At 44.3% G+C, this 72089-nt stretch overlaps 1 protein-coding gene across 1 annotated transcript; it reads right to left on the bottom strand.

The window, feature by feature from the left end:
• Positions 1-16454: 16454 nt before the first annotated feature.
• On the bottom strand, positions 16455-68328 carry TIRAP (TIR domain containing adaptor protein). The gene is made up of 3 exons (XM_077457817.1): positions 67850-68328; positions 35754-36295; positions 16455-28430 (listed from the first exon to the last, which is right to left on the bottom strand). The coding sequence occupies exons 1-3, from the start codon at positions 67894-67896 to the stop codon at positions 26632-26634; spliced, it is 2388 nt and encodes a 795-aa protein (XP_077313943.1). The 5' UTR covers positions 67897-68328; the 3' UTR covers positions 16455-26631.
• Between the last annotated feature and the right edge of the window lie 3761 nt (positions 68329-72089).

Genomic DNA, 72089 nt, shown 5'->3' with positions numbered 1-72089 from the left:
AGAAGATGGAGACGCTCTTGTTTACTTTGTTACATGCTTGAGAGAAAAGGTGGCAACTTGTGAATATGTTACTTTAAAAGCTGAATTAATAACGGACACAATTGTTCTCAGTATAACTTGTGAGCACATACAGACATCTTTTAAGAGAGCACAACTTAACCTTAAACACAGCCATTGAAATGTGCCATACAGCAGAGCTCACTGACAGACATCTGAAAATTTTGGAACAGGACAGACAGCAGACTGACTGCATAAACTTTGCAATGCAGCTACAACGCATGAGCAAACTGCACCAATAAAACTGCCCATCCAGCACAAATGCTACCAACCCTACAGCATGCAAATATTGTGGGGCTGTGCATCACAGAACTAAAGAGCAGTGCCCAGCTTATTGGAAGTCTTGTAGAAGAGCAAATAATTTTGCTAACATTTGTCAAGTAAGAAACAGCCGTCAACGGGAAAATGACACACCGTGGGGGACACCTCTACATGTGAGGAAGTGATATACAGCAGTGAATTGATTGGTGCTGTGCAATCCAGAGGAAAGAAAGTTTGCCACTTTAAAATTAAATAATAAGCCTCGATCCTGCCAGCTCGATTCAGAAGTGACGTGTGATGTAATGTGCTTGAGAGACAAAATTATTTTAGCACCTGAAGCATGTCTAATGCCAAGTGACACCAAAATGAAGTTATACTCAGGTGAGATTATGAAATCTTTAGGACTCTTCAGGACCAAATGTGCCATTTGTGGACTGACACACAAGCTAGAGTTTGAAATTGTGGAAGCCTGCTAAAAGCCACTGTTAGCCATTGAGAAAGTTTATAGACAAAGATGTGGTTTGGCATTGACTTCTTAAGCATAATGCAGTGCAGGAAATCAAACTTTTGGTCAGACACCTGTCCTGAAGTACCATGATGTTACAAAACCTCTAACTATTCAAAGTGATACAAGTAAAAGTGGACTTAGGTGTTGCCTATTGCAAGCTGGGCAGCTTATCACGTTTTCTTCAAGGGCGCTGACCCCTACTGAGCCAAAATTTGCACAAATCGAAAAGTAATGTCTGAGTATTGTGTTTGCCTGCCAGCGCTTTCATCACTATCCAGGGGCGGACTGACCATTTGGCCACTCGGGCACTGCCCGGGGGCCCCATCAGGGTTGCCAGCCTCAGTAAAACAAGGGACAGTATGTAAAAATCTGTGTTGTTTTTTTTTTACATCTGTCTCAGAAATTTCCCTTACCGACATCCTTTTGGTCTAAAAATCCTGAGATTATAGCTGCACCACCTCTCCAGTACCTTCTCAGCCAATAGAAACATGTCTGTGTATACTGCGTGTACATGTATGTGTATACTGTGTGGCCCCATATTCTCTGATTGCCTGGGGGCTCCATGAGTTGTCAGTCTGCCCGTCACTATCTCTATGGTCATGACAAGATCACGTACTGGATCACGGCAGAAATGTACCATAAGCCTCCACGGCTCATAACCCTCACAAAGAGACGAGGTAGGAATTTTCTACATAGGTAACAAATCATATGAAGCACTGCAGGGATTTCACATTAGATGGCTGTGGCATATCCAGTATAGGCCTGATTTTTTCTGGGTCAGCCTTCAAACCCTCCAAAGATAGTATATGTCCATGGAAGCAGATCTCTTTTACAGATCTGTCTGAGGACTGTCCTAGGATGTTGGTAGACCCTCATTGACCTGCTGGTTCTGCCTTGAACTAAATTGTGGAGAGCTACGGCCAGCTGGGAAGCAAAGTAAAGTGTCTAAGGCTCGGTTCACACAGGGGCGACTTCGCCGCCTAACAAGTCGCGCTCCGTTCTGTACTATGGAACCGTTCTAATAGGAGCGACTCAAGTCGCTCCGACTTAGAAAAAAGGTTCCTGTACTACTTTGGGGCGACTTGCATTGACTTCTATACAGAAGTCGTTTTGCAAGTCGCCGCTGATTGTGTGCAGGTCGCGGCGCTGCAAGTCGTACCGCCCCTGTGTGAACCGAGCCTTAGGGGGACTTGTTTTATGTAGGGGAGGAAGGCCGAGTGAGGGATAAGGTAAATATATTTATATTATTTTTATTTATTACAGATAGGTACAGTGAGGGGGGGAAAAGTATTTAAACCCTTGCTGATTTTGTGGGTTGCCCACTGACAAAAAAAATTATCAGTCTATAATTTTAATGGTAGGTTTATTTTAACAGTGAGAGAGAATATCAAATGGTCTATACTCATATAGTGGTCTCCCAGCGGCCTCACGCTCCTATAGGGTTAATGCTTGTTTGGCTAGAGTGGAAAGGAATAAGCACCAATACTTTATTCCTTGCTCCCCCCCCCAGCAAACGGCAGTCTCCTCCATTGTCTGACACTCCTAGGATGTTGGTTGATCCTCATTGACCTGCTGGTTCTGCCTTGAACTAAATTGTGGAGAGCTACGGCCTGCTGGGCAGCAAAGTGTCTTAGGGGGACTTGTTTTATGTAGGGGAGGAAGCCTGATTGAGGGATAAGGTAAATATTTTTATATTATTTTTATTTATTAGATACGTACAGTGAGGGGAGAAAAGTATTTAAACCCTGGCTGATTTTGTGGGTTATCCACTGACAAAGAAATGATCAGTCTATAATTTTAATGGTAGGTTTATTTTAACAGTGAGAGAGAATATCAAAACCATTGAAAATTACATTTATATACCAAAGTGCATATATAGAAATATTCACAGTGCTACTGTGATATATGTACTTTGGTATCTTTATTTAATCTTCAATGGTTTTGATGTTTATGGTCGTAAGTAGCAGCATTGGTTGTAATTTTAATTTGTTATTTGGAGCGCGGGAGATCACTATATACAGAGAGAAACAACAAAAAAAATCCAGAAAAAAACGCATTTCAAAAAAGTTATACATTATAACTGTAAAATGCGGTTATAAGCAATTAGTGTGAAAAAATAATTACTGTGGTAACATTGTATTGCTCTAGTCACCTTATATAATAAAAAATATATTTATAATATTTCTACATACTGTCACCAGTTGGTGTCCCTGATCACCGCCACACCAGTCGTATAATGATGCTGTACTGCACTGATGACAGTATGTAAAAAAAATTGTGAAAAAAAACTTGAATTTTCGAATTGTCCCAAAAAACGATATCTCCAAAAAACTCGCCATGCCGCTTACTTAAAGTGGGGTACCCCCTAAAAAAAAAAAATTAAAAGTCAGCAGCTACAAATACTGCAGCTGCTGGCTTTTAATAATCGGACACTTACCTGTCCCGGGTTCCAGCGATGCGGGGGAACGAAGCCCCCCCCTCGCTCCCCGCTCTGCTCGCGGCGCCGTCATGCATACTGTGGGCACCCGGCTGTGGCTTCACAGCCGGGCACCCACTGCGCATGCGCGAGCGGCGCAGGGCGCCGTGATACGCCGTACAGTCACCTGGGACACGTGACAGGTCCCAGGTGAATGTGCGGCGCGAGGGGAAGTGATGTCACCAGCCCGGGCAATGAAGAAGGCAGACTACGAGGGACCCCCTAGCAACCGGTATTTAGAGGTGAGTAAAAATTTTTTTTTTTGCCAATTATTTTTTTTTGATTTTTTTTTAAGATTTTTAAGTAGTTTTATTTTTTGGCGGGCAACTCCACTTTAATACCTTTTCCAAAAAGGGGTCATTTGGGTGATATTTGTACTGTTCTGCCATTTTCGGGCCTCAAGAAATAAAACCATCAGTACATCAGGATTGATCAATTTTTAGATATACAGTGAGGGGAAAAAGCATTTGATCCCCTGCTGATTTTGTACGTTTGCCCACTGACAAAGAAATGATCAGTCGGGGGGCGTGGCCTGGACATGGCCGAGTGAGGTAGGTTTTTTGCAGAGCTCCTGGTCCCGGCCTCCCTCACCCGGCATCTCCGTGACTGTATACCGGTATGCTACCTGCTAAGCAACACAGGACGAGAGCAGCAACCTGGGGGACCCCTGTCGCTAGCAAATCGGGCGATATCCACCGCTTTTTCCAGCAATTACAAAGTCCCTCCGCAGGCACTCCGCCCGCGGCTTCCAGAGGCCCTGCACGTGTCGCTCGTCTGACGACCGGATCACGGAGCAGCAGCGCGGCCCCTCCCGACTCTCCAACACTCAGCGCTCTCCCCCGGAGTACACAGGGAAGCACACAGGGGGAAACGATGGCCGTCAGCCCTCCACCCGACCTCCGTTCTGCGGACCATGACATTAGAACTCTCCTCCAGGCCCTCCCTACCAGGTCTGACATTGAAGCGCTGATTTTGCGCCTGGAGGAAACCCATCGCAGAGACATTCAGGAGGTGCGGGGGGAGGTCGCGACTCTTGCGGAGTGGGTGTCCTCGGGGGAAGCCTCGGCTTCCTCGTTAGAGCGCAGATTGTCGTTACTGGAGCGGACGAGTGAGCGGCATCGGGATACTGCCATCTCTCTCCAGCTCCACCTTGAAGACATGGAAGACCGGAGCCGCCGAAACAATCTGCGGCTCCGTGGGATCCCGGAAAGCTCGGCTTCGGAGGATCTGGGGGCCCTGGTGCAGAGGATCTTCCATATGGTGACGGCGGACCCGGAGTTGGAGTGCGAGCTGGACAGGGTCCATAGAGCGCTAGGCCCGAAGCCGACCGACCCAGGCAGACCCCGAGATGTAGTCTGCAGAATCCATCGCTACTCTCAGAAGGAAAACATCCTGCGACGGGCGTGGGAGCACGGCGATGTGGATGTAGACGGCTCGAATGTGAAACTTCTCCCGGACCTATCTAGGGCGACCCTGAGGCGCAGGGCTTTACTCCTTCCCCTCGTGGACATTGCGAAGCAGAGAGGGTTTACCTACCGTTGGGGGTACCCCCTGTCTGTAACTTTCCGCAAAGATGCTGACGCCTACACACTGCAAACCCCTGCAGACCTACCAGCCCTCTTCCAGCTCTTGGGCACCGACCCGGTTCCAGTCCCTGATTGGCTGCAGATCCTCCCTCGTCAGGCCGGCAGAGCGGGTGCTTTCTTGATCCGCAGCCCGCTACAGCACCAGCAGCGAAGAGCCGGACAAAGACGTCGCTCGGCCTCCAGAGAGGGCCCACGTGAGTAGACTGGTTGCCCTCTGTTCCTGCATACAACCGCACACCCTATCATTGGCAACTATAACCCCCCCCCCCCCCCGCAGTGCCCCTGTCGTAACGTTTTGGTTTGCAGCCGGTGGGGGTGTCCCCCCGTCCCGTCCCCCCCCCTTTTTTTTTTTTTTTTTTTGTTGTGTCGGGCCTACCCGAGTGATCCCTTCTGTTACCCGGGGACTCCCACCTTAGTGCTTTGGGGTACGCACAGACCATGAATCCTCTACCATTCAGTGCACCCCACCGGTTTAGCCATTTATGGTGCTTTTGGTCGCGCCCCTCTCTATCGTAAAGGCCGGATGTGAGTTCTTTCGGCCCGGGTGGGGTGGGGGATGGCGGCTTTCCTACATGCCGACTGATGTGGTGTACACTTTGGATGTGGACCGCCTCGGCGGAGGCGGTCGCCCCGGAGGCGAGCGGCCGGCCGTTCCCTCCCCCTCTCCCCCCCTTATTGCTATGGAGAGAGACCGGGAGATGTACCCTCTACCACTCAATGTCTCTCCTAGACCGAACTGACTCTGCTGCCTTTGATCGACCCCCCCTCCCAGTCGCAGAGATTGGTTGGGTGTGTTCTCTCGGCCCGGGTGGGGGGGGGGGTGGGGGTTGGCAATCTACCCACATGCCGGCTGGCATGATGCACACTCCAGATCTAGTCCACTACTGCGAGTGTTGTCGTTCCTGTGTTGGACGGCCCGATGTCCCCCCCCTCCTGGCTACCATGAGGTGAGAACAGGCTGTGACTCCTATAACACTCGGAGTACCCCACCGGTCTATTGGTTATTGGTGTGTTTGGTCGCTTTCCTCCTTGCCATGGAAACCGGCTGGCGTGGTGAACATTTCGGATATTTTTGGGGGGGTTTTTTTGCTGCAATCTACCAACATTTGACGTTTGTTGATGCGGTGGTGTGGAACTGTTAACTTTGGCTTTGTTATGTGGGGTGGCGGGAGGTGCGGGGATCTGTGAGTCGGATAATGTTTCCTTATGTATGCACCCCATATGTTTGTTTCTGTGTCATTGGTTGCTTCAGATCGGGGGGAGTTGTGGTGTTGGTTACACCTGATTATGTGATTCCTCCCTCAGATGCGCACAATCCTCCGATTGTCGTTGGGGACCTTGTATTTTTAGGTTGGTTGCTAGTTGCTTTTGTTTGTTATTGCATTTTTTGGTTTATCGGCAATTGATACGACATCTTTATATGCCGGGGGTGGGGGACGGGATTGGGGAGCTCGCTCTGCCCTCCCTTACAACCCTTCCCGAGTTTGTAGACCTCCCCCTATCCCCGTGAGACGCAATGGCAGGCTCGATCACAGTGACCTCCTTTAATGCGCGGGGACTGAACACCCCAGAAAAGAGACGTATGCTCATGCGAGATCTTCGGAAGTCCCACGCAGACGTGGCCTTCATACAAGAAACCCACTTTAAGGATGATAAACTTCCCCGTCTCCAGACCAGACTCTACCCCCAGGCTTATCATTCCACCAACCCCTCCTCCAAGACGAAGGGAGTGTCCATTCTGATCTCTAGCAGATTGCCGTGGCGCTTCCAAGACGTACTGGCTGACTCTGGGGGTCGATACATCTTCCTTAAGGGTCAGATAGGGGATGCCCAGTTCACACTGGCGACGCTGTATGCCCCCAATACCCACCAGGACAAATTTCTTAGGGGGACCCTGGACTCCCTGATGGGATTTAAGGAAGGTCAACTAATACTGTGGGGAGACTTTAACGTGCCGTTGACCCCCTCCACTGACTCCTCCACGGGTAGCTCTTCAGTCACGGTGGCGACCAGGAAACGCATAACACAATCCTTATTTAGGGCCCAATTACTTGACATTTGGCGTTTACAACATACTGGGGAACGGGATTACACATGTTATTCACCCCCACACAAGCTGTATTCCAGAATAGATCTTTTTATGATACCACATGACCAACTCCACTTAGTGACCTCTTCCTCCATTGGTTCGTAAGTAAACTTCAGATGGGCCTGTACATGTGCTTTCTTGAGCAGGGGACCTTGTGGGTGCTGCAGGATTTCAGTCCTTCACAGCGTAGTGTGTTACCAATTGTTTTCTTGGTTACAGGGGTCCCAGCTGCCTAGAGATCATTGACAAGATTCTCCCATGTAGTTCTGGGCTGATTCCTCACCGTTTTCATGATCATTGAAACTCCACGAGGTGAAATCTTGCATGGAGCCCCAGACCTAGGGAGACTGACAGTTATTTTGCGCTTCTTTCATTTGCAAATGTCACCCTCTCACCAAGCTGCTTAGCGATGGTCTTGTAGCCCATCCCAGCCTTGTGTAGGTCTACAATCTTGTCCCTGACATCCTTGGACAGCTCTTGGATCTTGGTGGAGAGATTGGAATCTAATTGATTGCTTCTGTGGACAGGTGTCTTTTATACAGGTAACAAGCTGCGATTAGGAGCACTCCCTTTAAGAGTGCTCCTAATCTCAGCTTGTTACTTGTATAGAAGACACCTAGGAGCCAGAAATCTTGCAGATTAAAAGGGGATCAAATACTTATGTCACTCATTAAAATGCAAATCAATTTATAACTTTTTTTAAATGCATTTTTCTGAAATTTTTTGTTCTGTCTCTCACAGTTAACTACTAGCCGACCAGCCACCGCAGTTATGCTGCGGCAGGTTGTCTCGGCTGGTCAAATCGCACGTTTAAGACGTGACAACAGGCACGTGCGTGCACGCCCGATGTGATCGATTGTGACAGTGTGAGAACCGGGATCTATGTGTGTAAACACACAAATCCCGGTTCTCTCAGGGGATAGGAGACTAATTGTGTGTTCATACTAAGTATGAACACCGACCTCTCTCCTCCCCTAGTCAGTCCCATCCCCCTCACAGTTAGAACACACCCAGGGAACACAGTTAACCCCTTGATCGCCTGCTAGTGTTAACCCCTTCCCTGCCAATGACATTTATACAGTAATCAGTGGCTATTTTTAGTTCTGATCACTGTATAAATGCCAATGGTCCCAAAATAGTGTCAAATTGCAGATCGCTGCTATTACTAGTAAAAAATGACATAAATCTTTCCCCTATTATGTAGACGCTATATCTTTTGCACAAACCAATCAATATACGCTTATTGAAGTTTTTTTTACTAAAAATATGTAGAAGAATACATATCGACCTAAACTAAGGAAAAATATATTATATATTTTTTTTAAATTTGGGATATTTATTATAGCAAAAACTACAAAATATTGTGTTTTTTTTCAAAATTGTTGCTTTTTTATGTTTATAGTGCAAAAATAAAAACCGGAGAGGTCATCAAATACCACCAAAAGAAAGCTCTATTTGTGGGGAAAAAAAAGGACATAAATTTTGTTTGGATACAATGTTGCACAACTGCGTCAGTTAAAGCGACCCAGTGCCGAATCGCAAAAAAATGGCCTGGTAAGGAAGGGGCAGGGAGGCTGAAGTGGTTAAAATAAACCTACCATAAAAATTAGAGACTGATCATTTCTTTGTCAGTGGGCAAACATACAAAATCAGCAGGGGATCAAATACTTTTTTCCCTCACTATATATAGTGCAGACAATTTACGCAGCCCTTTACACATATATTGTACATACACATACTAGGGCCAGTTAATAGTGCATGTGAGTATTCTTGCATTAAGCAGTTGTCACTTTAGTCTTCAAAAAATGTGTTGTTTACATATCAATCAGAGCAGTGACACCACTGGCTCCCTTTATTTCAACTAGAGTCAGAGTGTCAGATAGAAGTTCAGTTCTGCTATGCTGCCGCATTATGTAACCTGGAGATCCTCTGGGAGTTCCAGTCACAGTTTTTTTTTTTTTTCAGGCATCCAATCCTATTGCATTCATAATACAAATAATGTTTATATATGTTTTGCTAGTGGATGTGAATTTTATACTTACTATTTAGTAAATCCTCTTTTGGCCGTTGCCTTGATGATTGTGGGCATGTTTAGCCAAATCACCTCTTCTTACAGAACATGGATCTGTCTATTTACATTAACAGATCCCTGTTCTGGCTCTCTGAGTAGCGATTGTGGGCCGCTGACGTACATTGCGGCCGCCGGCAACGCACATCGTCTCCGATGGCTCGCACGTGCCCCCTAGAGCTCTTAAAGCGCCCGACTTACAGCTACGGCAATTCACGCAGCTGCTGGTCTGTCACCATTTCACAGGTGTGCACAATTTTAAATCTTGATGTGTTTAGCATCTATTTACTCGGCGAAACATCATCTTTTACATTTTACCAAATTGGCATTTTTTAACGGGACTGCGACATTGCGGCGGACAGATCAGACACTTTTTTGGGACCAGTGACATTATTACAGAGATTAGTGCTATAAAAATGCACTGATTACTGTATAAATGACACTGGCAGGGAAGGGGTTAACACTTGGGGGTGATGAAGAGGTTAAGTGTTCCCTAGGGAGATGTTTCTAACTGTGGGGGGAGTGGACTGACTGGGAGAAGAGAGATTATTCCTAGTGATCAGGAAAAGCAGACAGTCTCTCTCTACTCTGCTGACAAAACTGGGCCCGGAGACGGATTTGTGTCTTCACATCCCAAGGAGGTACTCAAAATCTTTGAGCAATTCTATACCAAGCTCTTAGAGCCCCCCCACACACTCCCCTCCCCTGAAGACCTGTCCTGGCTGCATGACATCCCCCTCCCGACACTTTCCACCTCACAACTTGAAGTACTCAATGCCCCTATCACAATCCCGGAACTCTTAGGGGTCCTCAAGTCACTGAAAATGGGTTCTGCCCCAGGCCCGGATGGCTTTTCGGCTCTTTATTACAAAAAACACTCCATGATCCTGGCCCCTAGAATGGTACACCTTTTCAACTCAATTTTGCTTGGTAATAGCTTCCCAGAGGAAATGTTGTTAGCTAACATGTCACTGATCCCTAAACCCATAGACTGAGTATAGCCTCGAATACAAAATATACGTAATACATATAACAGTACCATCATCCCAATTGATAATTGTCAAGAATTGGGAATTCTAAGGATATTGGGGCAGTTGCTGAGGCTGCTCCCTTGATATCCACACCCAAAAATGTTTGTTGAGGGGACTATTGCGGTACTAAATAAATCATAAAAGACTTTGTTATAAAAAAATTAATTTAGTAAGGACAAAAAAATGAAATCCATCAAAACTTTCATATTGCTAAAATCATATACACCACAATTTAATAAACTACCGACGGGTAACCCCGTAAGGTTTCTATTGAAGAGGGGTACAGAAACGCTTCCTCTACCGGTTTCGCGGCGAACCGCTTCTTCAGGAGGATAGTCTACAGAGTAAATAAAAATATTTGCAAATAATCAAATAGCAGCGAATCATATAATGACATAACAGAAGAGTTACAGTAATTTAAATAGCGAGGGGATCAGCTCACCCATAAAGGAGGAAGCAGTAGATCACAGGACCCATCGGTTTCCTCCCACGGCAGATGCGGGGGGTTGTAAAGGACTCTTCAAATTTAAACAGATATATATGATATGAGAGTTAAAGTGAGATGAGACATTAACCTATACACACCTAAAGAGCGATATATAGGTGAAAAGGGATGGAAAATAGACTGTGTATAGGGGCTGAAAAAAGAGCCTATAAAAAGGAAGTGCTTAATTGTGCATCCTAAGGTGTCCTAAGCAAGCAAAAAATTACCAAAGAAATGTGACCAAATTGGGAAGAAAAGGAAAAGGAAATAATGATCATGATAATGATCCCTAAACCCAATAAAAATCATAACTTACCCCAAAATTTTAGGCCTATCTCGGTTATAAATAACGATATCAAAATATTTAGTAGAATTTTAGCTGACAGACTGGCAAAGTTTATCCCCTCCTTGATTTCCCCCTTCCAATCTGGATTTATCCCACATCGCTTCATCACAGACAACATCCGCCTAGCAACAGACGTTATCCAAGACGCCAACCTGTTTTCCCACAAACTCCTCCTGTTAAGCCTAGACATACAGAAGGCGTTTGACAGTGTTACATGGAATTACATCGACACACTTTTACCACGCATGGGCTTTCAAGGTAACTTCCTGGTAGGTTTCAAAGCCCTCTACGATGACCCTCATTAAGCTGCCTGGCTGTTGCTCCGAATTCTTCCCAATAGGTAGAGGCACTAGACAGGGGTGTCCCCTTTCCCCTTTAATCTTCGCTTTAGCCCTAGAACCCCTCGCGATTGCCCTCTTGAGACATCCTGACATTGCTGGTTACACTAAGGGTAACGACATGTACAAATTTTGCATGTATGCTGATGATGTTCTGATGTTTATAACAAATCCTCATGTCTCCCTTCCCAACCTTTTTGTAACACTGTCGCACTTTGCGAGGGTCTCTGGTCTTTCCATTAATGTCTCCAAATCTGTAGCCCTCCCTATAGGCTTTGCTCCCAATGATTTGGCCCTTATTAAACAAAACTACTCCTTTACCTGGGCCACTTCCCACATTCCCTACTTGGGAGTAGGACTGCCCGGGAATTTCCGTGATCTCTTTGGGGTCAATTACCCCCCATTGATCAGTAAACTTAAAAATACTATTAGGCTGGCTCTCTTTACATATCCCCTTTATAGGAAGAATCACATCGCTCAAAATGGTCATCCTCCCCAGGCTGTTGTATCTGTTTCGCTCCCTACCGGTTAAGATCTCCAAATCCTTTCTCCTCAACCTTCAATCCCATTTCAACAGATTTATTTGGAATAATAGACCGCCCAGGTTTGCTAGGGGGGTCCTGTACAGCTCTATGAGAAGTGGAGGTCTGGGGGTTCCTCAAATTTGGTTGTATTATCTTACCTGCAGATTTACGCAACAAGCACAGTGGTCGATCCCTAACTCCAGAGTCCCTTGGGTGAGGTTTGAGAGTGATTCGATAACGCCCTTTTATCTCCCTGGCCTTATGTGGTCGACACATCGACCTCACTCGACTTTATGCACGCTTAATACTATAGTTGCGGACAGTCTCCTACTGTGGCACCGCTACAAACACAAATACAACCTCACTTCAGGGGGCTCTATGGGCGCCTCTTTCCTGGGTGATCCTAGGTTCCCCCCAGCCTATCTCCATACTGAATCTTTCGGATTGTGGGTTCAATGTAAACTTACTCAGTTGAGGGACTTTGTAACGGGTTCTGACTTTGTTCCCTTTTCGATATTGCAGACCCAGCACCAACTCCCGGACGGTGAACGTTTCAGATACTTACAAATCCGCCACTTCTTTCTCTCCCACTACGGGCTCCGGTCCCAGACCCAACTCACTATCTTTGAGGATTTATGTTTTAACTTCCCACGCCAAAAAGGCCTGATCTCCTTGATCTACAGGGCTCTTGAAGGACATACTGTGGATCAGACTCTGCGGTATAGATCACAATGGGAAAAGGAGTTGGCGCTGGGGACCGGTGTGGTGGACTGGGAGGAAGGATGGAATAATATGCGCAAATGCACTAGATCCTTAACAATTAGGGAAACGGCCATTAAAGTAATCACCAGATGGTACTACACTCCGGTACGTTTGCACCAGATCTATGCCTATACATCCCCTAACTGTTTTAGAGGCTGCGACCACCCGGGCACCTTTGTCCACATCTTTTGGGATTGTAGTTTAATTCGCCCAGTCTGGCAGGAGGTCTTAAGGCTGATGGACAGGCTCGCTGGCCGGGCATTGTCCCTCACTTATCACCACTGTCTTCTCTTCCAGACCCTGCCTGACACCCCAAAACACTTTGTACGGCTAGTTCACTCCATATGTGTCTCTATGCTATGGACTATAGCACTTCACTGGAAAGCCCCGTCGATCCCTTTGTCTCAAGTTCTCTCACGCATTGACCAAGTAATGCTGACTGAAAAGATTTTTCATACTCTGCAAGACACGACTCACATATATGACCTGAAGTGGAACCCATGGTTCCTATTTCGTTTACTAAAATGATCGCACCTTGGGTTTTTCTTTTTCTTCTCTATCTGCAATTTTTTCTCTTTTTTTTTTATTTTCTCTCTGAACTTTTCCCCTCTCTTTCTCTGTATGATCTTTTCTTATACATTTTAGATATGTAGGTCAGCACATTGAATGTTTTATCTTCTCTCTTTTTCGCGACCTTTTGTTGGATGTAAGATCTACACTAATGTTTATAATCTTTTGTTTGGTCTGTAGAGTTCTACGATCTGTTTACCACTTCATTGCAATCTTGTCATCCAACTGCTTATGCTGTGTATGTCATTTGATCCTTTTTGCTGACATTGTTTTCTATTTATCGATTTAATAAACTTTTTTGAAAACAAAAAAAACTGGGCTCGGTTTTTGGCAGATCCCCATTCTGCCTCTCTGTGGAGCGATCGTGGATGGCCAACGGACATTGCGGGCACTGGCCACACGCATTGGCTGCAGCGCTGCAGGCGTGCGCACTGTATCTATTAGATGTATCGGTATGGCGATTCGTGCAATAGAGCCGACCTGCTGCCATATATCGGCGGCGGCTGGTCGGCAAGTGGTTAAATAACGAGACTGTGATCCCACCTAGTAAACAAAGCAGTCAGTTATAACTGCATGCATGGTGACCTTGAACATGTTGGAACCGGCATGCAAACAGCAAGACTCTATGATGTTCAGTTGATTGTGAGTTGCCATTTATTTTGGTTGCAGTTTCTGTAGCGTGCCGAAAAAATGCTAAGTTTAAGCCTAGGGTCACATATTTGCGATCTCAGACATTGCATGTGATTCGCACCCGCACCGCAGGTGCAAATCACATGCGATGTCTGTGCAGTGCGAGTTCAGCCATACAGTTTTATGGCTAAACTCGCATTGGATTCACACGAAAATAGTGCAGGCACTCCCCTCCCCGCACTAGAATTGGAACGCATAGGTATTCTCAACCATTTGATCTGTTTCATGTATGACGTCACAATGGGTTGTCATTAACCGGTTCCGGACCTGCTCATGCAGATAAACTTCAGCAGAATGGCTCCCATATGGGTACATCCTTCCCTTAAATGGCCACCAAAGGGCGGGTGCAAGCCGCTGCGATCGCGTGCACGAGTGCCAGCACGGGGATTTGTGTGTGTAAGCACACAAATCTCTGTGCTATCAGGGCAGGGGAGACATATCGTTGTTCCTACTAAGTAGGAACAACGATATGTCTCCTCACCTAGTGAGACCTACCTATACCCCCACAGTTTTAGAACACACTGAGGGAACACACATTTAACCCCTTGATCACCCCCTATTGTTAACCCCTTCCCTGACAGTGACATATATACAGTAATCCGTGCATATTTATAGTACTGATTGCTGTGTAAATGTCAATGGTCCCAAAAATGTGTCAAAAGTGTCCAATCTGTCTGTCGCAATACAGCTAAAAATCACAGATCACTGCCATTATTAGTAAAAAAAAAAAAAATAATTAATAATAATAATAATAATGCCATAAATCGTTCCCATAGTTTTTAGACCAATCAATATAGGCTTCCTGCGATTTTTTTTTTTTAACCAAAAATATGTAGAGGAATATATATCGGCCTAAACTGAAATTGTTTTTTATTTTTTTATTTGGGGAATATTATAGCAAAAAGTAAAAAATATTGTTTTTTTTTTAATCAAAATTGTCACTTTTTTTTGTTTATAGAGCAAAAATAAAAATGGTAGAGGTGATCAAATACCACCAAAAGAAAGCTCTATTTGTGGGGAAAAAAAAAGGACGCAAATTTCATTTGGTTACAGCATTGCCTGACCGCGTAATTGTCAGTTAAATCGACGCAGTGCCAAATTGAAAAAAATTGAAAAGTGCTCTGGTCAGGAAGGGGGAAAAACCTTCTGGGGTTGAAGTGGTTAACAATGTATTGACACCTGCAGCAGTTGACAGAGGGTAGTGTGAAAGAAACCGTGTAGTTCGAGAGAATGAAATCGGCAATGTTGAGGACCGTAGACGCAGTCTTTGGCCAAGGAAACTCAATGCAGCACATGAAAGACACATCATGCTTACCTCCCTTTGACATTGAAACATGTCCAGCAGTGCCATTAGCACAGAAGTGGCGGAACCCAGTGGCATCCAGGTACACCCATCTACGGTCAGAAGTCTTGCAAGAAGCAGCCAAAAAGCCATGCCTCTAACATGGAGACCAGACTAAGCGACTCAACTATGCACAAAAACATGGGAACTAGGGTGCAGAAAAATGGCAGCAGGTGTTCTAGACTGGCGAGTCAAAATGTGAAATATTTGGCTGTAGCAGGAGGCAGTTTGTGCAATGAGTGTCTGCAGGCAACAGTGAAGCATGGTGGCGGTTCCTTGCATGTTTGGGGCTGCATTTCCACAAATAGAGTTGGAGATTTGGTCAGAATAAATGGTGTCCTCAATCTCGAGAAATACTTATCCATAATGCCATACAATCACAGAGGTGTGTAATTGGCCCCACATTTATTCTGCAGCAGGACAATATCCCCAAACATACAGCCAGTGTCAGTAAGAACCTTATTCAGTGTCAAGAAGAACAAGGAGCCCAGGAAGTGATGGTTTGGCCCCTAAAGAGCCCTCATCTCAACATCATGGAGTGTGTCTGGGATTACATGAAGAGACATAAGGATTTGAGGCAGCCTACATCCACAGAAGATATGTGGTTAGTTCTCCAAGATGTTTGGAACAACCTACCTAGAAAATGTATGCTGTTTTGAAAGCAAAGAGTGGTCACACCAAATATTGATTTGGATATCTCTTATTGTTCATTTACTTTCCTTTTTATTAACCACTAGCCGGCCAGTTTCAGTTTTCAGGCTGTTTACACACCTCTGTAACTCGTTGTCTTTGCCCGATTAAAGAGGAGGGCCAGCTTTAAAAAAAAAATTTTTTAAAGTCAGCAGCTGCAAACACTGTAGCTACTGACTTTTAATAAGCAGACTTACCTGTCCAGGGTGCCCGCGATGTCTGCCGCCCGAGGCTGACCCATCCCTCGGCTCTCAGCGCCGCCATTTCAACTAAGGGAAACAGGCAGTGGAGCCTTGCGGCTTCACTGCCCGTTTCCTACTGCGTATGCACGAGTCACGCATTGTTTTGTGAATGGGGCTCGCTGTGTTCTGGGACACACAGTTCCCAGAACACAGCGCGACCCATTACCCAGAAGACGCCGCACGGAGGAGAGAAGACAGAACATCACCGCGAAGGAGGAAGAGGCAGATTAGGACACTATGCCTAGCAACAGGCATTTCTGGTAAGTTTAGAAAAAAAATGTTTCAATTTTTTTTTTTTTCAGATTTTTTGCAAATTTTTAATGTACTTTTGTTTTTCAGGGTGGCCCTCCACTTTAATGTCACATCTGAACACAGACAATAAACAACATCTAAAACTTAAAAATATTTATTTTCAAACATAAATAAACATAATACTGTAAGAGAACTGTGAATAACATTTGTTGGTCCTCCTGAGTACTTTGTATGCTTTTGTTCTAATCTAAGGCAGGAATCTTTACACATTTGTAGTGTCTGATGAAAGATCGGATTACAGAGAACATTTATAAAATAAACAGTACCCAGCCTGGGCGATTTTCCAGACATTTAGACATGTCAGTGTTTCAATAAATCAATATAGCACATTTCAACAAAGAACTTTTTGGGTGCGGTTCACACTTGTGTGATGCGGGATCCCTGCGAATCCACTGCGGGTTCCCGAATCACACATTAGTTCACACTACCATATGTGAACTGCTGGAGGTGTCAATGCATTGTTAATGACACCCCCATTTCAGCTTGCATATCGCGAATTGACAGTTCGGATATGAATCGGATCACATGGGTGTGCATACCCATGTGATCCGATTCTGGTTCGGACCAAAAAAAGGGTCCGAATGCGATGCAATATCAGCCATACTATCTGTATGGCTGAAATCACATTGCATGTGATTTGCAGTGTGGTGTTAATCACAAGCAATCTCGCAGAGCGTGCTGGTGTGAACCGGTGTCTTGTAAAATAGTGTCCTCCATCAGATGCTGTCCCCTGCGTACTGCGCATGCGCAGTACACAGGAACACAGATTCCGAAAATTGCCGAGGACGAACGGCGCCTGCGCCGTGAGTCCAGGTTCTATCCCCACTATCCAAGTGGACATAGAGTTAGAATAAAAAAGAGCCGAGCGGAGCGAGGCCGAGCCCGAAGCGTGGCGAGCGAAGCTCGCCCGCGAGGGGCCCTCTAAAATTCACTACCCTATGTCCGCTTGGATGGTGGGGCTACCACCTCCACTCACGGCGCAGGCGCCGTTCAACTTCGGGGGTTTTTCCGAAGCTTCGTCTGCTCCGTACTGCGCATGCGCAGTACGGAGCGGACAGCATTTGATGGGCGGACTGTATTAGGCAGAACACCGGCACTTAGTGACGTTCAGGCCTCCTTTAGAGCCTGATGGGCCATTGCAGTGCATTATGTTGCGTTAAAACAGAACTAAACTTAATCAACACTGACTATTTTTAATCCTCATGCTGCTAGTATTAGTAAATAAATAGGAAGGTATATTTTATTTACCTGCTTTAAACTTTTTTTTTTTTTTATTTCTTCAGTTGTTTCTGACCTAGGCCAAAATGATGTCATACATCCCAGGAGTCTTCATGGACTGTTCTTTTATCTGGAGGAGGGGATGCGGGGCTTTCTCAGCTAAGCACAACCTCCTACCCACATGCCTGATCTAAGGGCAGATGGATTTCAGAAAGTAAATGCTATGTGAATTGTCTGCCCTTAATCAAGGTACCTGCAGCTAGAAATGCTAGGAGGATATTTTTTAAACAGATTTCTCAACAAAGCATGGCGATATGGATGGATGAGTTTGCTTTGAATATTACAATCTTTTTTAAAACAGCCTTTTCAATTTGTGGCGCTCAATAATTTGAAACGGGCTGCAGACACACCCAAAAAATTTACATAATCCCTTTTTTAAACACATGGCATGTGTATCATGGTGGACTGAAGCGTGGGTGTGTTGCCCACTACTGGGCTTGTGGATTAGGGTGCCAATCCAAATGAATGGCAATGAAAATTGCAATAAAATTATGTGCGTTAAGATTTCACAATATATCAGTGTATAACGGTAGCATTTTTCATTAAAAAAAGTGCCACCTTTTATCATTAGCAAGCCATCCTTAAAGTGTTACTAAACCCAGGACCCTGCATTAACTATATCCGATCTCCCACAGTACACAGAACATAGAAATGTAATTATTTTAGTAAATATAAACTGCTCAATACCTTTTCTCAACAGCAGTATATAGCAGTCTGACTTCGAAAGCTTGTTTGGAAGAGTTTTCATACTGCACTGCCTGTCCTATCAGAATGCAGGACCCCTGACCCTCTGTCTGGACAGTGCTGATTGGCCCTATGCTGATCACATGCACCCTCCCAAGAAAAAAATCTCTCTAGCAATACACACCAAACTGAACATGTGCAGCCTGACTCCATTTACTCTGTCTTATCCGGAACTGTTTTGGGGGCAATGCAAGAAGGTGAGGATCTGTGCATAAAGGATTAAACAGCCTTTTTACACAATGCAGAGGATTAACCAGTTAGGTTCCACAGTGAGTATAACAAGCATGCTTTACTGCATATACAGACTGATTTTACTGTTGTGGGTTTAGTAACACTTTAAACTCCAGTCCAGTTACTTTGCCTAAACTGAGATCATTTCATCAGTTTGCTGCAGGCGGGAGGAAGCATTTCCTCATTCTCCTCTCCCCCAGTGATCAGACTGTACATTGTAACTATGTAGCAAGTCACAAGGTGAAAGGCTGCAGCAGAGGCTGATCTGTGTCAGACATTTGTATACAAGAACTCCACGGGCACCAGGATTTACATCATTGAGTCATCTGTAAGCCGGCATCACAATCTAGGAAGTAGATGTTGACCCTGGATGATACCTGAAGTAAGATGGCATTGTCTTTCTGGAAATAGAGAAGCAGATGAAGGGGGAGTACTATGAGCTCTGTGGGAGGTATTAAATACCTTCAAGTGTTACACAGACACATTACTTGCAATATAGAAAAATATCTGATGCTAGGCCAACTGTAAGACAAAATTTCAGGTTAATATAATAGTATTGTGCGTTATAATGTATAGACTGTCAGTATTATAGTGTCTTTAGGCAGTTTTTATTACCGGTTTCTGTTGAACTCATGAAAATATTTGTAAAGCTGCACCAGATGTATCACAAATGTGATCTCAGTTATATATGCAAATCAGCGTGTAAACTTTGATCTCAGTCTCTTTTGAATTTGACCTCTTTTGAATCTTGCACAATATAGGAGTTTGATTTACTAAAGCAGTTAAACAATTATTTATCTAAATGAAGCCATATTCACTTCCATTATCCACCTGTACTCAAGAGGTAATTACTCCAACATGATTGCAAATTTAAAGAAACTCTGTCACCAGACAATTCGCTTTGCCAATACCCTGGAGTTGGGCTTTAAAGCTGAATTCTGGGAAACTGTAAAATGATCTGCAAGGGTTAATAGCTTGTTTTGTCTGGGGGGAGAGGAGAAGCAGTTTTACTTATCTGATCCTCTGTGTTTTCCCACACTCCTGCTGTAGACTGTCCCCTGTTGTTCTCACATCCAGTGCAGGGCTATGAACCCTGCTTTGGTCTTGATGTCAGAACCCCTAGACTAGGTGTCTCCAAACTTTCTGAACAAAGAGCCAGTTTACTGTCCTTCACACTCTGAGGAGGCCAAACTAGGAACAGTGGGAGTGTAAAATGCTCTGGTATCAATGGGAGTAAAGAATGCCCCATCATTAGTATTAGTGGGAGGAATATTGCCCCATTGTTGGTATTAGGGGAAGAAATAGTGCCCCATCATTGGTGTCTTCGGGAGGAATAGTGCCCTATCATAAGTGAAAAAAATAGGGCCCTGCAGTTGGTGTCAGTGGGAGGAATAGAGCCCCGTCATTGATGTCAGTAGGAATAATAGTGCCCATTGTTGGGGTCACTGGTAGGAATCATACCCTATTGTTGGGGTCAGTGATAGGAATTATGCCTTATATCAGTGGGAGGAATAGTGTCCCAAGGGCCTGATAAAGGCAAGCAAAGGGCCACATCTGGCCCCCAGGATGCAGTTTTGAAACCACTGCCCTAGACCAAAACAAGCAATGAACCCCTGCATTGCAGACACAGATGCAAGGATTTTTTTTTTTTTAACAGCCAGAATGTTAGGTGTCAAACTGGTGGCCCTCCAGCTGTTGCATTACTACAAGTCCCATTATGTCTCAACCTGTTGGAGTCATGCTTGTAACTGTCAGCCTTGACATGCCTCATGGGGCCAGCTTTCAACAGCTGGAGGGCTGCCAATTTGACAGCTGTGCAAGGATTCAGTTTTTAGTTGCTGTATTTTGTTCATGTTATTTACCTGTAAAAAGCCAGAGACTGTTACTGTGTGCCACCACCTTGGATGTGATGTCTGCAGCCCCAGCAGACTCAGACCTGTCACTTGAGTGACACGTCATAGTATTTCCCTTCACTCTTTCCTCGGCAGCTACATAAAAGTTTATGTAGGAAGGTGAGAGGTGGAACAGAGGAGCTGGCCCAGCACAGACAGTAATTAGATACTCCTAGGACAGGATAGGGCTACTGTGTAGGAGGGAGTGGGCTGTGTTAGAACATTTACCTACTAAAGGAAAGTTAATTCCCTAACAAGTTCCAAAGCACATTGCAAGTAAATAAACATTATTTATGGAAAATAAAAAATGTTTGCAAGTAATCATTTAAATAGCCCAATTTTTTCAGTATTTTTACCTGCAATTATTTTAAGTTGTGAAACAAAATAAACATAAAAGGACGGCGCTAATTCATCACATCATAAATCATTATATAGTAAAAAGTCAAAGAAAAGGAAAAAAAGTCCATATATCCAAGGAAAAGTGTTCAATAATGTGAGATAAGTAATCTTTAAGTGTCCGTGCTCCACCAACACTGGTGTGAGAGGAAAAACTCACCAAATAGCTAGATGGAAAATTGCATGGGATTCAATATTCATAGACGTATGGGTGACACCAAAGAGAGGTGATCCATATCTTAATTGGAATCAGCTGCTGGGTTTTTCAGTTCTTATGCAGACAAACGCTCAAAAAAACTGTATATACCGAGTGTTGGTGGAGCACGGACACTAAAGGCCCATACACACGATCAGACTTTTTGACAACAAACATGCAAATTAGCTGTTTTGGAGCAACATCCGACAGTGTGTACGCTCCATCGGACAAACTTTTTCGGTTTTCATCTGACTTTTGTTGGCTGTGCGAACGGACAAACTTTCTGGCAACAAAAGTCCGATGGAGCAAAGTCTGATCGTGTGTACAGAAAACCATAGGACTTTTGTACAAAGTACAAACAGGCATGCTCAGAACCAATGCAAAAGATCAGACAACAATACAGAAGTTGACCAAAGGTGGCGGTAAAGAGCAGAAAAACCACATGATTTGGTGAAAGTTGGCTGAAAAAGTCCTGCTGTGTGTATGCAATACAAGTTCAGGGCCGACGCCCTTTGTACAAAAATCCAAGGGAAAGTTTGTACAAAGTCCTATCGTGTGTATGAGGCTTTAGGCTTGATTCACACCTATGCATTTTCAGTGCTTTTTGCATTTGGCAGATTTGCTCCACAGAACCCGTTCCATAGGGAACCATGTTAAATGGACTGTGGTACAAATCTGCAAAATGCAAAAAGCACTAAAAATGCATAAAGCCTCATACACACGATAGGACTTTGTACAAACTTTCCCTTGGATTTTTGTACAAAGGGCGTCGGCCCTGAACTTGTGTTGCATACACACAGCAGGACTTTTTCAGCCAACTTTCACCAAATCACGTGGTTTTTCTGCTCTTAACCGCCACCTTTGGTCAACTTCTGTATTGTTGTCTGATCTTTTGCATTGGTTCTGAGCATGCCTGTTTGTACTTTGTACAAAAGTCCTATGGTTTTCTGTACACACGATCAGACTTTGCTCCATCGGACTTTTGTTGGCAGAAAGTTTGTCCGCCGTTCGCACAGCCAACAAAAGTCTGATGAAAACCAAAAAAGTTTGTCTGATGGAGCGTACACACGGTCGGATGTTGCTCCAAAACAGCTAATTTGCATGTTTGTTGTCAAAAAGTCTGATCGTGTGTATGGGCCTTAAGTGTGAATCAAGTCTTAAGGCCCGTACACACGATCGGACTTTTTGACAACAAACATGCAAATTAGCTGTTTTGGAGAAACATCCGACCGTTTGTACGCTCCATCGGACAAACTTTTTCGGTTCTCATCGGACTTTTGTTGGCTGTGCAAATGAACAAACTTTTTGACAACATAAGTCCGATGGAGCAAAGTCCGATCGTGTGTACACAAAACCATCGGACTTTTGTACAAAGTACAAACACGCATGCTCAGAACCAATGCAAAAGATCAGACAACAATACAGAAGTTGACCAAAGGTGGCGCTGGAGTGTCTTTTGAAGGGTCGTCAGTACGTTTGTTGCCTAAAAAGTCAGATGTGCGTATGCAATACAAACTTACGGCCAACGCCCTTTGTACAAAAAGTCCACGGGAAAGTTTGTACAAAGTCCGATCGTGTGTATGAGGCTTAAGGCTGGATTCACACCTATGCAGTTTTAGTGCTTTTTGCATTTTGCAGATTTGCACTACAGTCCACTTAACATGGTTTCCTATGGAACACATTCTGTTGTGCAAATATGCAAAATGCAAAAAGCACAAAAAATGCATAGGTGTGAATCCAGCCTTAAAGATTACTTATCTCACATTATTGAACACTTTTCCTTGGTTATATGGACGTTTTTCCTTTTCTTTGACTTTTTACTATATAACGATTTATGATGTGATGAATTACCACTGTCCTTTTATGTTTATTTTATTTCACATGTATATGGGTGACTAGTTCACTTGAAAAAGGGGCAGCTTTTTCTGGATTCTAGTAATTACTTTGGTGCCACCACTTGTTAAATTTTACATCACACGATTATTTTAAGTTGGCAACAGGGTCTCTTTAGAGGAAAACAGGCTTATTGGACTAAGTAAATGTTCTAGTCATTTAGTAAATCAACTAACAATATGGGGTATAGCAGCTGTGCAGTTTCTGCGGGAACTAAAGCCTCGTACACGCTTCGATTTTCAAACGACTGAACGTCCATTTCTTGTGGCATGCTAGTCTCATATTGAAAGTGAAGAGGTTACTCACAATACTAAAATTTTTGTATGACAGAATACAACATCAGAAGTGACATAATGAGTTGAATAGTTTTGTATGTATTCTTTCGTTTCTGAGCATGTGTAGTCTTGCTCTTACGATTTTTTTTTTTGTTCGAAAACTGTACTAATGAAATGAAAATCAGACAAAAATTTTATTTGTCTGCACATCCAGCTTTTGTCTGACCAAAAAGCAAAATCAGCTGCCGAAAGCACCATACTAACAATCCAAAAATTGTCACGCAGGTGATCGTACAAATTTTTCCATCCGATTTTCATATCGTGTGTATGGGCCTTTAGGTTCGGTTCACACAAATGCATTTTTCATCCTTTTTGCAAAAACGCAGGTCATTATTTTTAACATGGGTTCCTATGGAACACGTTCACATCAATGCATTTTTGTGCCTCTGCATTTTTTGGAAAGGGTTAGGGACTTTTTCAAATGCAAAACAATTTTTTTGGTTCAATAGACTTAATTAGAGAAGCTGCATAAAAGCATGTAGTGCTTTTTCTAATCTGCCCAACAACAAATTTGCCCAATTTTTTTTTTAAAAGCATAAGAAAAATGCAAATCGCAGCAAAAACACGATAAAAACCCACAAAAAGCACTGGAGAAATGCTCAAATGCAAACTGCATAGGTGTGAATGGAGCCTTAATCGTATCTTGCCATTGAGGCTTCTAGTTATTTTATTCATTTCTAAAGCTCCAAATTATTCAGCCAGATTAATGCTAGCCATACCTACAGGCTGAATGAGAGAACTCGAATAGATTCTGCCTTCTTCACCAAACAGCTGCCAAATATTGTATTCAAGCAACCACGGAAGCCAGATCTGTCCAAATACCTGAACAGTGACTGCATCTGCAAGAGTTGGAGTTCAGCTTTATTGACCTTTCCTAGCAGCAGATGTAAAATGTAGTGTAAAAAATAAAAATTGTTTTTCTATTTGCATGTGCCAAACCAGCCCAGGTGATAAAATGACTGCAGCTACTACTTGTATTACCACCATTCCATATCCTTAGGACAGCCAAACTAAGTTGACTTTGAAGTTTGGGATGAGCCATTCTTTGGATAAGTTCCTGGCTACACTAGACCTACTCATAATTTACTGTATAAGTCCTACAAAGTGGCCCTGTATAAAAATATCTTGTTGCCTTGTGACTGTCATTTTCCAACGTAAAGGGGAGCCGTTTTCAAACTTGAAGAAATAGGCTGACTGTTATGCAGGGGCACATCAATGATGGCTGTGGGATGATCAATGTAAATGAGACTGCAGCATATAAACATTATTAAACTGAAAAAACAGTTATTCTGCCTGCATAGGCAATCTGTGCATTTCACTGTTTATCGCTATAGACTTCTAATGTCCCTAGAGTCAAGGAGAGCATGTCACCCATGTGATCCATTTTAAAGCCTAAATTTAGTCAAAAACTTTTTTTTTTTCCGAAATGAACACTGAGCCCTGGTTCACACCGATATGGTTTCAGATGTGAATCAGATCACACTAAATTGCATGACAAGGGAAATAATATACCTATAGAGCCTGTTCAGATAAGTGCAGCACAGTTGTGATCCAACTTTGGGAAAGGGTCCTGTACTGTTTTGGTGCGATTCTGAAGTCCACAGACTGCATACAATTCCAGCAGGCTTTCTCCTCCAGCACGGAATTCACAGCTATATCAAAATCACATAAGATATTGTCAATATTCCTATTGCACACTTTCCTGGATAGGGCTCAGGAGGAACAGGTGCTGAAGCAACAACCAGCTGGAACTGAGGACATCATAGATCAAATGTACATATCGGCCAACACACCACAGATCATCAAATGGCATCCGAAAACTTTATTGAAGAACGCTTACATCACAGTGGACATCGTGCAATGTTTCAGAGCCACGCAGGACTCCTTTGTCAGGGATGTAACAAATCAAATGCCCAGTGAAGGGGTCCTGCGTAGCTCCATAACGTTGCATGTGTCCACTGTGATGCGATTGTTCTTCAATAAAAAATCACATCAGAATCGCATCAATTTATTGCATCATGTACATACAGTCAATGTGGCCATAATCCTTAATACACACTTAGCAAAAGTGCTGGCTATGTCTGCTTTTTCCACCTCCCTCCTCCATTCAAAGAATTGTACTATAGCTTCTATCAATGAAAATCTATCTAGGAATGGAGGATGGGTGGAAGAAAGGTCCACTTCCTCCATTTATAGATTGCTGTACATTCATGGAAGCTAGGGTGGGTATAGCTGGCACTCTAGGCAAATGCCTGTTATCTGCCAGTTCCGGTGCTCCAACCATACAGAAAATGGTCAGAGGAATTGGAATTTCAGCTAAAACCGCGGCCAGCAGCAAAAGTGACACTTCATATTGACTGTATCCCTTGTGTTGATAAAAAAAAAAAAAAGTTTTGACCAAACAAGTAAATTCCCCTGAATGAGTTTACAGCAAACAGTACAAGAAGGAAGTTTGACCATTGGGTTCTGGGCATAGGCTTAACCACTTAAGCCTATGTCCAGGACTTATGGCCATACTTCCTCCTTGGATTGTTCTAAACTCATTCAGGGGAATTTACCAAGGCTGGAGCAGGCAGAATCTGAAGCAGTTGTGTATGGCAGCCAGTCATTGTCTAGCTTTAATTTTTCAAAGCTTAACTGAACAAGCTGAGCCTTGAAGCCGATTGGTTACTATGCATGGCTGTCTGCTCCAGTTTAAATAAATCCCCCTTATTCTGTAGCAAAAGCATCACATATTAGTCTGCTACACGAGCTGATCTAAGGTGTTGTTTCTTGTACATCTTGTGTTCTAGCATCAGATAACCTGATACATGCAGTTCATGGGGATTAAACCCTACTTAGAAAAATCACTGCTCTCCCAATCCAGTCTGTGAGGTTAACATGTGTGACATGGCCTCAGCCTTGCACCAGTCCACAAGCCATGCCCTTCAACATGTTTTGCCCCACCCACCTAGGCTTACTAAACTCCATCCCACACATGTTAGCCTCACAAACTGGATTGAGCGGCGATTTTCCAAGTGTGCTATACACTACTGGATGGTGATATTTTCAGCTGGCACCACATTCCTGAGTGCCAGCAGATGACCCTTCTTTGCTTAGAGCGGCATTACAAGTATTAGGGATTAAACCCTGTTCTAGATTGCAATTGTCAGATATGGCACGATGGTTAGACATCAGGTTTTATCTGCTGTCTCGCTGGCTGATTTACTGCTATCATCTCTATGTGTATGTATGGTAAGCTTCACTGCCTGGGCACTATTACAGTTCGTGGAAATACTGCTACTGTATACCTAGGAGTCACTACCAAAAGCCTTGGTGCCAGTACAGCTGGCATATAAATTACTAATGGAATTGTCTGAATCCTTATCCTCTGCCTGGGTGACAGCACAATCTGTGCATACATTGCTTTGAAGAACTGAAATATTTTGGCCCATGGTCTGAGCAGTGGTGCCACTAAAGTATAGGTCACTGCAGAGTGCTTGGTGGTTCTTTTTCACCATCTTCCTTCCATCTGAGCTGGAAATTTTGTTTGATGCTTGGAGCCCCCCACAACCTATGGTCATTTCTCCTTCAAGCATTTGAGCATTCTTTAACTCTGTTGGTGTCCCCCTATAACTAGTATAAAGATCACTCTGGAAGCTATCAGAGGTCTTTTTTTCTCTCCGATTCCCTTTAAAACTCGTGTACATATCAGTTTGGAGACTTTGAGCGTTCATTTGTGCTTGCTTCCCATCCCAGCTAGTGTATATATCACAAGGATAGCTTGGAGAGTCCCCTTTCCCTGTCCGCATACCACCATAACTGGCGTATAAATCTTCTGGGAAAATTTTACAGTCTCCTTCCTTTGCTTCTGCCTCATCATACATTGTGTATCTGTCTTTCTGGACATCTTTAACCCTGACAGAACTAGTGTATATATTGCTTAGCTGGCTTAGAGTATCCCTCTTGCCTGCTTGCAATCCACTATAAGTGTATTGATTACTTCCTGAGTCCTTGTTCTCGGTCTTGGCCCCAGCACAACTAGTATATATGTTGCTCTGTGAGCTTTGAAATTCATTGTCTCCTTTTGTCCTACAGCTAGTGTGTATATCTCTCCAGGGGTCTAGAGGGTCCTTTATTTCTGCATTAGTCCCACCACAACTTGTGTATATATCACCTTGGAGAATTTCTGTATCCCTGATCATTTGGGCACCACCACAACTAGTGGATATAGTGCTCTGCTTGGTTGAGTTGTTGGTACTAGCAGAGAAATTACTCTCCAAGCCATGATAATCTATATTAGAGGTCTCCTCCTTCTTGAAAGATCCACGGTCAACTTTTTTTGAAATTGCATATTCCTGCAATTCATTCTCAGCACAGATCCTCGATGTGTTGGAATCCATTGTCTTACAGTTTATAGCCAATATGTTGGTATCGGATATTAGTGTGTCATAGTTCCACAATGAGAGGTTCATGCTGGGCTTGGGCAAACAAGTTTCACTAATGGAGTCTTGTGTCATGGGGCTCTCCATGAATATGTTACAGATGGACCTTTGTGTAACAGAGCTTGTCGTTGACAACTCTTGCGGGATGGAAGTTCTCACTGACTGATTGTTGGGGAATTCCTGGGAACCTCTCCCTGAGGTATTGCTGGCAGATGCCTCTGTGTAGGAACTTTTCAATGAAGCCTCACTGATAGTCTCTTGGTTCACTGAGCTTTTCACAGATATGTTGCTGGTGGAGGTTTGCACGTTGAAGCTTCTCACTGATGTGTTGCTAGCTGACTTTAATGCATTGCTGGCAGCCTCCTGTGTGAGGAAGCTTTCTACTGATGTGTCTCTGGTGGCCTCTTGATTTATGTCATTTCTCACTGAACTAATGTTGGTGGACTCCTGTGTCATGGAGCTTCTTAATGGTGTATAACCAGTGGATCCTTGTGTTCCAGAGCTTATCACTGAGGTATCGCTGGTGGGCTCTAGTGTGTGCGAGCTTGTAACTTGGCTGTTTATCCCAAGCAGGCTGCTGGATGAGCTTCTTTCAGAAGTGTTTCCGTTTGTTTCTTCTTTTGAATCATCTTGGTGAGTTGTAACTGTTGGTAGTGCTGAAAGGTCTATAAAAAAATATATATTAGTAAGTTATCCATTTAAGTTATTAAATTGAAGAAACAGCTGGTTTGAAAGTGTATAATTGGTCTTTTATAGTCAAAATGAAAGGATGACTTTAGCTTTTCTACCTTATAATATAGAAAAACAATATACACAAGATTGATTATATGCCAGGAATCTATAAATTCACAACTTGAAGGTTCCCAAGCAGTGTTTACAAAACTTCAGTTGACCACAATAGTAACCTTTGAAGCAGACTCTCAACTTTTTTTTTTTTTTTTTTTTAAACACAACACAACTTTCTGGAGTCGCGGAAACCCTGTTAAAAATCACTATATCTACAACTCCTGATGAGTTAGGTGGAAAGGATGCTACTTATACAGACCATAGACCGAGTGTCTCAAACTGGTGGCCTTCTGGCTGTTGCAAAACAAGTCCTATCATGCCTCTGCCTGTAACTGTCAGCCTTGCAATACCTCATGGGACTTGTAGTTTCGCAACAGCTGGAGGGCCACCAGTTTGAGACCCCTGCCATAGACAGTACAAATTCAGTGCATAGACAGTGCAAATTTCTTCCCTGCAACCACGGGTTGCAGGAAAGAAATTTGCATGATTCCCCCCATCTACACAGACAGTACAGATAGGGCAATCTCTCCTGCCGAGACATTGTCTTCTCCCAGCGGGTGTGGGGAAAGCTGCCCCCGCCGGGAGAAGACAATGATTATAGCAGCCACTAACAATAATCACAAGTAAAATGATGGATTGATCAACTTGGTACATTTAGCCTGCCCTTACACAGTTCAAATCTTGTCTGGTTATTGCTGCCTAGATTCAAACTGTCTATGGCTGGCCTTGCACTTTTGGTCAATAAGAAGAATTACCCCTTACAGATAGCTAAAAGATCTATTGTGTTAGTAGAAATGTATCTGAGAGGCAGAAAATTGCACAAGTAACCCCTAACAACCTCTGGAGGAAACCTGGTTGAGAAACCCTGCTTTAAAAAGTGGGCAGCACAGTAGTGTAGTGGTTAGCACTTTCGCCTAGCAGCAAAAGTATTGCTGGTTTGAGCAGTGGCGGCCCATCCATAGTGGGAGCACGGTTGCTGTCTCTCCTATCCATGTGTCTGGCCCCCTGATCTACATATCAGAGCACCGGACCATGGATTTCAATGCGGGTTGGATGTTTTTTTGAAGCACCTGATTAGAGCCAGAGGCTCTAATAGGCTTCAAAAAAGGGTGGCCTTGGAGCGCAGAGCATTGAGCTGTTGTGTGACGATAGCGAATGAATTATCACACTAAAGTTCCTCCCCACCAATCAGGAGGCAGGTTGTGAATGAAACCTGTTTCCCGATTGGCCGTAGTGGCAGGCTATCCTATCCTGCTTTGGCGGAAGAAGAGACACAAGCTTGAGGAGTGGACACTGGAGCAGCCACTGCCTGCACTCCAGAGAGGACCGACCACGGGGGGGGGGGGGGGGGGATTTGGGGCGGTTGCTGGCTTGAGAACGACTCTGTCACTGCTGTGTTACCGGGGGGGGGGGGGCGGTCTGTTCACTGACCCCCCCCCCCCCCCAAAAAAGGAAGCCACCAGCCACCACTGGGTTTGAGTCCCCAACCACACTACCTGCCTGGAGTTTGCATGTTCTCCCTGTGCCTGTGTGGGTTTGCTCTGGGTACTCCGCTTTACTCCCACACTTCAAAAACATGCTGGTAGGTTAATTGGATCCTGTCTAAACTGGCCCTAGTATGTATGAATGTGAGTTAGGGACCTTAGATTGTAAGCTCCTTGAGGGCAAGTACTGATGTGAATGTACAATATATATGTAAAAGCGGTGTGTAAATTGACGGTGCTATGCAAGTAGAAATAATAACAATAAGTGTCACCTGCGTTTGTTTATGTGTGCAAAAGTAAGGATAAGTACAAGTTAAACATGTACCACACAGCCATAACTATAGGCAAAGGGGCACCATAGCAAAACTATTACAGGGTCACCCATTTCCATATCAGTATTTTATAGATGGTACCAATTGCTTTCATAGAGCTCATAAAGAGGTTCTCAAACTATAAATTAAATATTATTTGTATCCAAATGTATTTGCCTAATTATAATGTTAATTGCATAAATTAGGGTTGCCACCTTTTCTCCAAGCCAAACCTGAACACTTTAGCAGCGCACAGGATTTTATTTTGTAGAATACACTATAGGATTGTAAAATATCTGGGAAAGCTTTGAGTGCCCAAAGGGACTCCCCTTTGGGCACCCAAAGCTGTCCCAGATATTTTACAATCCTATAGTGTATTCTACAAAAAAAAAAAAATCCTGTGCGTACTGCGATGCCGCGTACACACGATCGGACTATACGGCAGACTTAGCCCGGTAGACTTAGTCCGGAGGTCCGCCGGACTTTCTGAACGAGCAGAACTGCCCACCAGGCATGGACTGGCCATCGCGACTACCGGGAGTTTTCCGGTGGGCCGATGGCTCAGTGGGCCGGCTCCAGTGACAGCCTGTCACCTAGGGAGCACCGCTGCCTAGCCTAGCTGGGAGGGTGCAGGCCAGCCCGGATCAGTTTGCCAGGCTGGGGGGCCGGTGTTCTGCCATATAGTGTCCGGCCAACATATAGTGTCCGTGCAGTACAGAGCAGTCGGAGCTTCGGAAAATCTCCGAAGCTGAACGGCGCCTGCGCCGTGAGTGGAGGTGGTAGCCCCACCATCCAAGCGGACATAGGGTTGTTAATATTAGAGGGTCCCTCCCGGGGGAGCTTTGTTCGCCACGCTTCGGGGTCGGCCACGTTGCGCTCGGCTCTTTTATATACCCACTCTATGTCCACTTGGATAGTGGGGATAGAACTTGGACTCATGGCGCAGGCGCCGTTCATCCTCAGCAATTTTCAGAATCTGTGTTGCTGTGTACTGCGCATGCGCAGTACGCAGCGGACACTATCGGATGGAGGACCTTATATGATAAGACATCGGCGCAGCTCTGCTGAAATAGTGCGGAGTGACTCTGACGGCCTGGAATGTCACTCACTGTGTGTGCGGTGAGCCAAAGCATAATGTGCTTAGCCTCAATGTTCAGTGTGCAGGCTCCACGGCCTGTCCGGGCAGCGCTGTCTTTATGCACTATTCAGATTGGTGGTGAGTTGCCGCCGCCCGCCAGACCCCGCCAATCACTGCAACCTCGCTGGCACTGTGTGCCCAGGACAGGTGCCATGTCAGCCAATGAGGTGCTGAGCACAGGCACGGCGCTCCGCGCGCCTCAACATGACGTCATCCCCTCCTCCAGGCTCAGTCCAGTCCCACCCACGACAGATCAGAGGAGCCCACGCAGTCCCTGGCTGTTTGGACTGTCCCACACGGTGTGTGATTTCTGAAGAGCCCGAAAGAGCCTGCAGCATTTAAAAAGGAGAGAAAGAGGAAAGCACAGGGCTCTGGAGAAGTAAGCACACATCCTTTACTTTTGAAGGGAACTGTTCTGCCCAAATTATAGGGTGGGTGACTGATCCCATATTTCAACCCCAACAGGCTACCTTTAAAGATGTCCTAATAGCTATTCTACACAGATTTTGTCTGTCATCTTCACCCCCATGTCATCTTCATCCCCTCATGTCATCTTCATCCCCCCTGCCATCTTCATCCCCATGTCAGCCTCCTACCACTCCGCCCCCCATCATCTTCATCCCCCATGTCAGCTTCCTACCACTCCGCCCCATCATCTTCATCCCCCCTGTCATCTTCAGCCCCCTTGTCAGCTTCCTATCACTCCGTCCCCATCATCTTCATCCCCCCTGTCACCTTCACCCCCCTTGTCAGCTTCCTACCACTCCTCCCCATCATCTTTATCCCCCATGTCAGCTTCATCCCCAATGTCAGCTTTCTACCACTCCGCCCCCATCATCTTCATCCCCCATGTCAGCTTCATCCCCCATGTCAGCTTCCTACCACTCCGCCCCATCATCTTCATCCCCACTGCCATCGTCATCCCCCCTGTCAGCTACTACTCCACTCTGTCATCTTCATCCCCGTCATCTAATCCCCATGTCAGCTTCTTACTACTCTGCCCCACGTCATCTTCATCCCCCTGTCATCATCATCCCCCTGTCAGCTTCCCATACTCCACTCCCGTCATCTTCATCCCCATTTCCAGCTTTCTACCACTCCACCTTCTTAAATTTACTGGTGTCACATATGATGAATGCAGGAACAATTTTTTTCTTCCAGTGACAACACGGACAGAAGGACATTTGTCCTTCCAGTGAAACCACCAATGCAGGGACTTTTTTGTTCTTTCAGTGAAACCATAGATACCCAAGTCCCTGCTCACCCATAGTACAGTGACCTGTGCTTTTTTACTTATAGTGGAATGTTTTTACCTATGGTTTTTTTGCGCAATTGCATATAGTTTATATACTGTGGGCCGGTATGGATGAAGTCCAGGGCCAAATTTTTGTCCCAGTCCAGCCCTGCTGCCCACACACGACCGGACTTTTCCGGCAGACTAGGCCGGACTTTTGAAATGAACGGACTTGCCCACACATGGAGAAAAGTCTGTTTATTTTGAAAATGGCTCCAGGTAGACGGGACAAGCGAAGGAAGTCAATGTCGCCGCCTCCATCGGCGAGATTGACACCTCGCTGGCCCCGTCACTTGGTATGAATTTAAAGAGGAACCCCTACGCTGAAAAACCGTTGTGGGGGTCCACCCAAAGTCCATAGCTGACCCTTATCCGAGCACGCAGCCTGGCTGGTCAGGAAAGGGTATGGGGACGAGTACCAGGTTGCGTGCCCTCAACATGGGGGGGTGCTTTGGGGAAGGGGGGCCCTGCGGCCCCCCCACCCCAAAGCACCTTGTCCCCACGTTGATGAGGACAAGGGCCTCTTCCCGACAACCCTGGCCGTTGGTTGTCAGGGTCTGCAGGCAGGGGGCTTATCGGAATCTGGGAGCCCCCTTTAATACCGGCCCCCACCCTATGTGAATGGGATGCGACGTACCCCTACCCATTCACCTGGTGAAAAAAGTGTAAATAAAAAAACACAACATACATTTTTAAAATAATTGATTAGATAGCTCCGGGGGTCTTCTTCTGTCTTGGGGGGTCTTCTCGCTGGACTGCTACACTATCTTCTGCTCTTTTGCTAGCTCTTTTACTAATGGAGGAGCCGGGCTTTCTTCTTTGTCGTCGCCGCCATCCGGGGGTCTTCTTCCGACTTCGGGGTCTTGTCCCGCTGTTGGTTCTTCTTGCCGGGCCTCCGCTATCTTCTTATAGCTTTTTACTAGCGTTGGCCCGGTCTTCTGCCTCCGCCGCCTTCTTCTCTTCTTCCTTCCAATGTTGACACAACGCTCTCTCTCTCTGGCCGCAATGGCAGGGACGCGTTGTGCGGCGACTTATATAGGGACAAGGGGCGGGCCAACTTGTATTAACAGTGGAAGGGGCATAGCAAAAAAAAAAAGTATTCTTGTCTCCATAAAATAATCTTAGATCGCTGTGCCACAAGTAAGTGTCTCACAGACATGTATAAGCCTCAGCACAATCCTTAAAAAAAACTAAAAAACTAAAAAACTAAAAAACTCTTTTAGTACATATGATTTTGTGTACACTGAAAACAGTCAGCTAATGTAATGTACTGTGCGATGTGGCATAGTCTACAGCGATGCAGTACAATGTATTGGTGTGAATGCTGTGTGATGCAGCACAATGTACAGATCTAAATACAGTATGACGCAGCACAATATATGCATGTAAGTGCGAAGTGTATGGCGGTGGCTAGTATGTGCAGGAGAGGAGTGCGGAGTGTATGGCGGTGGGTAGTATGCGCAGGAGTGGAGTGTATGGCGGTGGGTAGTATGTACAGAAAGAGGAGTGTGGAGTGTATGACAGTGGGTAGTATGCGCAGGAGAGGAGTGTGGCTTGTATGGCGGTGAACAGTATGTGTGCAGAGGAGTGCAGCGTATATGAAGGTGGGTAGTATGCGCAGGAGAGGAGTGTATGGCGGTGGGTAGTATGTGCAGGAGAGGAGTGCGGAGTATATGGCGATGGGTAGTATGTGCAGGAGAGGTGTATGGTGGTGGGTATTATGTGCAGGAGAGGAGTATATGGAGGTAGGTAGGTGGTGTAAAAGTATATGGTGCGAAGGAGCCCTAGTTCATGGAGCACTGCAGAGTCCACTTTGTAGTGGCATGCATAGAGCAACTAAACTTAGCTGCACAGCACTAGTGCAGGCCACCACACTGCTCTCATCACCCCCTGCCCAATCTCAAGCCCCTTTCTCAAGTCCCTGCACACAAGCTTCATTATCTCACAAAACCCCACCAAGTCACCTCTCGCCACATTCCCTGCAGAACAAACTATGGCAGACATCCCTTCTAGCAGGAGCCAGCAGGTCCGCCTCCACCTGTAGCTTTCTACAGGCAGCGCTGGAGAACACTGAGCAGGGGCGCTGGTGCGAGTTGGAGGGAGGAGATAACATAGCGGCACTGATGTTTGCTTAGTGGCGCTGGCGCGGCTGCAGAGGGAAGCAGTGCATTCAGGCTTCATTAGCGCTGTATTAACAGGGGTCAGTGGGTGAGAGAGAGTGCACAGCAGTAAGCAACAGCTCTATCTTGAAGGATGGCATGCAAACCTTTTATTTAGGCTGGGTTCACACTATTGCGAATTGGATGCAGATTTCTTTGCATGTAAGGAGATTGTGACCGGCTCTCTATGGAGCTGGTTCACACATCCCTGGAACGGCTATGGTGCAAATTGCACAGGAGTCCTGTGTGTCTTATGGTCTGTTTCAGGTCCGAATTCAGCCAAAAATTCAGATTAAATTTGGACCTGAAACGGTGAACAGGGACGCACTGAACCCCTGCTGTGAGACGCTCCTTGCAGCAGTGTGAACCCAGCCTTAGATGGACTTGCTCAGTTAACATTGGTGCGATGTGGGAAACCCTGGGAATCCACTGTGGGTTCCCACATCGCACCTAACTCGCACTGCTAGGAGTGTCAATAAAAAGTTATTGACACTTCCAGATTGGTTCATATATCGCAGTGCGAACTGTCAATTCAGACAGGAATCGGATCACATGGGCTTGAACACCCATGCATTTTGGTGCAGACCAAAAAAGGGTCCTGCACGACTTTGGGCGAATGCGATGCAAATTCAGCCATACAATCTATATGGCTGAATTCGCATTGCAAAGACATTGCATGTGATTTTCACAGCGAATCACATGCGATGTCGGACAGCTCACTAATGTGAACCGAACCTAAGATCTTATCTCATAATTATCAGAAAGTTCAAGATGTGATTGTAAAAACTACAAAAAACATTTGAATGAAATACTTACATGAAACTATGGCTTTCCTTAGTTGTTCAAACACTTTCTTGTCACTGTGAACATCTCTAAAGGCAAACATATGCCTTAGTTCTTTTGGGTAATATTGGAATGGTAGCTCTACCAAGACCGGAATCAAACTCCCATTGCCATATGGAGCCAATGCCAGAAACTGCTGCATTTGATATTGGCACCATGGGTCTGAGAGAAAGCTAGAGGTCAGCAGCATTATCCAGCAGTGACTGTTTTCCGCACCATTTGTCATCTCTGTTGGAATGGCTCCACCAGGATTCATGTCCCGCATAGGCAGGAAGCAACGCAAACTTTCCGGCTGCTTCTGTAGGTACAAGAGCAATGCATTAGCATAAGAAATGTCCTTTTCACTGGAGCAAATATATACGTCGTACAGCTTCTGCCAACGGGCACTGTTCTTTGGCCATACAAGGACTCTCTCAGGAGCTGGCATGATAGTTCTAGTTGGCACGGGTCTTCTAGGCAGATTGCAGCTAGAGGTCGATGCTGGCTTACTTTCATTACCACCCATTTTTAAAGCCCTACAAAAAAAGAAATGTATGGTAAAATATAAAGCACATTATACAATTTTTATTGTTCAATTTCCTTTGGATTTACCTTCAGCTATTTAGTGCAAGGGTCTGCCTGATTGCATACAATTTGAAATTGTTTAGGTTTGACCTCATATTATATGGTTTTGGCAAATTTAAAGGAAAATTGTACCAGAAAATTATTTAACCATTTCAGCCCCGGAGGACTGGGTAGCTCAAAGCCCAGAGGACTTTTAAAAAAAAAAAGTTATTTTCTACTTTTTGTTATAAATTTTTTTTTTTTAACAAACTAAATTTTAATCATACATTTAGGCTAAAATGTATTCAACCATATGTCTTTGGTAAAAAAAAAAAAAAAAAGATAATAAGCGTATATTTATTAGTTTGCACAAAAGTTATAGCATCTACAAACTAGGGCACATTTTCTGGAATTTACGCAGCTTTTAGTTTATGGACTGCCTATCTCATTTCTTGAGGTGCTAAAATAGCAGGGCAGTACAACCCCCTCCCCCCCAAAATGACCTCATTTTGGAAAGTAGACACCCCAAGGAAATTGCTGAGAGGCATGTTGAGGCCATTGAATATTTTTTGTTACAAGTGATTAAAAAAAGAAAAAAAAAAAAAAGAAAATCCACACAGAGTTGTCACTAAATGATATATTACTCATACATGGCATGGTTATATGTGGAATTACACCCCAAAATACATTCTGCTGCTTTTCCTGAGTATGGGGATACCTCGTGTGAGACTTTTTGGGAGCCTAGCCACGTACAATACCCCGAAATCCAATCACTGCCTTCAGGATTTCTAAGGGCGTAAAATGGTGATTTGACTTCCTCACTACCTATCACAGTTTGAGAGGCCATGAAATGACAAGATAGCACAAAACCTCCCCAAATGACCCCCTTTTCGAAAGAAGACACTTCAAGCTATTTGCTGAGAGGCATGTTGAGTCCATGGAATATTTTATATTTTTGCCACAAGTTTTGGGAAAATTACTATTTTATTTTATTTGTTTACATAACGTTGTCACTAAATGATATATTGTTCAAACATGGCATGGTTATATGTGGAATTACACCCCTGCTTCTCCTGAGTATGGGGATACGCCACGTGTGGAAGTTTTTGGCAGTCCAACCACATACGGGACCACGAAAACCAGTCAGTCTAACCGTGTACAGGACCCCGAAAACCAATCACCGCCTTCAGGCTTTCTAAGGGCATACATTTTTTATTTCACTCCTCACTGCCTATCACAGTTTCGGAGGCCATGAAATGCCCAGATAGCACAACCTCCCCTAGCCCAAATGACCCCATTTTGGAAGGTAGACACCCCAAGCTATCTGCTGAGAGGCATGTTGAGTATTTTGCCGATCTCACTTTTTGTCACAAAGTTTTGAAAATTTTAATTTCACAAATAAATGAGATCTGCAAAATATTCACCATGCCTCTTAGCAAATAGCTTGGAGTATCTACTTTCCAAAATGGGTTCATTTGGGGGGGGGCTATCTGGACATTTCAGGACATCGAAAACTGTAATAGGTAGTGAGGAGTAAAATCACAATTTTATGCCTTTAGAAAGCCTGAAGGCGGTGCTTGGTTTTCGGGGCCATTTTAGATATAACAATAGAACACATGGTCAAGATATCTTTGAAACGAAAGAACGATACTAGAATTTTATCATTGTACTGTTTTTGTAAGTATTATTTTCTACTTTAGTGTGTACAATAAAACACACTTTTTGATTTACGCTGACTCAGAACTAATTAAGGAAATTTGTCTCACAATCTCAAGTTTTCCTCACCATATATATATATATATATATATATATATATATATATATATATATATATATATATATATACAGTGGTGTGAAAAAGTGTTTGCCCCCTTCCTCATTTCCTGTCCCTTTGCATGTTTGTCACACTTAAGTGTTTCGGAACATCGAACCAATTTAAACAATAGTCAAGGACAACACAAGTAAACACAAAATGCAATTTGTAAATGAAGGTGTTTATTATTAAAGGTGAAAAAAAATCCAAACCATCATGGCCCTGTGTGAAAAAGTGATTGCCCCCCTTGTTAAAACATACTATAACTGTGGTTGTCCACACCTGAGTTCAATTTCTCTAGCCACACCCAGGCCTGATTATTGCCACACCTGTTCACAATCAAGGCATCACTTAAATAGGAGCTGCTTGACACAGTAAGGTCCACCAGAAGATCCTTAAAAGCTACACATCATGCCGAGACCCAAAGAAATTCAGGAACAATTGAGAAAGAAAGTAATTGAGATCTATCAGTCTGGAAAGGGTTATAAAGCCATTTCCAAAGCTTTGGGAATCCAGCGAACCACAGTGAGAGCCATTATCCACAAATGGCGAAGACATGGAACAGTGGTGAACCTTCCCAGGAGTGGCCGGCCGCCCAAAATTACCCCAAGAGCGCAGCGACGACTCATCCAAGAGGTCACAAAAGACCCCACAACAACGTCCAAGGAACTGCAGGCCTCACTTGCCTCAGTTAAGGTCAGCGTTCATGCCTCCACCATCAGGAAAAGACTGGGCAAAAATGGCCTGCATGGCAGAGTTCCAAGGAGAAAACCACTGCTGAGCAAAAAGAACATCAAAGCTCGTCTCAATTTCTCCACAACACATCTTGATGATCCCCGAGACTTTTGGGACAACATTCTGTGGACCGATGAGACAAAAGTGGAACTCTTTGGAAGGTGTGTGTCCAAGTATATCTGGCGTAGAAGGAACACTGCATTTCATAAAAAGAACATTATACCAACAGTAAAATATGGTGGTGGTAGTGTGATGGTCTGGGGCTGTTTTGCTGCTTCAGGACCTGGAAGACTTGCCGTGATAAAAGGAACTATGAATTCTGCTGTCTACCAAGAGATCCTGAAGGAGAATGTCCGACCATCTGTTCGTGTACTCAAGCTGAAACCAACTTGGGTTCTGCAGCAGGACAATGATCCTAAACACACCAGCAAGTCCACCACCGAATGGCCGAAGAAAAACAAAATGAAGACTTTGGAGTGGCCTAGCCAAAGTCCTGACCTGAATCCTATTGAGATGTTGTGGTATGACCTTAAAAAGGCCGTTCATGCTCGAAAACCCTCTAATGTAACTGAATTAGGACAATTCTGCAAAGATGAGTGGGCCAAAATTCCTCCAGGACGCTGTAAAAGCCTCATTGCACGTTATCGCAAACGCTTGGTTGCAGTTGTTGCTGCTAAGGGTGGCCCAACCAGTTATTAGGTTTAGGGGGCAATCACTTTTTCACACAGGGCCATGATGGTTTGGATTTTTTTTCACCTTTAATAATAAACACCTTCATTTACAAATTGCATTTTGTGTTTACTTGTGTTGTCCTTGACTATTGTTTAAATTGGTTTGATGTTCCGAAACACTTAAGTGTGACAAACATGCAAAGGAACAGGAAATGAGGAAGGGGGCAAACACTTTTTCACACCACTGTATATATATATATATATATAAAAAAGACATATATATAAAAATTTTGTCAAATATTTTTACAGTTAATGTGTAGCCAGCTTTACTCTGACCCTGGTCCCTCACCCCCCCCCCCCCCCCCTTTACTGCACCAAAAGAGTGCTACTGAAATTTTAAAAAGCTACAGCACCTTGCAAAAGTATTCATACTAGAGCTGCACGATTCTGATTCTGAACGTATGGGTTAATCCCGCCTCTCATACCTCATAGGACCCCACTCCCATAAATCTTTGCTTCTGAACAGAGACTGTGTTCCTTTTTTGTCCTCCTCCTAGGACCAAGGTGTTTGCTTACCTTATGAAGAGTTCCGGTCCAGTCCTGTTTGCACGAAGATCCTGAGGGTGATTATGGATTCCAGCAGTCCCAGCTATTAGCCGGGTGGAGACGGGCGATATATGCGATGCCATGAAGAGCTTACTAACCTGCCATTGGCAGGCAAGCGGCAATTTGGCCATACATCCTTTGCCATTAGCAGGAGGCCTCTGTTTTGATGTCCCGTTCGTGCAGTGGGTGGAGTACCCCCAGTCAGGATGGATCGGGATCGTGCCGTGGCGGTATCGGATTGATTTAATCATTTATTATTATGGCAGCCTGTTTTTGTGTGTTGTTTGTCATCTCCTTTTTTTTCCATTTCCTGCTACGTATGGCGGCTGGAGCGCATCTGCGTTCCAGTCCGCCGCCTCTTCCGTTCGTTCTGCGCAGGCGCGTGCCTCGTTCGGATCGAGGCTTGGTCCGAACGTGCGCAGTTTTCAGAAGACAGCAGTGATCGCGCAAGCGCACGAACTCCGCTGACCGACGCCGGGGGCGTGGTGACGTCACCATCGGCGCCAACATTTAAATAGCTGTCAGATACAGCTATGGTTAGGATTGCTCTGCGGGAGAAAGGCGGCTTCCCGGTGTGCTGTGTGTCTTGCTTGGAGGTATGTTCTGTTCGCCAGTAAGCTTTACTATTTGATTCCTGTTGGATGCTTATGGTGTTTCGAATCTCTCCAGCATACAGACTTTTTTATTATGGAAGTATCATCGCCCCCCAGTGGCCAACCCTTACGCTGCAGGTAGGAATATTATTTCCTTCTGCTGGATTTATTTTGGGTAATCACTTTTGTTTTTTCTTGCTGTAGTTTTTCTTCTCTATTTAGCCCTTCTAGGTCTGAACGTCATTTGTCGGCACGCAAAGATACTGACCAGTCTAGGTTACAACATCGTCATTCTACGTCAAGTTCTAGACGCTCTAGGTCACCCTCCAGACACCATAGAGATCGGTCAAGATCTGGATCTGGTCGTCATTCAACCCACCGTTCCAGCCGCTCAGAGAAAGCCTGCTGGGGTTGTAAATCTCACGTTCCAGAGGGTAAATCTCTCTGTGAGTCCTGTTATTCCAGAGCTATGAAGGAAAGAGGAGCCGGAGACCAGCAAGTGGAAGCATTGGTCAGGAAGGTGGTTCAAGAATCTCTGAACAAAGCAGAGTCTGATCGGATGTTTAATCCTCCTTCCGTTACAGCTCCAGTCGATGTAGACGCAGACCCTGTACTTCCGGGTCCCTCCAGACACAGTGTCTCTCCAAGTGAGTCTTCGGACAGTGAGATTGATGAATCAACTGCAGGTTTTGATTTTTCTCTTGTTCCGCAGCTGGTCAGAGTGGTCAAGGATGCTCTAAAATGGGAAGAGCCAGTTGAAGCACCATCTAAACAGAGGAAGTACTTTAAACACCTTAAGAAGGATCGCCCGAATTTCCCCTTCTTGGGTGAGCTCGGTGAGATTATTTCAGACGAATGGGGAAAAGTGGAGAGGAAGAACTCCTTGATTCCCAAAATGTACCCATTTAAAAGTGAAGACGTTAAATATCTGGATTCAGCCCCTCTTATTGATGCAGCACTAATGCGTCTGGTCAGGCATGTTACACTCCCTCTTAAAGATACCGTTTCGTTCAAGGATGGTTTAGAGAGGAAGATTGACACCGAACCTAAAGCGCATTTATATCACTGCAGGCATGGCCTGTAAGCCAGCTCTGGCTCTTGCAGCATTATCTAAAGCCATGGAGTCTTGGACGGATGATGTTGGTGCGGCTTTGGAAAGCGTTTCAGAAGAACTTATCCGGAGTTCACCAGTACATGAACTGAAGTTGGCATCAGTCTTTTTGGGAGAAGCATCCCTTGATATTATCCGCCTAGTGGCACGTGTCATGCTCTCCTCAGTTACTGCGAAGCGCGCTTTGTGGCTTCGTCCGTGGGTTGCAGATCCTGCCTCTAAACAGGCATGGTGTAAGATTCCCTTTGAGGGGCCCTCCCTCTTCGGGAATAAGCTTGATTCTGCCATTACCCGTGCTACTGGGGTAAATCAGGGTTCTTACCCCAGGATCGTCGCCTCTTGAGTCAGAGGAAAGTTCAGCCCAGACAAGAACAAGAGCGTGCTAGAGATGCTCGCCGTTACAGGCCTGGTCGGGAATTTAGGAAGAACTGGAGAAGAACTCAGTCTTCAGGCCAAAAATCCTCTAAGTCAACTAAATCAGGGGGTAGAGAGGCTACTAAGTCCTTTTGATGTGGGGCCTGTCCAGACGAAGCAAGTAGGGGCTCGGCTACTCCATTTCCGGCACGTCTGGGCAGCCTCGATTCAAGACTATTGGACTGTCAAGACGGTCTCCTCAGGTCATTCCTGGGTGTTCAACAGTCCGCCCATTTATCAGTTTGTTCCTACAATCCTACCACTTATGGAAGAAAAAAGAAAGGTACTCCTGTCTTACACAGATTCCCTGTTGGCCCAAGGCGCTGCCATTCCGGTCCCAACCAAGGAGAGATTTCAAGGGGTCTACTCCCCCCTTTTTATGGTCCTCAAAAAGAATGGCTCCTGGAGACCAGTCATCGACCTAACGCATCTGAACTCCTTCATCAAGAAGGAAAAATTCAAGATGGAGACATTACTCACAATATGTCGGTCAATACAACCAGGCGACTGGTTGATTTCCATAGACTTGAAGGATGCTTATTTCCATGTTCCGATTGCAAAAGAGTTTCAGAGGTACCTTCGGTTCGCAGTGGGCCAATTACATCTTCAATTTGTATGTCTCCCGTTCGGGCTTACAACATCGTCTCGAGTGTTTTCGAAGCTCTTATTGGCTGTGGTAGCACTAATCAGGATCAAAAGGTATACGATTACACCATTACCTAGACGATCTACTGTTGCTTTCCCAAGACAGAGAACAGCTACTGTTACATCGAACTCAAGTAATCTCGACACTCACGGAATTCGGTTGGCTGTTGAACCGGGAAAAAAGTCATCTGGACCCAACTCATTCTTTGATTTTTCTCGGAGCCCAGTTCAAAATGGTCGAAAGTACCATTTCCCTGCCGGTGGAGAAAATTCCAGTGATCCGAGACAGGATTCAGCCTGCATTGCATTCTCCTCTTCTCAGAGCCTCGCAGTGCCTCAAGATAATTGGTACTATGGTATCCACAGCCCCCATGATAAAGTGGGCACAATGGAGGATGCATCCTTTTCAGAAGGGTTTTCTTCTACAATGGGACCAGCGGTCTCGAGACCATCTGGTCAGGATAACCCCCTCCATGCGGGAGAGTCTCTTCAGGGGGCTCCAACGAAAGAACCTCCTCAATTGCCATTCCATAGCTCCCGTCTCTTGGATCACAGTAACGACGGACGCCAGCAACAGGGGCTGGGGCGCCCTGTGTCTGTCAGAAATAGCCCAGGGCGTATGGGAATTTCCAGCCCAAGATGTAGTATCCAATGTTCTAGAGCTTCGTGCTGCTCTCTGTGCTCTTCAATCCTTTTCTCACCTGATTTCGGGGACCTCGGTTCTCCTAAGGATGGACAACACGACAGCAGAATCTTATATCAAGAGACAAGGAGGCACCCGCAGTCTCTCTCTGCTGAAGGAAGTAAGCCTGATCATGTCTTGGGCTCAGATGAACTTGTCAAATATGACGGCGGTTTATCTCCCCGGAATTCAGAATGTCCAGGCGGACTTCCTATCAAGGTTCTCCCTGGACAACAATGAGTGGTCTCTCCATCCCGAGATATTCACATGGATTCTGTCTCTGGGGATCCTGCCAGAAGTGGACCTGTTTGCCTCCCCGTGCAATTTCAAGCTGGAGAAATATTACACGAGGTGTCGTTGTCCCCAGGCCTTCGGTATGGATGCACTGACGGATCAGTGGAGGTTTTGCACAGCTTATGCCTTTCCCTCAGTTCCGGTCATTCTGCGATTCCTTTCAAGACTCAGGTGGGAGAAAATCAAGGTGGTGACAGTTGCTCCATTTTGGCCCAACAGGCCGTGGTTTCCGCTCCTAATGCTGCTGAGTTTTCGGGATCCAGTTCCTCTCCCTTCCAGGGCAGATCTCCTGCTACAGGGAACATCTCTTCACCCATGCCCGGCCCATCTTCATCTGATGGTCTGGTTCTTGAAAGGGGAAGGTTGGAAGCATTAGGATGTCCAAGTACTGCTATCACTACTCTACTGAATGCTAGAAGGCCAGGTACTAATAAAGTCTATCAAAGAATCTGGGCGAAGTTTGCTGACTATATTTCTTCCGTTGGCAGTTCCTGTAGTGATCCGAAGATTCAAGACATTTTGGGTTTCCTACAGACGGGACTAGACCTGTCACTATCAGTGAGTTCCTTACGAGTTCAAATTTCGGCAATTTCGGCATTTACTGGCGTTTCCTGGGCCAAACACCGTCTTATCAGACAGTTTTTCAGGGGAGCAATAAGACTCAGACCCCAGAAAAAAACAAGATTCTCCAAATGGGATCTTCCTTTTGTCCTGGATTTCTTTTCAGAGGAAAGGCCTGAGCATATGGTTCAATCATCTATCAAGGCTCTTTCTCTCAAAGCTGCCTTCCTGGTGGCCATAACATCGGCCAAGAGGGTCTCCGAGATCAGCTCTCTGGGTTGCAAAGAACCCTTTCTGACGTTCTTTCCGGATCGTGTGGTCTTGGTTCCCATGTTAGGGTCAAATCCTAAGGTCACATCTGTATTTCATGAGAACCAGGAGATTGTTCTTCCTACTTTTCAGACTTCTGGAGATTCTAACATTCATCCTTTAGATGTTGGAGAAGTTCTAAAACAGTACTTAGAAACCACAGCTCCCTTTCGGACTTCTGACCATCTCTTTGTTTACTTCCATGGAAATAATAAGGGATTGCGTGCTTCTTCAAGAACCATTGTAGCTTGGATTGTTCAGGCTATTCAAGGGGCTTATAAAGCTAAGGGTTTGGCTCCTCCAGAGGCGGTGACAGCTCATTCTACCAGGAGCGTTTCAACATCATGGGCAGCTGCTCGTCATGTTTCTCCAGAAGTGATCTGTAAAGCGGCCTCATGGTCATCAATTAATACCTTTATGCCACATTATTGTGTTGAGCCGGCTTCTTTATCTTCGGTTAATTTTGGTTTACAGGTCTTATCTGTTGACGGTGCCAATTAAACCTTTTTTTCTGTTAACCAGCAATTTCCCACCCGGGTGTGTATGGCTAGTTATTTCCCATACGTAGGCTGCCATGGAGTCGGTCAGGAAAACGGAAAATTTATATCAAATACTTACCGTAATTTTCCTTTCCTGATAGACTCCATGGCAGCAAGAGTTCCCTCCCATTTGCTGGAGTAGGCTACGTTACGGTCTCTGTTCAGAAGCAAAGATTTATGGGAGTGGGGTCCTATGAGGTATGAGAGGCAGGATTTAACCCATACGTAGGCTGCCATGGAGTCCATCAGGAAAGGAAAATTACAGTAAGTATTTGATATCAATTTTTAGTTTTCACATTATACAAAAAATTTTACGGTTTACATTTTTTTAATTCATTAAAGTGCATTTTTCCCAAAAATATTGCGTTTGAAAGACCCCTGCGCAAACACAGTGTGACAAAATATTGCAACTGCCATATTATTCTCTAGGGTCTCTGCTAAAAATATATATATAAATGTTTGGGGGTTCCAAGTAATGAGGCTGAGTCTTTAAGTGGTTTAACTGCCCTGGTCTACAGACAGAAGTTCATTCCTTTGATCTAAAAGAAAAGTGAGAATATTTCTCTTTATCTAGCCTGAGCAATGTTGTGAATTGGCAGGCTGCCTGTTTTTTTTTTCCAACAGCTGTTGGCTTGAAAAGAGAGCTCTCTGCACTGAATTTGAGGAAATGGTGTGTTAACCACTTCAGCCCGACAGGATTTACCCCCTTAATGGCCAGTTCATTTTTATTTTTTTTACGGCACTGCATCGCTTTAACTATTGCGCAGTCGTCCAACGCTGTACCCACATTTTTTTTTCCTTTTTCTCCCCACAAATAGAGTTTTCTTTTGATGGTATTTGATCACCTCTGTGCGTTTTTTTGTTTTTTTTTGCGCTATAAACAAAACAAAAGACTGACAATTTTGAAAAAAAAAAAAACTTATACACATACATACACACACACACACACACAAATGTATTCATCAGTTTAGGCCAATATGTATTCTGCTACAAAAAAAAAAAAAAAAAAAAGAGAGAAAAAAAAAAAGAGAAAAAAAAGAAGGGAGTATATTGATTGGTTTGCGCAAAAGTTAATTTCTACAAAATAGGGGAGAGAGTTAGGCATTTTTATTTTTACTAATAATGGTGGTCATTGTTTTTACTAGCAATGACGGGTATCAGCGATTTTTCAGGAGACTGCAAAATTGCGGCAGACAAATCTGACCCTAGGTGACACTTTTTGGGGACCAGTGACACCAATACAGTGATCTATGCTATAGAAATGCACTGATCCCTGTATAAATGGCACTGGTAGGGATGGGGTTAACACTAGTGGTGATCAAAGGGTTAAGTGTTGCATAGGGAGGTGTTCCTAACTGTTAGGGGGACAGACTGACTGGGAGTAGAGGATGTTCCTGATCACTAGGAACAGCTGATCTCTCTCTCCTCCCCTCAGAACAGGGATCCACCTTGTTTACATAGGCAGATCCCTGCTCTGCCTCTCTTCACCACAATCGTGGGTGGCCAGCGGACATAGAGTCTGCCAGACCCGTGGGCGAGCCTCTGTGGCATGCGCTCGCTGTATCTAATGCATGGACCAATGTACAGGTACGCCAGTTCATGCAGCCGAGCCGCCCTGCCACAGTATATGTGCGGTGGGCAGTCCAGAAGTTGTTAAGATCGCAGTGGTTGAATCGCGATCTTGATTCTTTAACGATTAATTGTGCAGCTCTCATTCATACCCCTTGACATTTTCCACATTTTGTCATGATACAACCAAAAACCTAAATGTATTTAATTCAAATTTTATGTGAAAGACCAACACAAAGTGGCACATAATTGTGAATTGGAAGGAAACTGATAAATGGTTTTCAATTTTTTTTACAAATACTGTAAATATCTGAAAAGTGTGGAATGCATTTGTATTCAGCCCCCGAGTCAATATTTTGTAGAACCACCTTTTGCTGCAATTGCAGCTGTAAGTTTATTTGGGGATGTCTCTACAAGCTTTGCACACCTAGAGAATGAAATTTTTGCTCATTCTTCTTTACAAAATAGCTCAAGCTCTGTCAGATTGGATGGAGAGTGTCTGTGAAGAGCAATTCAAGTCTTGCCACAGATTCTCAGTTGGATTTAGGTCTGGACTTTGGGCCATTCTAATACATGAATATGGTTTGATCTAGACCATTCCATTGTAACTCTTGCTGTATGTTTAGGGTTGTTGTCCCCAGGGCTGTCTTTAATATTGATTGGGCCCTGGGCAAAACTTCTCATGGGGCCCCCAATGCCAAAGCCCAACCCGCACCCCATGCAATTTCTCTCTCTGCCTGCTCTGAGATATACAATAAATAGCAGCTAGACTCAAAATCGGTTTACTGTATCAGATCAGGCATAAATGAAAGGATTCTACACCAAGCCCCAATGTAATGAGAAGATTTACACTGACCATCAATGTAACTGAGACATTTATGCTGCGTTCACATTTGTGTGTCAGGAACGCATGCAAAATCTGCAACTGCCCTTTAGCAGATACACAGTAATGCCATCAATTGTTAATGACACCCTCACACTTCTGCTGACATGTGCCTCGGCACTGTGTGATTTTTGAAAAAGGGTTAGGGACCTTCTTCCGCATTTCTAGCACATAGAGCAGCCCATTGAAATGAATGGGCTGCCGCACACGCGACCTACATCTTTATCCACCCGGTCAGTACACCTTTGCATCATAAGACCCCTGCTAACCTCTGCACCCCAAACCTCCCCCATCCTCTCCACACCAACCCCCCCCTTAACTCTACCTGCCTACTCTGCTCATCTTTGGACCCCCCTATTCGCTTGCCTTTGCAAAACAGGCAGATGTTAGGCTTAATGACCACAGTTGTAGGCAGGACTTTCAAGCATGCCCTTTACCTCCCCAGTGGGCAGCATTCAGTATAGGTGATGGTAGATTTGACCTGGGGGGGCACGATATACATATGAATGCCGCCACTATTTACATGTAAACACAGGGTATGCAGGTGAGTCATCTGTACACAACAATAGGGCAGAGCTGGGCAGCATTAGTAGCAGCACTTCACACTGAGACATTGGGACACAGCACAGGACTAAAACTTCAAGGAACAAGGTAATTTAAACCAGGATAGTTGGCAAGTATATGGCAGCTGCTTTGGGCCCCACAACCATGGCAGCTGCCCCTTTTGGCCTGCCTTAAAAACGGCCCTGGTTGTCCTGCTGGAAGGTGAACCTCCGCCCCAGTCTAAAGTCTTTTGCAGACTAACAGGTTTTTTTCTTTTTCAATATAATGTTTATTCAAGTTTTTTACAGTACAGATTAAAGACCTTGGCATTATTGCAAAACAGTGTACAGTTTTTATAGTCCATCTAACATACAGTATAGGCAGGGACAATTAACCTTCTATTATCTCAAGGCCATTTATCAATAACTCTTTTAGAAACGTTGCCTTGTCTGTGTCGATTTGTATTGCAGACTATACGGTCGATCCTCCACCTTACTCATTACACTATACTCTATATCCCTACATCAGTTTCTCATTATAAGGCTCAGAGTGCGTCCTCCACTTCAGGAGACACCTGCCTCCCAACCAAAATATGGGGAGGCCGTCCCCCATATCATGTGAGGGGCGTAAATTCAGATCCCTCAATGCCAGGGTCTCAGAGAAGAGAAAAGGACAGGGTGAAAAGAGGAAAGGAAAAGGGAATCAGCGGGATTAGGAGGCAAGATTGGGGGGGGGGGGGACTCCACACTCCTAAAGGTGTTAGGCCAAAAAAGTAAAATTTTGGTCTCATCTGTCCAGAGCACCTTATTCCACATGTTTGCTGTGTCCAAACTGCTAACAGGACTTCTCATGGCTTTCTTTCAACAATGGCTTTCTTTTTGCCACTCTTCCATAAAGGCCAGATTTGCAGAGTGCAAATTTGCAATTAATAGTTTTCCTGTAGACTAGGGGTGCACCGAATGTTTTTTTTTGTCCCGATACCGAAAAAGAAAAATACACTAGGCCGAAAATCAAAAACCGAAAATGACCGATACTGAAACTTATTTAAAAAAATATATTTTTAAACAGGAGATGGTCATAGACTGGGGACATGGTACAAGAGATGGTCAGAGACTGGGGACATGGTACAGGAGATGTTCAAAGACTGCAGACATGATAGCCCTTGTACACACGGTCGGATATTCCGATGGACAATGTCCCATAGGACCGTGTTGTCGGATAATCCGACCGTGTGTGGGCTCCATCGGACTGTTTCCGTCGGAGTATCCGACGGACCAAGTTTTCCAGCTGGGCTATAAAATTTTCCGACAACATGATCCGATCGGACTTTGTCCGATTGTGTGTAGAGAATTCCGATTGGACAAAGTGCCACACATGCCAAGATCAAATTCCTAGACCAAAGCTATTGGCTACTAGCCTGAACGTAGTCCCATCGTAACGAAATTCCGTCATCACGTTCTAAAAAAAATCGGATTTGTCCGACCGTGTGTATGCAACAGTTTCGGACAAAATCCATCGGACAAAATCCGTCCGACAAAATCCAACGGATTTGGTTGTCAGAATGTCCGACCGTGTGTACAAGGGCTTACAAGAGATTAATGCAGCCTCACCAGTGCCCGTCAGATGCAGCCTGCCTGTGTCCCCAAGCCATCTTAACTGGTCCGACACAAGTCGGTCCGACTTTGAAAATGCTCCCTGCACTACTTTGGTCCGACTTTGATCCTACTTCAGCTCACTGAATATCACTGAAGTCAGATCGCCGCCTTGACTGATCCAACTTGACATGCAACTTGTGCTCTGATGATCTTGAAGGGGAACTCCACGCCAAATTGAAAAAAAAAAAAAAAATGGGTTCCCCGTCCAAGAGCGTACCAGGCTTCACAGAACAGCTGTATTTAAACTGAGATTAAATTACACACAGGTGGACTCTATTTACTAATTAGGTGACTTCTGAAGGCAATTGGTTCCACTAGTTAGGGGTATCAGAGTAAAGTGGGGCTGAATACAAATGAACGCCACACTTTTCACATATTTATTTGTAAAAAAAAAAAAAATTTGAAAACCATTATCATTTTCCTTCCACTTAACAATTATGTGCTACTGTGTTGGTCTATCACATAAAATCCTAATAAAACACATTTATGTTTTTGGTTGTAACATGACAAATGTGGAAAATTACATTTAGCTATTTTTTTTTTTTTAATGTATCAAAATGGCAAAGTTCTCCCAAAATTGAATTTGAGAAATTTAGTTTAAATAGTTGGAAAAGCAGCTCAAAATAGCAGTATGATTTGCTAATCTGTGGTAACCACATTTTACATTGCCCTCACCCTAGTCTCTGAAGGAACAAATATGCAAGCTTTTATAATCCAAGTATACTGTATACGTCTGCTAGCAAAATTGTACACAAGACCCGTAGAGAGGCAATACACATAACATATTGGGGGGGGGGGGGGTGCTGTGATTTCTACAGGTGCATGCACAATTAACAAGAAAAAGTGCTGTACGGTCGACACACTGCAATTTTGTTTGCTCTATAGCAGGATATTGATTTTCTGGTCTGATCTTCCTAATGGTGTGGTATGCAATTGTTCTGTACATTATATAGGGGCACAACTTTACTGTGCTTTCTATATACCAAATGTTGCAGACTTTACACCTATACTGTGCTATATATTCTAACAATACATCTTAAGTGATTTATATGCATTCTACACTTCACATCTACACTGTTATATGTTCTATACTCAACACTGTGCTTTACAGACTTTAAATTTACACTTTGCTGTACAGTCTATACTCCACATTTATAGACCTTGCACCTTCACTGTCCTATACATTCTATACTCCACACTACGATTTAGAAACTTCACATCTACACAGTACTGTATGATCTATACTGCATGTTTCTACATGTGTTGTACATTATAAACTCCACAAATCTGTACACTCTTTGCATTGTTTTCATATTGTGCAGACTGTGCCTTACATGCTTCGTTCTGTATACTGTGGTGTGTATTTTATACTCCTTTTTCTACCCTGTGTTGTGTATTCCATACTGCACAGTATGTTACAGAGTGTAATCCTCCACTCTATTTACTGCGCTGTGCATTCTGTACTCTACACTGCCACAGTCTATACCAGTGATAGCGAATCTTGGCACCCCAGATGTTTTGGAACTACATTTCCCATGATGCTTATGCCCTACTCTAATTCTATAACTGGCACTGCTGAACTCTGCTCTACAGTACAGCCCAGCCTCCTGGCTTGCCTCCAAATTATCCAAATACCAGATTGTATTTATCTTTGCAATCTTTGCCCTTTCCAAAATGTTTTCTATTTTTTTTCCCAACGGTATTGACCATATAAGCTAACACTTTATTTTTTTAACTTCAAATGAAAAGTAAAAGTAAAAGAAAATTCTTAGCTGGTATTGGGAAACTCAGTAGATGTGAAGTCTTTAAATAGCCAGGTTTTCCCAACACAGAGAAATTCCTGTCGATGTTTAAATCCTTCCGTCACTGCCAATACAACAAATCTGTTGATAACTTTAGAAACTTGTTGCATAATCTTTATGCTGGCTGATGTAAAACCAGTCCCAGCGAGTACTTTATTTTTAACAACCAATCAACCTCTCCTATTACTCTACAATAAAGTGCACCATAAAGAGGGAGAAGATTTCTTCCAATACAACTATCATAATATTCCAGTACATTTTATTGCATTTGTATGGAAATAGGATAGAGTAGACAAACCCGTATCCTTAGCATCGAGGGATAATATGTATCATTATGTAGATCAACAATGTTGATATAACATGAGATGAATATTCTGCCTTCTCCCTCGCACAGTGTGGTCCCACTTGGGGGGCGTAGAATGAGGGCAGGCGTCTTTTGATCTACTTGATCAAATTGAATAAACTCTCTATGACCTGTTCTACGAATCCTCATAACAGTTTACTTTACCAGTTTTCACACAGTGTAATTATTTCGTTTGTTACTTCAATTTAATGATTAATAGCCATTTGACCTCATTAAGCCTAAGGCTGGGCAACAATGTTAAATTGAACCAATGTAATAGGGAGTTGTCAATTTACACATACCGTCTGTAAATATATGTTACAATTTCCTGTCAATGCTTTATGTTTACCAATAAAAATTATTTAAATGAAAAAAAAAAAAAAAAAAGGGAGAAGATGACTAGTTCTATATAATATAAATAATATATAAAGCCCAAACATTTCAGCCCCCCTGACACTAGGGGTCCATTTATGTTTAGTCTGTGTATTTTTAGGGGGCCCATCTACTCGCAGACAATTTTTAGACTCTGCTTTTTACAGATTGGTGAACCTCTGCCCATCTTTAATTCTGAGACACTGACTCTCTAAGGTGCCCTTTTTAGACTCAATCATGTTACTGACCTGTTGCCATATAACCTAATTAGTTGCAAAATGTTCTCCAGCTGTCCCTGGTTAGTGTAGAGTTACCCCTGCAGGAGCCGCTGGTTGATTTGGGTCCTCTGCTCCTGTTCTAGCCCCGTATGAGGCCTCAACCTCACTGATACCACCAGTATACCTGTCTTTAAGCTTCAATAAGTACATGAAAATTAGACTCGCACCTCTATAGAAATTAGCAGAATGTACTGAAAAGTTAAAGTCAACCAACATAAAGTATAGTAATTGAAACATAACTAGATCCACAATTACTTGCCGTGGTTTTAAATTTTAGCATATACTGTGATCCCAAAAGCGTAAAACTGTAGCTCTCCTCATAAGATGAGCTGCAGCAAGTGACAGCAAAGAGTAACAAAACTGGGTAGAGTCACATGGGAGCTCACACAATAAGAAACTAATACTAGACCTGTGGCAACTGAATCAATGTCAATATGGATCTACTCTCAGGAGAAAGTAGTCTGGATACAGTTCTTACCATAAATTTTCTGTTGGGCCCCCTGAAGACGTTGCGACGTGTGAATGAGGTATGTTTATGATGTCAATAGTTGCAATCTTGCACCGGATGGGTCGGGCTGAATGGGATGGGGTTCTTAAAGCTACAATTTCAACAGTTAAGTGAAAAGCAGGAAAAAGTATCAAAGCTGGCCCTAATATAGAAGCTGCAGAATGCTGGGCAGTTGTGTGTGTGTGTGGTATTTTGGGAAAAAATACAAGCTTCTTGCGTATGAAAAATATAAACAAACAATGTGAAAATGATCTCACAAAACTCTGAAAAACATTCCAAAGTAGCAGTTCTATCTTCAAAAAAATATTTGCATTGCACCTATTTCACACATACTAAGTCACCCTGTACATTAGTAAAATAAAAATAACTGAACAGAATGTGTGGATTTGAACTGTGCCCTTCTCTCACAGCATTGACAAACCATCAGGAAATTTGATTCTTAAAAAAAACGTTATTTATTTTTGATAGCCAGCCCAGCTCATGGGCAGTGGAATTGAGATAGTGTTTGGCTTCCGGGGTTGCGATGCGCAGCAGTTTTTTCCACCTTCCCATCTCCGTGTTTGTGGTGATGGCGGGGCTTGACCTCCTGTGCATCGGCGTCATGCATACACACCCCGTTAATGGCATCATATGATGCCGTGGTGGGGGACGGTCTTCTTACATCTCTCGCCGTAGATAGGGTGGGTGTGGATCCACTGTGGACATAGGTGCTGTTAGTGGGATGTGCCTTCCTCACCTCCCACTAGCTGTAAGTGCATTTTGGCATGACGGTGGCTGGGACCCACCCTGGACTGGGGTATATCAGCCTGGGCCGGCCAGCAGACCTCTTCACTTGTTCCTATCACCAGGAACGGACTCTATCCTCGCTTCTGACGCAATCACACACTTCAGGTAATAGGGGGGTCACCTCTTAACTCCGTCTACACACATTGGTTTAGCTTTGTTTGTCCATTTAGCACTCCTACTGGAGTGTATTATAACACTTTACATTTGGTTTGCACCTATTTATTTATTTTTGTGGTCTCACTTATACACAATACTCCTACACTTATGGTATTTCCCCTTTGTGAACACATAGGTGGCTTACTTAGTAGACATCATTTTTTCGCTTATATTCATTCACTCACACATTTTATTTATTTTTTTTCCAGAACAGTGTGTATGATCAGTGCACAGTGCGAACCTGCCGCGGAAACCACCGTTATCGTACAGACGACCGGCGCCTGAAGAGATGGATATCTCGGTTGTGGCAGCAGCTGTTGCCGTTACCGAGATATCCCTCTTCAAAAATAGGACGTACATCGGCGTGCGCTGGTCGTTAAGTGGTTAAGCTGCTTTAAGGGACCAGAAAATAAAAATTAGTTTTGGGGTTAACAAACACTTTAAAACAAAGTGATGATAGGCAGTAGAAATTGAATATAATCCAGTTGAGGTTTAGGATTATATAGGTCATGTAGGGCTGAATGGTTCTGTACCCTATTGCACAGCTTTGAATGCAACCATGTAAACAGATTATATTTAGCCAGTTTCCACCCAGCCTATAATCAAATAACGACTGAGCCGGACATGCATCATTTCAGGTTTCGGTCTATGTGGGCAGCTTTACCCCAGATACCTGCATACTTAGATGTGCATCTTTTAACCAGTTTCGGACCGGCCATCGTACATATACTACGGCAGGGTAGCCCTGCTGTGCAAAACAATGTACAGGTACGTTGTGTGCACTCCCACCATCCCTACGGCGATCGGATTTGTTTCAGAACCAGTCAGTCTACAGTTCCAGCTTGAACCTGCTGATTGGTGCTGGCAAATGACAGACTGTCTTCTGCCTGTGTAATGTAAACACAGGCAGAGGAAGTGATGTCATCTCCACTCATGGAGCCCTTTGTGGTTCCAGCGAGCAAGGAGAAGACATCTACTGTGAGTACACCAACACTACACTAACACCAGTACATGTAGGCACACTTAACCCCCTGATTCTTCCCCCACCCCCAAATGCTAACCCTTTCATTCCCTGTCACAGTGTCACCAAGTGCAGTTTTCAGATCTTTCACTGATCACTGTATTGGTATCACTTGCGACACTAAACAGCATTAAGGCAGTTAGTGGTAGGCACAGATAGGTTTAGGGTACCCCCCCCCCCCATATATTTCCCAATAAAGGTTTAACCCCTTGATCACCCCCAGTTAACCCTTTCACCCTCAGTTAGGTGTTAGCATCAGTTAGTGGTAGAGTCAATCCCAGACCGTGTCTGATTTTAACCCTTTGATTTCCAGTAGCACTAACACACCCGCACATACACCATACTTGCTCCTGATACTCCCTTACTAGTATAGTGTATGAACGGATCAATGTCTTTGATCTGATCAGAACTATACTAGAGTCCCCAATAGTATAGTGTTCCCAAAAACGCAGCAATAGCAGGATCAGCCCAGACACCGGCAGGCACCTGCGTTTAGCCCCTCTGCCCAGCCCAGCCCAGCCAAGTCCTGATCAATAGATCAGGGATAGAGTCCTAAGTCAATCTTCAAATGAGAGACAACCGGTGATAGATTTTTTTTGGTTTTTTTTATTTGAAAAAAATAAATACATTCAAATTCAACAAGTAAAAATGCTCTGAAGAAACTCAGGATCTGAGTGAAACGCATCAACATGACACCACCACTCCCTGTGTAGTGAGGACGTGTAGTGAGGACACAGACTGTCTGCCATGGACATTCTCCTATCTGACATCCCTGGATGCTAACCGAGGTGCGGAAGGGATCTATTGAGGAGAGTGGTGATTACAGTGTGATAAATCAGCAGTGCAGGCCTATGAGTGACACAGCTTTCCTCCTCCCCCCTCCCATTTCATTCAGTTAGGATATCTTTTCCACTCCGGCATGATAGCTTGGAAGTCTGCAGAATGGTGATCTTTTTTCTAGCTTCCTGACACCTGTTGAGACTTGGTTTTTGTATCACCGTATTATTGACCAGACCTATATTGCTACAAAATTATTTGCTGCAGCGGTGCATGCCGAGGATATTGTTTGTTAATGGGAGTAGTAAGCTGCACTGGCTGTAACTATCTTAGCGCTCCATACACAATACGAGGATTCCCTGCCATCTCAGCACAGGGTTCCACTCTGAGGACTATCTAGCATTCAGGCTGATGAAATGTCTACTATTGGATCACATTTTCTTATCCTACACTGAAGACTAAAGTAAGACTGGCTGTTTTTGTCTAACAAGCTGTGCTGTGTTTTATCTACTGAGCGATCGCTCTTGTAACACAGCAGATATTCAACCCAGCATATTTCAACTCAGTTGTTTAGGATTAGAGGGTGAAATCGGAATGAATGTGGTAGCTACCTGTGCCTTGACAAGGTTGTCAAATTTTAAATGAATGTGGTGGAGGTGCATTTTTTTACTTGTTGAATTTGAATTTGTTTTTTCAATAAAATAAAAATTCTCACTGGTTGTCTCTCCTTGAAGATTTACTTAGGACTCTATTCCTTTTCTATACATGTTGCTTTTGATCTAGAGCAGGGGTCTCCAAACTAGGGCCCTCCAGTTCAGGAACTACAATTCCCATCATGCCTATTCATGTCTGTGAAAGTCAGAGTTTTACAGTGCCTCATGGGATGTGTAGTCTCACAACAGCCGGAGAGCCGTAGTATGGAGATTCCTGATCTAGAGAGACACACCAAAATGTTTGCTATTCTTTAATGAGATGACAATGTATTTTTACTGAATTGAGGAAATTTTTGCTGCTCTAGTGACTGCTTTTTTATTTTTACTCAGCATCAGTAGGTCACTGTCACAAGACACAACACACAAAACAGCGGTGTTAGCAAAGTCACTCCTGATCCCTGCTAGCACTAAGAGTTAATTTTTGTAGCGATTCAAGCAGTCTCTGACAACCAGGTGATTTTTTACCTGTGAGTCACACTAGCTGCACCTGTAAATTTAGTGGCCAAAATGTTGAATGAAAAGGTACACTAGTGAAGAGGCCTACATGATACCGAGCATGACAGATGAGATTGCAGGGGAAGCCTCACAGCCAAAATCACAGATTCAGGCTCACTATACAAACCTGTAGAGAGCAGTGGCACCCTGGCAGATAGCAGGGACCTCTACTCCGCCAGAGCTAAGGTCAGGCGTACCCGACCCCGTTCTTCTGTTGCTGAGGTGCAACAACCCCATGGTTCTCCTATGCAGCAGAGAGCCATTACTAATGTCGCTCAACCTACTGGTGAACTAGCAAGCGCCAGTGGCCCAACACATCCTGGTCATGGACAAACCAGTACTGCAGTATCACTTGGTGGCGTAGCGCATCCCATAAGTGTAATTCAAGCCAGTGCGGTGGCTAGCACAAGTAGTGCCCCGCAGCCACCAAGAATTTGAACACAGGCCCGTAGAGTCCATAGTGCCCTTTCTGATGTGTTTGCAAATCCTGTTTGGCAGCCCTCCACTTCTGCAGTGCCGGTACTTCCCCCGTTCACTGGCCAACCCGGAGTTCAGGAGGAAACCGCAGATTTACTTCCCTTGACTCTTACTAGCTGTTTCTCATGGAAGATCTGTACAGATCTATTGTGGACCAAAGCATTTATATGCTGGTCAATTTATCGCCACAAATCCAAATTTGACCCTTCTAAGAAAATTTGTCTGGAAACCTATAATGGTTCCCAAATCTAAGACCTTTCTGAGCCTATCCCTCCTCATGGCCATTACTAAAAAAGAATGAGTTGCGGTCATATTGGTCCACTGACCCTATTCACCATATGGCTGTGTTCTCAGCTGCCATGGCCAGGACTCGATACGAGCAAATCTTGCGGTTCATGCACTTCAACGACAATTGTCTTTGGGGTGACCCTAAATATGATCGGTTACAGCAATACAGTGCCGAATCACAAAAAGTGCTTTGGTCAGGAAGGGGGTAAAATCTTCTGGGGCTGAAGCAGTTAAAGTGACGCAGTGCCGTATCGCAAAAAATGGCCTAGTCATTAATGGAGTAAATCCTTCCTGGGGCTCAAGTGGGTAAATACCACCAAAAGAAAGCTCTATTTGTGTGAAAAAATATATAAAAATGTCATATGGGTACAGAGTTGCATGACTGCTCAATTGCCATTCAAAGTGCTCCAGTGCTGAAAGCTGAAAATTGGCCTGGGCAGGAAGGTGATGAAAGTGTCTCGTATTGAAGTGGTTCATAGAGACATTTGTCATTGTCTGAACGTTCTTTCCTATTCTAGTCACAATTGTTTAAATATTTGTTTTAGCTTTGCCTTTGGGGACTAAAGCCTGGTACATACTAGAAGTTTTTCTTTAGTTCAACCCAGCGGGCTGAAGAAAACGATCTATAGAACAATGTAAAAGAAAATGTACTATAAAACTGTATAAACAAAACTACCTATAAAAAACTGATTATTCTGTACTAGTACTGTAATTAAGGATCTGGATCCTATTGCATGAACATTCTCCAACTTTGTGAACCAAACAGTGTAGTATATATTGAATATGACTTTCATGTAGCACTGTGATAATGGAATTTTTCTTTCTGATAGTACATGTTGCAAATCTATAAAGTATGGAGACTTCACAGTAAAGTAAGGATCGAACAGTATTTATCTGGCTGGTTGTAGGCTTAAGGCCCCTTTCATATGAGCACACATTGGAGTGGTAAATCCAGGCGGTAAAAAAAAAAAAAAAAAAAAAAAAAAGTGACTCAGCTGCCTGTCAGAACCTGGCAATGGCTATCAGATGTCACCATCAACATTGATGCGACCATGAGGCTGTACTTTGCAGCACAATAAGAAAAAAATAAAGTAAAAAGGAGCCCTGTCACTGCCTGCCAGCCTGGCCCATAGAAGCAGATGTGGTTGCGCTAAAGCTGTATTTAATCAAAGTGGCTGCAGCAAGCTGAAGTGGATATTAGTGCAAAATCCCTCTTCTAACAGGCATGTGATGGGCGCCATATTCCATTCTGATTGCCTGTTAGTTGAGAGCCAGCTGCTGCTGACAAAGCGATCCACCGGGGATTGTGAGTCAGCAGCTATGCCCATGTAAAAGGGGCCTAAAGGTCCGATCAGATTCACCTGTTCGTTTTTCAAGCAAATCTGAACAGGAGCTCAGTGTTGGTGTATGGGAAGGTAGAAATAAAACTGACATGTGTCTATGTGCATCCCATTACCTCCAAGTTTGTCTAGGTCCAGAAAGAAAAAAAAATGCAAAAGTTTGGCAGATCTCATTATCAGCTGCAAACTAGATTTGAGCACTGTCTTAACAAAGGGTGAATGATCTAAAAGTTGGGTTTCTGGGTCAATGGGGACATACCCACATATTAAATTTCCTCTTATTTCAAATTGTTCAGTGTAGATTGCCCAAGGTCTGCTCCAAACACACACCTAGAAAGGTAGGAAATATTTTGGGAAACTATTTTTTAGGTATGCTATGTTAATGAGAAAACATAATATATATATACTGGGGTTTTCTCAAATCTGACTACAGAAGTGGAAATACATTCTGTGGGTATAATACTATGCTAACTGATATTGTGCTTCTGTATTCACTACCTAGTAAATCAAGGTCCCGGAACAAAAAGGCACATTTGTGGCTTCATCAACTTTTTTTTTTTTTTATGCAGAACTACCTTACAAAACATCAAATGCTGTGAAACACGTTGGGCACAGTTATCCAAAGATTTGGGTGAAGCACTTTGATATTTTTGATGTAAGCTGTGCAATATTGTGAAGAGGAAAGAGAATCTAATAGAAAATAATCAATTGGTTGAATTAGAAAAGAGATAAATTAGAAATGTATATCAAGTCATTTTGAGATCTTGGTTATGCTGGCAATACCCCATTAGATATTTTTTCTTCACTTTGCAGGCTATATAGCTATTTGGTACAAATCTGTGAATCTCCTGTTGTTCCTAATGTATACCTGAACAGCAGCTGCATCCAATTGGATGTAGCCCCTGTTCAGCTGAAAATTTTATGTCCAGTGCCTCCAATTTTTCAATCAAGGAATGTCAGGCATGGGGGAAGGGTCACACATATAGTGAAATTTGGGTGGTACATCAGGAACCAGCTGAACTTTGCATAGTATGGCAAACTTTAGGAAGAAGGAGATAAATAGAAAAAGAGAATAGAAAGACATTTTGGTAAAGTATAGTGTATTGGAATGCAACTGACCAAAAAGTATAGAGCAGTCGTTTTTCAACCAGGGGTGCCTTGACAAAAAGCGCGAAAAATGCCCCAAATTGCCCAACAATTTGAAATGGATCATGCCTGCCTTTTTGTTACAAACCCCAGGTTTTTTTAATGTACACCATTACATACTTGGGCACTGTGAGGGACACCCGCTGGCATCCTAACAACTAGTGATGCAATTGGTTGCTAAGGAGTACTTTGGTTCCCTGTTTGCCCCTCCCTATCTGCCCTAAGATCACTTTTTAGCTGAATGAGTTGAAAGAGGAATGCTGGAAAAGTACCAGTGAGCAAAAAGGTGCATTAGCTTTGTAAGAATAGATCTTCTCTAATGTTAGGTGTCCTATGTGTGGATGTTGCTTCGTTGTGTCAGTCTATTTGTTTAGTTATTTGCATTTTAGAATAAGATGCCTCAAGATGGTGCTGAAGTTTAAAAGGTGCCTCGACTAAAAAAAAAAACAAAGTTGAGAAACACTGGTGTAGAAGAAGAGGAGGAGATTAGAACACAAGGGTAATAGCAATGCCCATACCAGTGTTGCACAGCCCTCATTATAGTTGACGCTATCCGCTATTACTGGAGTGTGGAATAAAATGTAACTATTTATGAAGAGACAACAAGTAATAAAAAAAAAAAAAAAAAAGAAGAAGAATAAAAAGGTTTTGAATAGGTGAAAATAAAAATTATATTTGAGTATTCAGTGGTGAGGCTTTCTGTTAAACCCAGTAAAGTGTACAAAGAGAACTTGCTGGTGGACCCCTGTGCCTGAATTGGTACTCCCCACCCACTCTTAGGCACAGATGTGCAAATTCACACTTTCATATTTATGCAACAATCATTTGCATGGGTGATCATGCATGGAAGCCCGCTGAGCGTTTTATTTATGTTTGTCCTAAGTAAACCCTACAGTCCCATTGTCTTTTGCCTTTGTTCAGTTTTTTTTTAATTAGAAATAGTGTTACAAAGTTGCAGGTATGCAAATATATAATCAAGATTACAGCAATCAACTACTTAAAGGTTCAGCACTGCGCTACTTTAACTCGCAATTGCACGGTCATGCAATATTGTACGCAAATTTTATATAATTCTTTTTTTTTTAACACAAATAGTTTTGATCACCACTGGGTTTTATTATTTTATTTTTTATTGCAGAAAACAAGAATTTGGAACCCCCCCCCCCCCCCCCAAAAAAACTATTTTTACTGTTCTATTCAATAAAATCATATTTCTTTAATAATTTAGGCCAAAATGTATTCTGCTACATGTCTTTGGTGAAAAAAACCCCCAATAAATGTATATTAGTTAGTCTGACAGTTTCAGCGTCTACAAACTATGGTATACATACACTAGATTTTGATTTTTTTGGTATTGGTGGGCAATCTGACACTATCTGGTTAACATCTAGGGAGGTCAAAGGGTTAAATGTGATCCTAACTACGGTATGTGTAATATGTGCTGCTTTTACAAAGTATCTTGTTTGTTTTTCCCTGATTAGCAAGGGACAAGAAAATAAACAAAAGCAAGATCCCTTGTCAGTGAACAGAGCTCTGTATTGTTTACAATCACAAAGTCCTGTTCCAAGAAACACTGAGCCGATCAGCAGGTTCCTGTGGTCAATCATTGGCCGAGACCCGCTGATTGGCCTGTAACAAATCACATCACAGCCGGGCCGGTGGGTGCATGGATCATGTATAGATACATGATACAGCTCAGAGAGGCCGCTGTACTAGCGTAGGGGTGTAGGGGTCTGCAAGCGAATCAAATAAAAATAGAAAGCAAAACATTTGTTTATACTGTAGAAACATGTAGCGGTACCCCCGTAAGGGATGCTAAGTGATGTGGCCCAACTGTCACCCTGCCCAGCCCCGCATTCACTCCTCAGACATAAAAAAAAGTCCATGAGCTTGTTTTTGTTTTTATTAGGGAATTTAACTTGGATGAGGTAAAGGGATTATGAGTTGCCCAGCAAATTGTATATCAGTTAGAGGATTTCATACCAAATGGGACAACTATGTACACTTCTCTGTACACAACACTTCTCCATACTCCTTGCAGACTATTGCTTGCTTTCTTCCTCCTGCACAACTCTTGCCTCTCAGGAACAGCTAGCACATGGTTAGGCCCAACACTGACTCAGCCAAGCCCAAGTAACTTGCCTTTTTTGCAGGCAGGGACCGCGGGCCCCTATGCTGTAGCAGAAAATAGAAAAGTCCTTTGTGCTAGCTGTCCTAGAGGTGGACTACTGCTCTCAGTCAGTACTCATCAGGCCCTGCCAGCCCTCCTGGCTGCAGCTGCCCAACTTCGCTGCCCATGACATTGCAGTCCATACTACTTGCTCTGCACCCATCTTCCAACAAGGAGACAAGCTGGTGCTGGATGGGCGGATAGGCTACGCGCTCGGAGCAGCTGCTCCTTCAATAGGCCTGGATAATCATCCATCTGCAGCCCCACATCTCTGCAGCGTCACCCGGATTGGGAATTGAGGAAATCTCCATGGACCACTGAATAACAGATGAGCCTTTTTATCTTTGTTGTCTTGTAAGTGTAATCATACCTTGTGTCATTAAAACATGTATTTTAATACTACACTCAGGTGGTGCTTTTTACCCTTCTCTTGCTTACTACAGAGCCAGCTCTCTGAGGACAGCAGCTGCCTTTCTGATCAGCCATTATACTTTGTTTTAAACCCCTGAACTGCCAGATAACATTTTAACCGTTGGACTGCCAGTTTGAGTACCATGGACTTAAAGCGGTAGTAAACCCGCAAATTTAATTTTTATTTTTTTAAACCTGCAAAGCAAAAGGCATAATGAGCTAGTATGCACCGCATACTAGCTCATTATGAAATACTTACCTTAGAACGAGGGCCCGACATCTGGCCCGATCCACGCCGAGGGAGCTGACATGCTCCCTCGGCGTTTCTTCCGGGTATCGCGGCTCCGGCGCTGTGAGTGGCCGGAGCCGCGATATCGTCACTCCCGCGCATGCGCACGGGAGATTTCATTCCGGCCGCCAGCCACTGCTGGATTTTCAGGCCGAGAATCCCCTTGTGCGCATGCGCCGCTGCAGTCAGCGGCGCATACCGAGGGGAATATCTCCTAAACCGTACAGGTTTAGGAGATTTTTTTTTACCTAGAGGGAAGCCTTATTATAGGCTTTCCTGTAGGTAAAAGTTAAAAATTCGAGTATACAACCACTTTAATACTCAGTCAGCTATAACTGTCCAATTATTGTATGCACCTTTTGTATTGCGCTTTCAGTTACTACCACATTTATTTCTCTCCTTCTAGAAACCTCTAGAAGAAAGAGGGCGGTCTCAGTGAGGCTGCCTGTTAGTCACCAGCTGGTAAACTCTGAGCCACTCCCAGCCCACACAATCCCTTCCAGCTAGGCCTGGCATAAACATGCCTATACTCACAAAAAAAACCTAATCTAGCAACGAAAAGTCACTGAATTATAGGATTAAGCACAAGTTTTTGTCCCAGCACTGGTTGGAGCAACTGGGCAGTTAGCAGCAGCAATTGTTAACAGCTCCTGCTGGTTGCTGTGGGCAACAACCACTTATTTTACAGTACTAAATAGCAGGCAGAGCACACAAGTCCTTCGCCAGGGTTCAATTTCTCAATGGTGGAACCAAGCACAGTTCCCCAGCTTGCTCAACCTCGATTGATAGGGGCAATGGCTGGCAGGTCACACGTGATTATTTGATCCTGGACGAGCCCCCAACTGTAGCTGTACCCCTGTAGGGGCTGCTAATTGATGTGGCCCTTCTGTCACCCTGCCCAGCATTCACTCCTTAGTCACTCTCAGGCAGAAAACAGTCCATGTTCTTGTTTTTGTTGGATGGAGTAAAGGGAATATGAGATGCCCAGCAAATTGTATATCAATTAATCAGTGGACTGTATATCAATCAATTGGGACAACTATGTACACTCCCCCGTACATAACACGTCTTCAAACTTCTCCTGCACAACTCTTGCTTTCTCTTTCTTCTTCCTGCACAACTCTTGCCTCTCAGGAACAGCTAGCACTTGGTTAGGCCCGACACTGACTCAGCCAGGCCCAAGTAACTTGCCTTTTTGCAGGCAGGGACCACGGGCCCCTATGGTGTAGCAGAAAATAGAAAGTCCTTTGTGCTAGTTGTCCCATAGGTGGTCTACTGCTCCCAGTAGGTCCCCTTCAGGCGCTTTCAGCCCTCCTGGCTGCAGCTGCCCGACTTCACGATCCATAACATTGCAGTCCACACTACTGGCTCTGCACCCATCTCTGACTGCATACGCCTATTCCTCTCAGGCATGCTTCCCTAGTGCTTCTGACTGCACGTCACTCACCAGCCCTCCTGGCTGCAAGCAGTGGTTCCCTCCTGAAGACTTGCCCAGCAATACTAGCTCCTGCTGTCCCATGCTGGGAAGGTTGTGCTCACATGCCTAGTGTGGTCAGTTTGAAATAAAAAAGCAGGGGGACAGGCAGGGTTACCAGACATTTCACACAAAGGAAAAAAATACAAAAATATCAGGATAATTTTTAACACAAGTACATGGTACAGCAGACACATATCAGGATTATGAAATGTTGGGATAAAACTTGAAAATAATAACTTGCAGTGGGTCTGCCTGCACTGCAAGGGCTAATTACTGAAAGTGATTATAAATTAGTGATTTCAAATAAATAGGACTGATCATTGGAGGAGCGTACACCGAGTTTCCATCATAGCTAGAGAACTAACCAACGGTGTGCTCTTTTGTTTAGCGTGGTCAGTTTTAATAGGAAAACCAGGGTTTTCACACGAAGGAAGCAATTCAAAGAGAACAGAATATTTTCTCATACAAATACATGGTACAGTAGGAATATGAAGTGTTGGGGTAACAAACGCTTTCAGTCTAGGGGACTTGTTAAGTCGATTTTCTACTGCTGCACACTCCTAGAATGGTCCCTGCAATGTATATACTCCAGATGTCATCAAGACCAATGCAGGGTCCATAGGCCTGCATTAGATGTGATGATGCTGAGGGAAAATTCATCGCCAGATCGTGGAGGGTGCCGCCTGCATAACAAGGTGGTGAGAAAAGGCTAACTCAGCCCAAAACTAAACAAGTAATTAACCACTGCAGTGTGGGTACAACCCCACTACAAAGGGACAATTGTTGGCTTTAAAGCTGAACTCTATAGGCGCTCCTCAGATCCCGCCAATCTTAGACCCGGTGAGCAATATGTCTTATTGAGTGAAATGTTGTTTTGTTTGTGTCTCCCTCTCCTTAGGTCTTCCACCCCCCCCCCATCCCTGCCCTCCCCTTATAATCCATGCAATTGCCATGTCATGCCTTTGTTAAATTGGTACCATTGTAACCTTACCCTTAAGACTCAGACCTATGTTACGTGCTTCATAAAATGTTTGTTTGTATCACGTTATGATAAGCGTCGGACGTTTACTTTCCCTATTGTAATCTGATATCTTTCAACAAAAATACAATAAAAAATAAATAAATGCTGAACTCTAGGTATGGATATCAGGTTCAACTTAGACAAATGTAAATATGCCTGTACATTGTTGATTGCTGTTAACTGCATCATAGCCGAATAACGGCTACAGCGCAGATCTGCTTTGCTGGGAGTACGTCTATTGACGTCCTCCCCTATGCAGGCTCAACACGCTCCTCTGTTTGAAGGGACATCAGTCCCGAAGAGGAAGAGCCTGTTATGTGCCAACCAGTACTGCCTGCCAGTGCCACAAATCAGTGCCCACAGAGCCACGAACCAGTGCCGATCAGTGCCCATCACTGCCACCCATCAATGCCCTTCAGTGCCGCCCACCAGTGCCACCCAGTGTCCAATGCCACCTATCAGTGCCCACCAGTGCCACCTATTAGTGCCCATCAGTACAGCCTCATCAGCATACATCAATGAAGGAGAAAAATGACCTGTTTGCAAAATGTATTAACAAAATATAAAACGGTTTTGTATTTAGTAAAAAGAAAAAAATAATAACAACAATAATAATAATAATAATAATAACAACAAATTTTTTTAGGCCCCTTTCACACTAACGTCCCGTTCAGGCCCGCCTGTCAGTTTTTCAGGCGGACCTGAACGGGTGCTCCATAGAGCTCTATGGAGCGTCGGATGTCAGCGGTGACATGTCCGCTGACATCCGACCCGCTCCGATCCGAAAAAGTGTGACGGAGGAAAAAGCTATTTTTCCACCCGTCTGCGGATCGGATCGGGTGACGACGGGCACTGCGGTCCGTCGTCATCCGATCTCCCATAGGGGAGAGCGGCGCTGTGACAGGTCCGTCCCTGCGCAGTGTGCAGAGACGGAGCTGTCATCTCCCTGCTCAGCGGGGATCGGCGGAGTGATCCCCGCTGAGCAAACGGATATCCACGGGGCGGATCAGAACTGATCCGCCCCGTGTGAAAGGACCCTTTAAACAAAAAATAAAAAACCCAGAGGCGATCAAATACCACCACAAGAAAGTTCTATTTTTGGGGGAAATAAAATGTTCAAAATTTCATTAGGGGACAGTGTATGACCGCGCAATTGTCGTTCAAAGAGTATGCATATAAGTATATGCATACTTACCTTATTCCACACTGGACCAATGTAACTGCACAATAAAGTAGACACATAACTAGAAATCAGCTTTAACCACATGCCGACAGGGCCATAGCCGAAAGACCGCTACAGTACGGTCGTGTTTTTCTGTGTGGACCTCCATGGGCGTCCTCCCAGAATTTTGCTCCCGTGCGAGCCCCCTGGGGTGCGCACCCAGAAACATCCGTGACCGCTGGGTCTGGAGGACCCGTCGCATCACAGATCACAGTAAATGCCCACTGATAGCGGCTGTTTACCACGTGATCGCTCCGTCAAACAACGGAGCGATCACTTCTAAACAAATCGGCGTCACGTCAAGACGCTGGTTCCTCCCTCCCGTCTCTATACCGATTGGTACAGTGAGAGGGGAGAGATGGCAGCAGCGCTGTGGGCTGGATGTGTAGTGCCCACAGCGCTGTACAGTGACAATAATCTGCAGTACTCTGCCCATACTCTGTAACACTGCAATAATCTGCCAATAATCTTCCAATACTCTGTAATAAATTTGAAAAGAAACAAAGAATTTTTTTTTGATTAATAGCGCAAAAAATAAAAAACCCAGCGGTGATTAAATACCACCAAAAGAAAGCTCTATTTGTGTGAAAAAAAGGACAACAATTTCATATGGGTACAGTGTTGCATGGCTGAGTAATTGTCATTCAAAGTGTGAGAGCACCGAAAGCTGAAAATTGGTCTGGTTAGCAAGGGGATTTAAGTGCCCGGGGGTCAATCAAGATAAAACAAGATTATAGCAGTACATAATTCTAACTAAATGAATCCTGGATTGCAGTAAAAGGAAAACATATTAGAGACCGCAGGTACTGACCTCCTGCTCCGGACTCCTCTGCCATCACAGATCCTTGTCCAGTTCATGTTTGCTCATTTTTCTCCAGCAGCCATTATTCTTTCATCGGTTATAAGAGGGGGCCCAGGGCTGCCTTGGGTCCTTCTCAAAGTTACTTCTCAGACATCCGTCTGTTCAATCAACAGGTGCAACACGATTGCAAGCAACTGTTGTTCGTTTAGGTCACAGTATCACAGAGTCTTCGGGAGGAAGTCTGGAGTCTGATGGGTGCTCCTCCTCACTGTGTAGGCCTGCCAAGATCACAAGAGACTTTCACTTTGGCATGACCCTCCCCTTCCAGTCCTGAGTCAGCTGTCATTACCAAGCCCTGTGTTTAGACATGAGGATGATGGAAACGTCATGCAAGGGAAGGATTCCTCAACATTGAAAGAAACATATGTCTGCATTGTTTAGGACAGCGATGGCGAACCTTGGCACCCCAGATGTTTTGGAGCTACATTTCTCATGATGCTCATGCACGCTGCAGAGTAGGTGAGCATCATGGGAAATGTAGTTCCAAAACATCTGGGGTGCCAAGGTTCTCCATCACTGGCTTACATGTTTTGTCATACCTCCCAACATTCTGAGATGGGAATGAGGGACACCTACTAGCAAATGTATGTAAACATAAGACACACCCCCTGCCACACACTCTTAAAGGAGAATTAACCAAAAAAAAGTAATTAAATTCACAAGTGCTTTTTTTTAACCACTATTATTCCTTTATATTGAGCAGTTTAGCACTCGGAAACACTTTTTGAAAGATTAAAAAATGCATTTTATATACACATATAGAGGGATTTCACACTGCGCCGCTCATAGCGTCGGCGGGAAACGCAGCTCTTTTTAGCTGTGTTTTACCGTCTGATTTGCGGCGCATTTTCAGCCACTAGCGGGGTGCTTTTACCCCCCGCTAGAAGCAGAGAAAGGGTTAAAACCACCCGCAATAGCAGCGTTTTTTGATTTCAGTGGGGAGCAGCAGTGTGTTTACTGCCCCTTCACCACTCCAAAGAAGCTGCTGCACCGGCTTTCACACTGGAGTGGTTTAGCTGGCAGGACGTCAGGAAAAGTCCTGCCAGCTAAACCACTCCAGTGTGATAGCCGGTGCAGCAGTTTGAGGGCAGATTGCTATTTCTAACACTATAGCGCCTGCAAAACGCCCTCGGTGTGAAAGGGGTCATATACATCACATTAAATGAGGGGCACATGAGGAGCAATGAGGGACAGAGGGATATTGCTCCAAATCAGGGATGGTCCTACAAAATCAGGGACAGTTGGGAGCTATGGTTTTGTTGCAGACTAAAAGGGCTCATTCACAGAGGTGTTCTGCTCCATGCAAAGTTCAAAACCTTTTTTTTTTTTTTAACAAACACTGAGTAGGGATAAGCTCTGGCGTGTTCACACACCCAATGCGCAGAGCCCACCAGGAAGTCGGCACGGTGCTGCGCTAATCACAGGTAGTGAGACATTTACCTGATGTGTGGCTGCAGAGATCGGGAAATGTCTCACTGCCTGTGATTAGCGCAGAGCTATGCCGACTTATTAGTGGGCTCTGCACGTGGAGTGTGCGAACACGCTGGAGCTCATCCTTACCGCTGAACTGCTTGCAGGCGGCCCATACACAGGGAACAGGTACGCATCGGCTGTACAGACTCAACTGCACAGGTACGCAGGGATGGATGCACAAACCCAGATGCGGAGCCTGTTGGTCCAGGTCCGAGTACTCGTGCATACCTGTCAAACTCAGCTGTGCAAGAGTCTCTGCCAGGTTCTTACAATCCAAAAAAATGACCACTGCCCTCTCGGCAAGGAGCACATAGAAGGGCAACGCATGCAAAACAAAATCTGAGAAATTCCCTTCTCAACTTCTCTAACAGAATACAATAAAAATGGGTAATCCTGGTATTTTCTGTAGTCCTAAGACCCCTTTCACACTGGGGTTGTTTTCAGGCACTTTAGCGAAGGAACTAGCCTCTGCTAAGCACCTGAAAACAGCCTCCCATTCATTGCAGTGTGACTTTTCAAACTGGGGCCGTGCGATTGCGGGACGTTCCGAAAAGTCCTGCAAGCAGCATCTTTGGGGCAGGTTGGGAGCGCTGTATTTAGTGCTCCCAAAATGCCCTGCCCATTGGAATGAATGGGCTGCACTTTCAAAGCGCCTGAAAAGACCCTTTTTTGGGGTTAAAATCGCCCTGCTAGCAGCCGAAAAGCAGTTCAAAAACGCCAATAAAAAACGTGCAGTGCTTTAGCGCTAAAGGACAGGGCGGCTGAGTTTGAAAGGGGTCTTGCTCTAAGTTTTAAAAGCCTCCACAATGAAAGCACATGCATTATAATGGATAGGCAGAGGGCAGGTAAGCAATTCGATGATGCAGACGCGGTCAAAATTTGCTCAGTGTACAGCCAGCTACAAGAACCAGGAAGAGACAGCCACCCCCTTGGTGCCATTAGTAAAGAAGATGGTGGTACAACACCAGGTGGATTGCAGCAGGACAGTGCTGGATGCGTATGTGTTTTGAGGATAACCCAGTGAACGGGGGGGGGGTTGAGGTTCCTCTTTAGCTCACGTTCACACTGAGGGCCGGTTCAGCTGAACTTGCAAAATTTCAAACCGGCATTTCATTCCGACTTTGGGATTGATTTGACAGACATCTGTGGGGGTTCATGCATAGAAGTCTATTCAAATCACCCCCAAACTCTCCAAACATGGTGCAGTAAACTACTCTTGGGAATCGGTGTGGTGCTGTAGTGTGGTTTTGCATCAATTTGGACGGTGCCGTTGCGGGGATTTGACATGCGATTTTGCTTAGAGTGAAATTTCAGTAGTATGCCGGTGCTAATAACATAAGAAGCATCAAAAATGTTCCTGATTATTAGTACAGATCGAAAGCTGTTTTGACAGCTCGGTCTCTGTAGTAGGAGTGCACAGTGAGCTTGCTATCAGCGCAGACATTATGCCACCCCTAGAAGCATGTGTGTAGGTTTTAAAGGTCACCCTCTTTGGCACTGCACATATGCGCTATGTGGATGGCAAGAGGTTAAAGGCGAAGCATGGGAGTCAAAAATAAGAAAAACATCTATACCGACTTCCCTGCTGCAGCATCACTCTGACACTGTCCCCTGCTGGCTCTTGAGAACTGGGAGATCAGATGACCGCTGATTGCTCAGTTCTCGGTCCACTCAGATTGAAGAGCAGTGACTGTCAGTTACCCCTCTCTGCTCTGCCCCTCCAGCACTCACTGGAGCAATGGACTGTGGAGGAAACAGGAGATGCAGACTCAGGCTCTCGGAGGGGTGATGAAAAGCTGAGCCAGCTGCTGGTCAAACGTGTGGGTGGATCTCAACATTATTGTTGGGATTTTCTCAGAGAGACTGGAGTGACTCTGACATCAGACGGCAGTGAACTTTAGCGTGCTATTGGCTGATTCTGGTGCACAGGAGAGCACAAGTAATTCCACATCTATGACCCAGAAGAGAAGTATGGCCAAACAAGCTTTGACCATACTTTGTTTTTAAAGAAAAAAACTAAAAGCAAAACAATTTCATTTGAAACAGAGTAAAGAAGGGTTATGTTTTTTTTTCTGCCATCTGTTTTCCATTAAGGAGATCTCCCTTCACTTCCGGTCCCATTGCCAAAACAGAAAGTGAGAGGAAATCCCTCCAAAGTGAGGGAATCCCTCATTATCACGAGAGCTAGAGTCCCTATTGGAAGTCCCCCCCCCCCCCCCCCCGCTATTGCTCTTCTGGTGACAACCCAAAATCTGAGATTTTATTTCACTTTCAGTAATAATGGTAAGCAAGATAAACAGAGAGGGTGACTCTACCTAATGGGACACAGACAGCAATACTAAACCTGACAGGGGTTCTAATCCATTTCCACTCTATCCAAAACGGAAAAAAAAAAACGTTTTTTTAACCTCCATCTATACTTTGAAGTAAACCGTTCTTTTGCCTGGATGAAGAAAAGTTCATTTTGTTCACAGGATTGCAGTATTTTAGTTTATTATATTTCATTCTGCAATGGAAGGATGTTAGATTTCTTCTGAGCTGCATCCAGCACCTTTACCAATGCCCCTTTCCTCTTAGGTTTTAGGCTGGGTTCACACAATCGCCACAGGCGGCTCCCAGCAGGGGTCCAATGTGTCCTGATTCACCGTTTCAGGTCCGATTTTAACCCACATTTTTGGCTGAATTTGGACCTGAAATGGACCAAAAGACGCACAGG

Source organism: Lithobates pipiens, unplaced genomic scaffold (genome assembly GCF_037356315.1).
Source record: "Lithobates pipiens isolate NorthernLeopardFrog02 unplaced genomic scaffold, aLitPip1_a1.2 Scaffold_27, whole genome shotgun sequence".
Classification (NCBI taxonomy): Eukaryota; Metazoa; Chordata; class Amphibia; order Anura; family Ranidae; genus Lithobates; species Lithobates pipiens.
This window is presented reverse-complemented; position numbering and strand designations above follow the sequence as displayed.

Bases quoted from the DNA above. Each gene is read 5' to 3' on its own strand.
- TIRAP (XM_077457817.1), bottom strand. From the start codon at position 67,896: ATGAACTGGACAAGGATCTGTGATGGCAGAGGAGTCCGGAGCAGGAG. The intron at 36,296-67,849 runs GTCAGTACCTGC...CTTTTTTTGTAG, and splicing joins AGAGGAGTCCGGAGCAGGAG to GGCTTTAAAAATGGGTGGTA. The intron at 28,431-35,753 runs GTAAGTATTTCA...ATTTTTTTATAG, and splicing joins AAGGAAAGCCATAGTTTCAT to ACCTTTCAGCACTACCAACA.